The sequence below is a fragment of the Procambarus clarkii genome, chromosome 19 (genome assembly GCF_040958095.1).
Source record: "Procambarus clarkii isolate CNS0578487 chromosome 19, FALCON_Pclarkii_2.0, whole genome shotgun sequence".
Classification (NCBI taxonomy): Eukaryota; Metazoa; Arthropoda; class Malacostraca; order Decapoda; family Cambaridae; genus Procambarus; species Procambarus clarkii.
This window is the reverse complement of record NC_091168.1, coordinates 20,686,583-20,753,936: the sequence shown is the minus strand read 5'-3', so window position 1 is coordinate 20,753,936 and position 67,354 is coordinate 20,686,583. Positions and strand designations below refer to the sequence as shown.

Below are 67,354 nucleotides of genomic sequence, written 5' to 3'. Positions count from 1 at the left end.
TGACTGGTCAAACATGTGAACAACTGTCAGCTGTTTTGTTAAGGATTTTCCACGAGGCATAATGCAATGATGACCATTGTTGCTATGCTCTTTAAATGTTCACCCTACCTTATCTCTCCCTACCTCCTCTCTCTCCTCCTACCTTATCTCTCTCTACCTCCTCTCTCTCCTCCTACCTTATCTCTCTCTACCTCCTCTCTCTCCTCCTACCTTATCTCTCTCTACCTCCTCTCTCTCCTCCTACCTTATCTCTCCCTACCTCCTCTCTCTCCTCCTACCTTATCTCTCTCTACCTCCTCTCTCTCCTCCTACCTTATCTCTCTCTACCTCCTCTCTCTCCTCCTACCTTATCTCTCTCTACCTCCTCTCTCTCCTCCTACCTTATCTCTCTCTACCTCCTCTCTCTCCTCCTACCTTATCTCTCCCTACCTCCTCTCTCTCCTCCTACCTTATTGTAACACTGTAAAAGTGTTTGAGTTAGTTTATTTAAAATATATATAGAGTACATGAGTCACAGACAAGGATCTGAGAGGCGCCAGTTGTCTGCCTGAGATCTCACACCTCAAAGCGCTAATGACCTCAAGTGACCTGAGGTCAGATCATGAGAATTTCACCTTGCTTCCGCTAAGCTCTTAATTGTAGTCTGGTAGCCTTCAAACAAGCCGACGTTTAAGGAGTGGCTTGGTAGTGCCGGAGGCTATCTACTTGTGGGCGGAGTTAGCTACTAGGTTCCCCAATATAAACTCGGAGAGCTATCCAGCAGAAAGCATTAACAGACAGAACAGCAGACGAGAGCAGAGAAGACAGCCCTACCAGGGAAGGCTGTCGGCCGGCAGGGCGGGAGTCTCTGTCAACTACAGACCCCCCCCCCCCCTCTCTATTCAACTTAGACTCAGTCCTCGGTGAGTGAACATTAAGGTGACTTGGTCGTGTTTACATATGTTGTGTGATGATCAGGGGCAGTCAAGTTGTAGGGTTCTCGAATTCTTGGATGATGACTCACTTTGCATATTAAACTGGAACATTTTAATTGAATTGTTAAATTATGATACTTCATGGGAAATATAATTATGAATTTATTATTTAAATTGTGTTTAACTTTGTTCCCTAGAGCTTTGAGTTGAGGTGAGAAAGCCTCTGTGGTTACTGGTTTCATGGTTTAGAATGAGTACATGATAAAGATGGGAACTACTAATAATGAACTCATGATAACATCCTTTGAGAATTTTGTGATACAGGCAAGTTCCATTCCTTGTCTTGTATGTAATGATCATGAATGGATGGTGGCAGCATTTCGTCTTCTACTATCTACTTTCTACTTCTACTATCTACTCTTCTACTTCAACCTATCTATACCTCTCCCTCCACCCCTCTCTGAACTCTCACTTTCAACTAATGACCCTCCTCGCTCCTCCCACCCCTCTGCCTCTCACCCCAAACCCTCACTAATTACTTCACTATTCATTTCTTTCCTCTCGTTTTCTCTTATACGTTTGTGGCAATGATTCTGTATTCTAGAGTTCTCTCTAGAGTTTCGGGTAACTGATCAAGTGACGGCGCCTTGTAGTCTTAGCACCTAGGTAGTCAAATACCTAGGTTACAAGGTGTTGAACGAGAGAGGTTGCCTTAGGAACTCTGGAGGTGCTCTAGAATAGTTAGCTAACTGGGGACGGGATAACGGACTAGAGAGAGCTGTTTCCCCCGGCCTCGTTAGTTAACTGGGGGGTGGAATAATGGACAAGATAGAGCTATTTCCCCCACCCCCCGTTACAATGTTGGCAGCGGTGTTGAACAATGTTGTAGGTAGTTGGTGTTCTTTTAACATTGTTCAGTCCCACGTGTCTTTTTGCCGCTCAGGCGCTATCAGGGAGATCTTGACAGGTGTTTATTATTCGCGAGTTAGCGAACTTTGTTTTCAGGCTAGGAGATGGTGATTCTCTGGTGTTGTGGTTTAGTGATTTTGTGAGTTTTGTGGTGTTCAGGAAATGTTCACCAGAACTTGCGTGTGTAGTGTTTTATGTTAGTGATAAGATTTGGCGATTTGGGAACTTAGCGGTGTTGGTAGTGCAGGTCAGCTGAGTGTGACAGGTGACCTCGCATGTCCCACGGGGACACCCAGCCACCGCTGGTCTCCAGGTCAGTGGGGAGTGGCAGGTGTAGTTCTTAAGTAGTTTTTAAGTGGTGTTTCTGCTCAGATTATTGCGATCGACTGTTTTACTCCATTTGAACGCAATAACCCGAGGTGTACTGGTCTTGTACAGCATGCTAGTGTGGACTAGTGTGTCAGTAGACTTCACGTTGGGGACGCTCGACGTTAGATAGTCTGGTCACAGGGGTGGCAACAGTTTTGAGTTGTTGACCGGCGGAGAAGCTAGGAAAACACTCTGGGTCACGTAGGTGGCTGTAGGTTAAGGGTGGGAGTAACGGATAATTATGTACTTAAGATTAGGAAAGGTACAGTTAAGTTAGGCTAGTGTTTTGTCTATTAGTGTTGATTTTTTTTGTGACAAGTTAAAAGTAGTGATGACCTTATTCTCTCTTCTCTAACTTTACTCTGTTACTGTTTTATGTTCCACCAAGTCAATATCATTCAGAGTTAATTGGATTATTAAAATTTAAGAGTAGTTGTTGCCAGGAGGAGAGCGTTATGTTATGACTGTGTAACCCTATACAAACTACAGGGTCACACAACAGCATGGAACACGGGTATTGTCGCCTTTATGTTCATCCACAGGTGGGAGCCCGAAGAGAGGAGAGGCGCGACGCATATGCAGAAGAGAGAGACGGCTGCTGTGTACCACACTCAGGGAAGTTCCTCACCACCACGACGACCAGCCCACTACCTGGATGTCAGGGCCACCACCACCACCATCACCCCAGGGGACCCCGAGATACAGCCCTCTCGGTCGGTCAACATTGGTCTACCCAGTGGACCCCAAGACGGACGGACCCCAGGGGACCCCAAGACGGACGGACCCCCAGTGGACCCCAGGTCGTTCTGCAGACGACCCCAGACGACCCAGTAAAGATGGAAGAGGAACAACAACGACTCCAGTCTGTCCCACCAACATCGGTCTACCCAGGATGGACCCCAGGACGGACGGACCCCAATGGACCCCAGGTCGCTTGCCAAAGACCCATGGGAGGAGGAAGAGAGAAGAAAGAAGAGAGAAGAAAGAAGAGAGAAGAAAGAAGAGAAACGAAAGAAGATAGAAGAAAGAAGAGAGAAGAAAGAAGAAGATAAGACAAGCTGAGTGAGACACGATGCCTAGTGTCCCTTGCTGGTGTAAGCATCATTGCATGGAGCGTAATTGCAAGACAGGATCGTTTGCCTTAACTGGCCGCCCCTCCTGCAAGCATGTTGCTCTGTTGAGTGATTCTTCCTGTGTCATGCGGACTTGATGTGGCTGTCAGAAGTAGCTCTCTGAAGGAGGCGTGCTGGAGCAACAGGGAGGAAGAAGAGTAGGATGGGATTTCTACTGTTGGCAACTATATGAAGGTCTCGAAACTTGTAGTCCCTATAGCTGTGAAGAACCCCAATATACGTCTCTCATGGTGACTGACGTAGGGCCAATTACAGATCAGCTGGGACAACCGAATTCCACGGTCCTGTGCTCAGTTCAAGTAGTAACGGCTTTCGGGTTGACCAAGTGTTGTTGTGCGTTAACGACGGAGAAGCGACGGAGGCAGTTGTGTTGAAGAAATGTGGTACAGGATTATCTACAAGACCAAGCAGTGACGGCGCCCAGCCAGAGACAATGGACGTCTGTCTACATATTTCATTTTTTAGAGTAGGATGATGTATATTTGTTTAGCTAGGATGTATTCTTTTCGTTAATAAAGTTGTCGCACACAGCTAGCTTGCTTTAGCAGTGTTGCAAAAACTTTATTTTCGGGGAAAAGGGGAGATGTAACACTGTAAAAGTGTTTGAGTTAGTTTATTTAAAATATATATAGAGTACATGAGTCACAGACAAGGATCTGAGAGGCGCCAGTTGTCTGCCTGAGATCTCACACCTCAAAGCGCTAATGACCTCAAGTGACCTGAGGTCAGATCATGAGAATTTCACCTTGCTTCCGCTAAGCTCTTAATTGTAGTCTGGTAGCCTTCAAACAAGCCGACGTTTAAGGAGTGGCTTGGTAGTGCCGGAGGCTATCTACTTGTGGGCGGAGTTAGCTACTAGGTTCCCCAATATAAACTCGGAGAGCTATCCAGCAGAAAGCATTAACAGACAGAACAGCAGACGAGAGCAGAGAAGACAGCCCTACCAGGGAAGGCTGTCGGCCGGCAGGGCGGGAGTCTCTGTCAACTACAGACCCCCCCCCCCCCTCTCTATTCAACTTAGACTCAGTCCTCGGTGAGTGAACATTAAGGTGACTTGGTCGTGTTTACATATGTTGTGTGATGATCAGGGGCAGTCAAGTTGTAGGGTTCTCGAATTCTTGGATGATGACTCACTTTGCATATTAAACTGGAACATTTTAATTGAATTGTTAAATTATGATACTTCATGGGAAATATAATTATGAATTTATTATTTAAATTGTGTTTAACTTTGTTCCCTAGAGCTTTGAGTTGAGGTGAGAAAGCCTCTGTGGTTACTGGTTTCATGGTTTAGAATGAGTACATGATAAAGATGGGAACTACTAATAATGAACTCATGATAACATCCTTTGAGAATTTTGTGATACAGGCAAGTTCCATTCCTTGTCTTGTATGTAATGATCATGAATGGATGGTGGCAGCATTTCGTCTTCTACTATCTACTTTCTACTTCTACTATCTACTCTTCTACTTCAACCTATCTATACCTCTCCCTCCACCCCTCTCTGAACTCTCACTTTCAACTAATGACCCTCCTCGCTCCTCCCACCCCTCTGCCTCTCACCCCAAACCCTCACTAATTACTTCACTATTCATTTCTTTCCTCTCGTTTTCTCTTATACGTTTGTGGCAATGATTCTGTATTCTAGAGTTCTCTCTAGAGTTTCGGGTAACTGATCAAGTGACGGCGCCTTGTAGTCTTAGCACCTAGGTAGTCAAATACCTAGGTTACAAGGTGTTGAACGAGAGAGGTTGCCTTAGGAACTCTGGAGGTGCTCTAGAATAGTTAGCTAACTGGGGACGGGATAACGGACTAGAGAGAGCTGTTTCCCCCGGCCTCGTTAGTTAACTGGGGGGTGGAATAATGGACAAGATAGAGCTATTTCCCCCACCCCCCGTTACATTATCTCTCTCTACCTCCTCTCTCTCCTCCTACCTTATCTCTCCCTACCTCGTCTCTCTCCTCCTACCTTATCTCTCCCTACCTCCTCTCTCCTCCTACCTTATCTCTCCCTACCTCCTCTCTCTCCTCCTACCTTATCTCTCTCTACCTCCTCTCTCCTCCTACCTTATCTCTCCCTACCTCCTCTCTCTCCTCCTACCTTATCTCTCCCTACCTCCTCTCTCTCCTACCTTATCTCTCCCTACCTCCTCTCTCTCCTCCTACCTTATCTCTCCCTACCTCCTCTCTCTCCTACCTTATCTCTCTCTACCTCCTCTCTCCTCCTACCTTATCTCTCCCTACCTCCTCTCTCTCCTCCTACCTTATCTCTCTCTACCTCCTTTCTCGTTAATATTCGTAAATATTGATTGATTGCAAAGAATTTAACTTGAATTGCAATACAGTCATTGGGAGGTTAGTTAATACTAATTTATTTTGCTAATACCCGGTGCCTTCTTGAAAGCTGTAATTGCCTTTTGTGCCTCTGCGATGGTTATCTGGTCTATTAAGTTGACGCTCGTTGCAAATGTTGCTAAAGGGGGTATTGTTTGTGTTGTAAGTAGTGTTGCAACTTTGTGTAATCTCTCTTCATGTTGAAGGACTGAAGGGAATATTTTCTTTCGGGTTTATTCCTAATAATTTTTTCCCCAGTACTTCCTAAACTCATGTTATTGTTCCCTGTCTTGGTAAAGCTTCTTCTTGAGCCGTCTGTGATGGAACATGATGCCTTTCTTGAGGCGGCAATCAGCTAATTTACGCATTTCCATTCCTTCTCTGCTAACCGTCTTTATCAACCTATCCCCCTACTCCTCCATGGTTCCTATCCCTCTGTCCCCCTTCTGCCTCTCCTCTCTTCGCGGCTCTGACTATCAACAAGTGGTTACAGCCAGCGGAACCACCCACTTCACCCGGCGCCCAAATTGAAACTCAAATCTGGCGTGAAACAAGAGCCTAGTCTCACACGCTAAAACACTCTTATCGTGCAATCCCTCTGGCCAGCGGGGCGGCCACACAGTGCTACGCCACACCACATCTCAGAGTTGAAAATCATTAAGTTATACCAATAATAAAAGCAACCTTACGCGAGGGAGTGGTGGAAAGGCCCTTGTTGTCCCGAGGTATCAATAGCTCGGCAGCAGCAGTACTAACAGATGACCACGTGGGTAAACAAAGGCCCTGATAGGCGGATAGGCTGGCCAATGACCTTGCGTATTTTCAGCTGTGGGGGTCACGTGATCGTTATAATACCCGATTGCAGGATGTTACTACTTTGAGACACTGCTTATGTAACGGGGTTGTTAGCTTGTTTGCTCTTAATTAAATTCCTGTCTCCAGTTACTTAGAGCTTTGATTGATAGGAATCTTTGAGTATTGATTGGTGAGGCAGTATGAGCTGTGATTGGCCAATTGCTTTTAACTTTCACTGATACGGTAAGTTAAACTTTAACCGATGAGGTTCTTTGAACTTCGACAATAAAGTTTGGTTGATAAACTTCTTTGAACTTTAATTACTATAATTTTACTTTGATTTACAAGATATTTTGAACTATGACAAAGTTCTCTGACCTTTGATTAATAAGATTCTTCGAGCTTTGATTGACAGGAGATCGACCACAGTGGCCAGCACGACTGGCTCCATTTATTAACTACTCTGACACTGAAAAAATTCTTTCTAACGTCTCTGTGGCTCATCTGGGTACTAAGTTTCCACCTGTGTCCCCTTGTTCGTGTTCCACCCGTGCTGAAGAGTTTTGTCTTTGTCCCCCCTATCAATTCCCCTGAGAATTTTATAGGTGGTTATCATGTCTCCCCCTTACTCTTCTGTTTTCCAGGGACGTGAGGTTCAGCTCCTTCAGCCTTGGATCTTGTGTGTGTGTGTGTGTGTGTGTGTGTGTGTGTGTGTGTGTGTGTGTGTGTGTGTGTGTGTGTGTGTGTGTGTGTGTGTATGTGAGCTATTAGGGTAACCAGTAATCCCGCAGTACGAGCAAAAACGCGACAAATTCCTCTGATGGCACTTAAGTCATTTTCCCTCCAAACGGGCGTGACGTCTAGGGAACATGACGTCACTGAACAGCACCAATCATCTCACGGGAACGACGTGACGTCACGCCTTGCGGAACCAATACCGATGAGCCTGAGAGCCATACACCGAGTTGCCACTCCTGACATAATAAATTTTCCATTTTTTATAACGAACTCAATCACATAAACAGTTCAAACTTAACGAACACACTTAAATACGCAAATAATGAGTCTGTTTACGTAAGAATAACGTTAAAATTGTTAGTTCTTAAAAGGAGATAAGAGATACTTGAGACCAACTGGCAACTCAAGCTTCGCGGGGTGTTGACTTGTCGACTTCCGGAGTGCCAACTAGCCTAAATAAATCCCAGTAGTTGGCGTTTGGTTGGTGATCAGTGAGGGTGGTGACTGACTGCTCCTCCCAAGCCGGGTTCCACTGGAGTTTATAACTCAGACTGGCCCAGATAACCACAGAATTGGTTAGGCCACACTGGTAAACACTGAACTGTGCGATATGATATTTTAACAACACGTGCTGGAATTGTGTTTTTTTTTTTTTGGTGTGTGTCATATTTTGGGATCAATTTCGTGTCCTTTGAGGTGAGTTAAAAAGTTATGATGTATATATGTATGTTTCATGTTGTAGTCTATAGTGTATAATTGATATTGTGAAATGAAAAATATATATATGTTGTATGAAGCATTTTATATAATGTATGCTGTGGTATGGTTTATATGATGTAATGTTATATAATGTATTCTGTATTATCATATATATTGATGCTGATTGTGTTCATGTATGTTGTCATGTATGATGCATAGAATAACGTGTACGTTGTTTAAATAGCGTGTATGATGAATGTTGTATAGTGTGTATGAATGTATGTCTTGTGTTGTAGGATGTAAGTTGAATTATGTGTATTGTATAATATGTGAAAATATTATTTGTTGTATAATGCATTTTCTAAAATGATGTTGCAGGCTGCTATACTAATTGTATGATAGACCATGTGCTGCATGATTAAATTGTAATAAATTAGTTGTATGACAGCTTAGTTATTGTATGATGTATGTGCTTAGATAATTGATGTAAGCACATAATTGATGATTGATAATAATTGATAATAAGATTGATGGCGTCAGTGGCCAGTTGCCATCAATTTAGCAACCGGTCATTGACCTTGCATGATGACACCTCTGCTGCTGGGGGTCATCAATCACCTCGTTGGGGTCAACCACCTCACTGAGGGGTCATTTATCTCTCTGGGGTCAATCACCTTGTCCCTGGGTTCACTGTGTTGCTATATCCGGAGTCAGACCAAGTAGCCGCTTCCACTGTACAGTCATTGGATCCTAATGTGGGTTGTACTCAAGCATTCTGCTCATGGTGTGATGAGATTTGACCTGACCTCATTTGACCTTCTCGCAGGACGTGACCTTTGACGGTCTCTGGTTTCCAAACTACGCCTACTTTTCTATGAATACTCAGACGTGCTTGTCTCCAGGACGTAGGCCTATCTACGTGACATTTATTTTGTCTGACCTTCGCCACAGACTCGTCATACTGCACTATTGCTTGAAAATTACAAATCATAACTGATAAATTATAGGCCTATAATTTAAATGAACTGTAAGATGGTGCTCGCGGATTATTGAAAATTAGACACATACACACATTGGACTCTATACACACATTGGACTAGCTCCAGAACTAAGGGGAATGAGTTACAAGGAATGGTTGAGCGTCAGTAGCCTCTTACGTCGCTGGAAAACAGAATAGTTAGGGGAGTGACATGATTACCGCATACAAAATTCCCAAGGGGGGAATTTGCAGGGTAGTTACATAATATAACACGGATGGTACTCGCACAAGGGGACACAGGTGGAAACTGAGTGCCCAATAGAGCCACAGATGCATTAGAAAGAACTTTTTCAGTGTCAGAGTAGTTAACAGGTGGAATGCATTAGGCAGTGATGTGGCGGAGGCTGACTCCATACACAGTTTCAAATGTAGATATGATAGAGTCCAGTAAGATCAGGAATCTGTACTTCAGTTGATTGACGGTTGAGAGGCGGGACCAAAGAGCCAGAGCTCAACCCCCGCAAACACAATTTTGATAGTACAATTTGCTAGTAAGGTGTATAAACACATGTGTGTGTATATATATATATATATGTATATATATATATATATATATATATATATATATATATATATATATATATATCTATATATATATCTATATATATATATATATATATATATATATATATATATATATATTATTCCAGAAGTCACAATTATAATCGTTGCTATTGAGAAATATTCTAACCATCTTATACTAAAAAAAAAAAGATTCTTGCAGCTACATCAAACAAGTTTTGTCTTCCAAGAAACTCTCAATATTCACAAAACCCGCTGCATATCTCAGGCTTTTGTGCGTCTTGGGCAACAGCCAAGGAAATCGCCGGTTATTACACAAAAGGTTTTTGATTATAGATTCTCTGAAGGGAGAAAATTTCTACGCTGTAAATCTGGATTTTTTACGAGGCGGAAATGTTATTAATTTTTGCCCATTTATGCTCACCGTATTGTAGGTTATTGTAAAGTTGTTATCATACTGTGGGGGTGTTATAAAGTTGTTATCATACTGTGAGGTGTTATAAAGTTGTTATACTGTGAGGTGTTATAAAGTTATCATACTGTGGGGGTGTTATAAAGTTATCATACTGTGAGGTGTTATAAAGTTGTTATACTGTGAGGTGTTATAAAGTTATCATACTGTGAGGTGTTATAAAGTTATCATACTGTGAGGTGTTATAAAGTTGTTATACTGTAGGTTATTGTAAAGTTGTTATCATACTGTGGGGGTGTTATAAAGTTATCATACTGTGAGGTGTTATAAAGTTATACTGTAGGTTATTGTAAAGTTGTTATCATACTGTGGGGGTGTTATAAAGTTATCATACTGTGAGGTGTTATAAAGTTATCATACTGTGAGGTGTTATAAAGTTGTTATACTGTAGGTTATTGTAAAGTTGTTATCATACTGTGGGGGTGTTATAAAGTTATCATACTGTGAGGTGTTATAAAGTTATCATACTGTGAGGTGTTATAAAGTTGTTATACTGTAGGTTATTGTAAAGTTGTTATCATACTGTGGGGGTGTTATAAAGTTATCATACTGTGAGGTGTTATAAAGTTATCATACTGTGAGGTGTTATAAAGTTGTTATACTGTAGGTTATTGTAAAGTTGTTATCATACTGTGGGGGTGTTATAAAGTTATCATACTGTGAGGTGTTATAAAGTTATACTGTAGGTTATTGTAAAGTTGTTATCATACTGTGGGGGTGTTATAAAGTTATCATACTGTGAGGTGTTATAAAGTTGTTATACTGTAGGTTATTGTAAAGTTGTTATCATACTGTGGGGGTGTTATAAAGTTATCATACTATGAGGTGTTATAAAGTTGTTATACTGTAGGTTATTATAAAGTTGTTATACTGTAGGTTATTGTAAAGTTGTTATCATACTGTGGGGGTGTTATAAAGTTATCATACTGTGAGGTGTTATAAAGTTGTTATACTGTAGGTTATTATAAAGTTGTTATACTGTAGGTTATTGTAAAGTTGTTATCATACTGTGGGGGTGTTATAAAGTTATCATACTGTGAGGTGTTATAAAGTTGTTATACTGTAGGTTATTGTAAAGTTGTTATCATACTGTGGGGGTGTTATAAAGTTATCATACTGTGGGGGTGTTATAAAGTGGTTATCATACTGTGGGGTGTTATAAAGTTGTTATCATACTGTGGGGGTGTTATAAAGTTATCATACTGTGGGGGTGTTGTAAAGATGTTATCATACTGTGGGGTGTTATAAAGTTGCTATACTGTGGGTTGTTATAAAGTTGTTATCATACTGGGGGGTGTTATAAAGTTATCATACTGTGGGGTGTTATAAAGATGTTATCATACTGTGGGTTGTTATAAAGTTATCATACTGTAGGTTGTTATAAAGTTGTTATCATACTGTGGGGTGTTATAAAGATGTTATCATACTGTGGGTTGTTATAAAGTTATCATACTGTAGGTTGTTATAAAGTTGTTATCATAGTGTGGGGTGTTATAAAGATGTTATCATACTGTGGGTTGTTATAAAGTTATCATACTGTAGGTTGTTATAAAGTTGTTATCATACTGTGGGGTGTTATAAAGTTGTTATCATACTGTGGGTTGTTATAAAGTTATAACGTATAAAACCTAACGTATCCTAATTTAACCTAACAATATCTTACCTACCTTAACCTAAACTAACCTTACAACATACACTAACATAACCTATCCTACCTGCTATCTTACCTAACCTAACTCAACCTAACTTAATCTAACTTAGTGTAACCTATCCTAACCTATCCATAGTCACAAAAAGGCTCGGTCTCCCTGGCCCCAGCTTTCACTCCACAAGGACTCATATGTCAGCCAACATTTCTTCCTTTCCGCAAAGGATAGCGAGATGGGAAAGAGCGGAACGGCTCAGCTGGGCCGCATCCCTCTCCCATCCCAGGATGGGAGACCCACCCATCCCAGACTACCCACAAAACCCAGCCCTTCAGTCTCCCACCCACCTAGCCCACTATCCTCTTATCCCTCTAGCTCTTCAATCTCCCTCATGTTGTGTCGAATCATTACATTGTGTCAGCGAGGTGGACGGTCCGCCTGCTATCATAACATTGTGTTAGCACGGTGGGTAGGTCGCCTGCTATCATAAGAACATTGTGTCAGCGAGGTGGACAGTCCACCTGCTATCATAACATTGTGTTATTGACGTATACTCTACCATGAGGCCAAAAATTGTCGCACTAGAAAATGGCAGCGGGTCGCGAAATTGAAATAATGTTCCGTTTTCTGTTTTGGATCCTCTGGTAGGTTAGGATATGTTGCTAGTTCTCATTATACTTTACTGTTTAGCTTTACTAGTTTATTTGTTTCATTGTATTCATCATTGATGCAGCCTCTCTGGGATTATATATATATATATATTTTTAAATATATAGAAAATAATTTAAATTTTATATTATATGTATAACACTCAAGTCGTTTTCTTAAGTAACTTGTCAATTATCAACGTCTCTTTTGCCCTTCTTTCGTGTCACCTTTAAGTCCAGTATATTCTTCTGTGCCACCTTTATCCTCCTTCCTCTCCTCTCTGGGGTCTCCTGTGTCTCAACCACACCCTTAACCTCATCCTTGTCCCATGGGAACCTGACCCCCCAGGCCGGAAACAATGGAGTGACAACCAGGGGGGTGACCCACCCCTGTCCTCTCTGTCCCACCCCTGTTCTCTCTTCTCTGTCTCACCACTGTTCTCTCCTCTCTCTTTCCCACCCCTGTTCTCTCTGTCCCACCGCTGTTCTCTCTGTCCCACCCCTGTTCTCTCTGTCCCACCCCTGTTCTCTCTGTCCCACCCCTGTTCTCTCTTCTCTGTCCCACCCCTGTTCTCTCTGTCCCACCCGTGTTCTCTCTTCTCTGTCCCACCCCTGTTCTCTCCTCTCTCTGTCCCACCCCTGTTTTCTCCTCTCTGTCACCATCTCTGTCCTCTCTTCTCACTATGTGATGAGGCTTGTAACAGTAAGCTCCCACGTTGTCCCATGTTGTGGTGGAGTGGGCGACTGGAGGTAATCCCAACATGGCGGGTTAATCCCCTCATGAAGACAAGTTGTGATAGCCTGGCTTGATGTTTATTTGTGTGTGTATTAACCTAACTGTGGTTACTTGGGCTAAATGACCGGGCGTCAGCTCTTGGGTCTCGCCTCTCAGCTATTGGTGGACTAATAGCTGAGACTTTTAATTCTAAATAAGGGTTTCCATAAGCCATTATGTCTGTATTAGTTGTAGGTCCTTGTATTGTGTGGATCCTAATACAAGGACCTCTGTTTTAGGATTCTTGGAAGGGATGAGGATAAGGACCTAGGATAGGACAGGAAATGGCCTTAGAACAAACAGCCTTGTTCTTAAAGTCATCTTCTCTCATAACATGTGAAGAAAGAGAAGGCTTTGGCAGCCCCCCTTGGGATCTTGGGATGCTGGGACTCTGGGATCTTGGGATGCTGGGACTCTGGGATCTTGAGATGCTGGGACTCTGGGACCTTGGGATGCTGGGACTCTGGGATCTTGGGATTCTGAGACTCTGGAAGTCTGGGATCTTGGGACTCTGGGATCTTGGGATGCTGGGACTCTGGGATCTTGGGATGCTGGGACTCTGGAACTCTGGGATCTTGGGATGCTGGGACTCTGGTATCTTGGGATGCTGGGACTCTGGAACTCTGGGATCTTGGGACTCTGGAACTCTGGGATCTTGGGATGCTGGGACTCTGGGATCTTGGGATGCTGGGACTCTGGGATTCTGGGATGGTGTGTGTGTGGGGTGTTTATCTCCCAGTGTTTACACTCCCCTGAGCCCGAGAGGAAAAAAACTCCTTCAAACATGAATGCAAACAATGAAAAAATAAAAGTATTCGAATTAAGGAAACTGCAAAGACCTTTTGAAGACAACTTCCATTTATACATTTCTCGGTATAAGTCCTATTTGGACTTATTTCGAACAATTATATTTCTTGGCATCTCTGTAAATCATTATCTCAGCTCTGTTTCACATTCAGATTTGGCAATTTGATCATTAAGCTGGATCTTACAATCTGTCGTATATATATATATATATATATATATATATATATATATATATATATATATATATATATATATATATATATATATATATATATATATATTGACCTATTTCTTCCCGGCTTAATCTTCTGATAGTCCCTTTCGATTGCCTAAATTTTTCATTTATGTCCCCTTTTCTTTCTCCTTTCTCAAGGCTTTAGTGTCCCATTCTTCTCTTTTCTTGCCCATTTCTTCCGCTCTCTCTTCTTGCTATTTATTTGTAATTTTCCCCCATTTCCAAGGGGGAAAAAGATGTGGGTGAGGAAGAGGAATTGGATAGCTTCCGGAAGCAAACGACCAATCAGAAACACGGAACGAATCACCTTCCAGAGGCAAACGACCAATCAGAAACACGGAACCAATCACCTCCCACGACGTCGCTCTAAACCCCTAAAAAAAAAGATTGACTGGGTACGGGGAACAAACAATTTGTTCACTAACTTAACTAACAATATGTGAGCTTCTCCTTGAAAGGTTTCGAACAAAAGATACGTTTCTTGATGTTGGCGGCGCCTTACCGGAGAGGAACACAAACGCCCTTGTTCGGTAAGGGTCAAATCTGGGTGTTGTTGGGCCAGAGAGAGAGGCTCTATGGGTCGTGTGGCTTGACACGGTCTTGTAACTGGATTCCGTTTCCTTAAGTCCTCAGTTAATAAAGGTGAGACAGCCAGAGGAACTCTACACTCGCATCTTATTCAGAGTCCCTAACTGCTCCTGGTCGTGGGAACTGGAGAGGGAGAGAGAGAGGGGGAGGGAGAGAGAGAGAGGGGGGGAGGGAGAGAGAGACAGAGAGAGAGAGAGAGAGAGAGAGAGAGAGAGAGAGAGAGAGAGAGAGAGAGAGAGAGAGAGAGAGAGAGAGAGAGAGAGAGAGAGAGAGAGAGCTGGGACATGATCGTGACTAGTCCCAGAACTAAGAGGTATGAGCTACGAGGAAAGGTTACGGGAGCTAAATCTCATGTCCCCCGGAAGACAGAAGAGTTTGGGGGAGACATGATCACCACCTACAAAGTTCCGAAAGGAATTGGCAGGGTGGATAAAGATAAACTGTTTATTATAGGTGATACACGAACAAGGGGGGCACACAGGTGGACGCTTATTACCCAAATGAACCTCAGAGGCATTAGAACTTTGCTTTTCAGTGTCTGAGTAGTTAACAAATGGAATGCATTAGGCAGTGATGTGGTGGAGGCTGACTCCATACACAGTTTCAAATGTAGATATGATACGAGCCCAGTAGGCTCCGGGATCTGGACACTAGTTGATTGACAGTTGAGAGGCGGGGCCAAAGAGGCAAAACTCAACCCCCGCAAGCATAACTAAGTGAGTACAGGAGTACGGGGGGGGGGGGGGGGGGCGGCACTACCACTCACAGGAGAAATATTGGGGTCCAGTACCATTCACAGGAGTAGTATTGGGGTTCACTACCACTCACAGGAGGAGTATCTTGAGATGATTTCGGGGCTTTAGTGTCCCCGCGGCCCGGTCCTCGATCAGGCCTCCACCCCCAGGAAGCAGCCCGTGACAGCTGACTAACACCCAGGTACCTATTTTACTGCTAGGCAACAGGGGCATAGGGTGAAAGGAACTCTGCCCATTGTTTCTCGCCGGCGCCCGGGATCGAACCCGGGACCACAGGATCACAAGTCCAGTGTGCTGTCCGCTCGGCCGACCGGCTCCCATGAATGAACAGCATCATAAGTGAACTAAACTCTGGAGTGTTATAAAGAAAGAGGCGATCGTCATTACTGAACGTTTGAGTGTTTTAAAAAATGATATTGAGAATGGTAGCATCCTCTCTCAAGGCTAAACCGGTACTGTTTATCTCTAAGCCTGATAACTTCACCCTGTCATCCCCCCCCCTCCCCTCCCCTTCTGTCTCTGTCTGTCTCTCTTTCTTTCTTTGTCACTTCATAAAAACCACAAGAAATGAAACAATATTGAAGATGGACCCGCGAGAATGTGTTGATATGTCTAGCGTCCTGACTCCGGAGACCTCTTACTCAACCTTCACCTCTTACTCAACCTCCACCTCTTACTCAACCTCTTACTCAACCTCTTACTCAACCTCTTCCTAGGGTTGCGGCTCGCAGCATCCCGGGGAAGATCTTACTCCCAGGTAACTGTTTACTGCTAGGTGAACAGGGGCAACAGGTGTTTCTGCCTCGACCGGGGATCGAACCCAGGACCTGTGTGTGTGTGTGTGTGTGTGTGTGTGTGTCCGGCGTGAACTGTGATAGTCGAGGATTCGAACGCGGGGTGCGGGAAATACAGGACCACCACCACCACTACCACTGTAGCCAGCAAATCCACGAGAATTTGGATTTAAGGATGCTGCCATTATCACACTGATCGTGATTTCCGGCTCTAGCAACCGTCTCGCCCTTTCTCTGGCTCCTTCTTTAGTCTCCCTCTTCCTTTCTCTCTCTCTCTCGCTTCCCTCCCTTTCTCCCCCTCTCCCACCTTTTCCCTCTCTTTCTCCCGTTCCTTCCCCCTTCTTCCTGTCGCTTTCTTCTGTGGATGAAAAAGTGTCGTTTACCAATTTGTTCCTCCATTGTGGCTTTTGTTAGTAAAGGCCATTCATGCCAGAAATTGTCGAGTGTAAATCAGTTACTGAAAGAAATGGGACTGAATCTTCATTTATATAAAAAAAATTGTGAATTAAACATTATTTAATGTTTTAGTCCAGGATTATATTAGATAACTTTATAATGGACAAGATTTTTTTGATAGGTATAAAGTTACGTCAATGATAAGTGTAGGTGAAGTATACTACTGGTGTTACCAGTATATAGTCTGCTCTCTCTCTCTCTCTCTCTCTCTCTCTCTCTCTCTCTCTCTCTGTCTCTGTCTCTCTCTCTCTCTCTCTCTCTCTCTCTCTCTCTCTCTCTCTCTCTCTCTCTCTCTCTCTCTCCCGCAGGTCAAAAGGGAGGATTTAGCCAAATGACCCGCGGGGTTGACTCTAGGGAGGTGGAAGCTGCCGAAACTTTCTCCTTGCCGCAGACACGCCCTCTGGTATTTTGTCTGCTGCTGTGTATATTAAGGAGCGGGAAGGAACGACAAGGAGCAGGAGGGTAGGCAAGGAGGGGTAAAAGGGTGAAAGGAACTCGTCTCCTCTATGGCAGTGTCTTAGTAACAGTGAAGAAGGAAGTAGGAAGTACTTTCGTATCAGTGAATTGGGAATTATCTTAGTAACATTGAAGGAGGAAATTCCTTACTTTTTAGGGAAGTACACATACACACTTAGGGTGAGTACACACACACACACACACATACACACACACTTTCTTTAGTAAACATATATTTTTTCTGTTAGGATCCAAAAACGTGAATTGTAGGAAAGTTACTGATTGGTTTTGTTTTCTTAAGGGTTTCATAGGATTTATTATAAATTTGAATCGACACAGCTTTCATCTCACACTCATAACTCCACCTTTTGACAAACAGGTGAATGCACACAAGGGGAACAGTCCCTTATAGATTGTGAAGGGCCTCTCTCTCTCTCTCTCTCTCTCTCTCTCTCTCTCTCTCTCTCTCTCTCTCTCTCTGTCTCTCTCTCCCTCCCTCCCTCCCATCGCCTGGAACCCCACACACGTCTACCATCGACGTGTCCTGGACTTCCAGGCGGCCCCCCTGGATGCCACCTGTGTACTGGAAGGCCTTGTAGCATGCTGGCGGCCGCTCGAACTATTGCACTCCCATGGGCCGCTCTCTTTCATTTGTTGAGTGTTGGTACGCTGGACACGACCGTCCAATCTGCGGGGAGCTCCGTCATCTGTCACTCTTAACTTCTTAAAGGTTTTGTATGCAAATCACTTACACTCCTCCTAAGTGGGCCGCTAGTTCGTACAAACTGGATTGTTGGCAACAGTTTGTGTCTTCAGTACAATTGGTGGAGTTTTTTTTTCGGCTCATCAAGGGGGCCGGTCGGCCGAGCGGACAGCACGCTGGACTTGTGATCCTGTGGTCCCGGGTTCAACCCCGGACGCCGGCGAGAAACAATGGGCAGTTTCTTTCACCCTATGCCCCTGTTACCTAGCAGTAAATAGGTACCTGGGTGTTAGTCAGCTGTCACGGGCTGCTTCCTGGGGGTGGAGGCCTTGTCGGAAAATCCGACACCATTTAATAATCATACAGATAATAACTGTATTACCAACAAGTTACCCATAGAAAACGTAACTTGTAGTGGAATTACCGTCTAAAGAAAACGGGATATCATCACCACATACTATTATAATTCACCAGCTATTCTGCTGGGAATTGTTCTTAAATACATTAGTCTTTGGACTTTACCATCATAAAAACATCTTATATAAATTAACTTAATTATCAATATTAAAGTAGAGTAAATGTGACCCTTCTATCACGTTCTGAAATCTGGACAATGTAAGCCAGGCGTCAGAGTGGAGGAAGGAGGGCAGCCATTGTTGTTTATTGAGACCAGAGGCTCACACGGGAGCAAATTCGGCTCCTGTTAAATTTACTTGGACGTAGTGTTATGGAAGCCAAAGGTGTACCATTGTCAACACGCTGTCTACAAATTCAAGTTAAGTCTATCCGAAACCCGTTTATCATTCATTTATGGCCATTAATGTCAGGATATAGGGTGACCCGGTTAGATCGCGAAATCGCCTCAAACTAAAGGTAATTAAGCCAGGTCTTTATGTTCCATGTACTGTTTTCTCTGATATACTTGTCATATATAGGATTCTGGCTTCACAGCTAGCGCACTTTTGACAGGTCAAGACGAGGATGCAAGATTTTGTGCACCAGTTACTGGGTGATGGAAGCTGCCTCAAAGAGGATAATTTGGTGTCTACACCCTAGTTATACCTGGTGGACTAGCCTGCTGTACTATAAGATAAGGAACCTCTTCAATGTATGTAGTTAATTCTGTAATTTGATTGGCTGCATATATATATAAACTAATAAACCCCCCTAATGTGTAGAGGATCGATTTGTGAGATTGAGATTATCGCAGAAATACAGTCCACTCATTATTATACAAATTGCTATCGAAGTATATAAATTAACGTAAATATAAATTCATATAAATTAAATAAATATAAATCTCACAGGTCGGTTCCCACAGGCTGGTCGAGGACTGGGCCGCGGGGACACTAAAGCCCCGAAATCATCTCAAGATAAGATGGTTCAGTGGGTAGTGCGTGCGTCTGATGCGTCTACGGACTCAAGTTCGATGCCACTATATTGCCTCAATATTTTATCATAGTGAATGTTAATTTATCACTTTCTGTTTTCTTATAAATTTCTTTTTTTCTTTTCCTATCATTATTTCTTTTTCGATTTTCCTATCACTAATTATTCCGGAGCTTTATAAAGAAAATCTAAGTCTTGTAACCATAGAGAAGAAACTAAGGGGGAATTGATTCCTACATACAAGATGCTAAACGACATATAAAAGGGAGACAAGGACCGATTCTTTAAAATGAGAGAAAGTAGGACAAGAGGACATGAGAGAATCTCGAGATGCTTCCAAAGGAAACCTGATCAACCAGACTTTGACTCATACGTCAGGTTGAGAGCATCTATGTCTAACAGCCTGATTGAGTAGTTCACCAACCAGGAGGCCTAGTCACAGTCACGGGCCAAGTTATCACAGGTCGATAACCTGTGATAACTGGGTTATCGACCCAAGAGTAGAAGAACTCTCGAATCCCTCTCCAGGTACGTTCCAGGTATGCGGTGACACTGATTCCCTTTTATGCAACAGGTAGGCAGCAGCTATTTACACCCACCCAAAATCAATCATATACACGTATAAAACCATCGCTCCCACATATATGAAATGTCCCGGTAATTGGTTCAATAAATCAACCATTATTTCCGAACCAGTATTTACCCAGGGATAATCTGGAACAATCTAGACGCACCAGACAATTTTCCCTTGACACTACACAGTCGTGGAATGACCACCAACTTTGTACAGCCTCGCATGAAACTCCAGACCCTCAACGACCGTCCAAAAGTTAACGACCCGTCAATTTTGGGCACTTTAGTAACATTACATTTTTCGTGACTAAATATCTATTTGATTAAATATCTATTTATTCAAATTCCTGTTCTTAAGGACCACGTAGAAGGCCTGCCAAGTCCTTGAATGATTGAGTAATTAATCATGTATACAACTTCATTATACATTATTAATCACTTTCTAAAAGCGTTTGGCTTCCTGAATATTACGTGAAAAACTCACGACTCTTGAATGAACAAAGAATTAATTGGTGTTTGCTTTTTCCCTAACATCAGGTGGAAGAAGATGCTGAAGCATGTGTGCGCTCAGAGGTCGACCTCATCCTTGGCCCGTACCTCAAGCACCAGCCTCCGGCGGCAAGGTGAGACATTCTGTTCATCTCAGAAGGTCATGAGGATGAAGTCACATGAGGATGAAGACTTCGTCAGGTCTCCTGAATGTCACAGAAGAAGTCACAGTTCCTCCGAGTCTTACTCCAGTAGCATCAATGACTTCTCAGCGTCCTCAAGGAGTGAGAGCATCAACGGATCCTCAGAGACTTCAAGTAACGACAGCATTAACATTTTCTTGGAGTCCTTCTCAAGTAGCGGCGATACTGACGCCTCCCTCGAGTCTTTGAAGCAAGTCAGTGATCAGGACTCAGGCGATGATGTCTTGAGTTCACCAGAGATGTCGAAGAAGGACCTGACTCGACCATCGACTCTTCCTCGCCGCGGGGGCCACAAGATCCTCCAAGGATCAGTCTGCTCCACGGATCAGGTCCTTCGCAAGTCTTACAGACCGGCAGATTCCTGCAGCCTCCACTCCACCTACAGCTTCTCCTCCTTGGCCACCAGCAAGCTGAGCTCCAGGTCCTCCTCGACCACTTCCCTGGGAGACCAGACAATGGTAAGATTCCCTACGGTATTCCCCACAAAAACAACAAGAAAAACAAACACACACATTTGTAATATAGACAAAAACAAACAAGTCTTATTAGCACAAAGTCAGCAAACAAACAAATACACACGAGATAACACAGTCTCCCCTAACTGATCTATCCTTCATAAAATCAACAGAAAACGAGATTTAATTCTAACAGTGGCGAAGGTAAGTGAATCATTTAATTAGTATACAAAGTCTGATTTAATGTGCACAACTTGTAGTTTAACTCAGCAACAAGAAAGCTTTAGCTGGGCTGACAGCAGCAGCAGTAAGCTGACGTTCGACGCCTCAGCGTTCCTCTCCAGTGTTCATGTCGACGTTAATGAACGAAATTATTTGCAAAAATTATACCAATTACCTGTGATTGATGGTAATTATCTGGGCTTGAAAAACCGCGTGATTTTCTTGTGCTTTCGCGGGACTGTTGTTTGAAACTCTGCACCCACTTGCAAGCCTGTACATACCTGCAGGTCTGTACCCACCTGCAAGCCTGCACCCACCTACAAACCTACACCCACCTACAAACCTACACCCATCTACAAGCCTGCACCCACCTACAAACCTACACCCACCTACAAGCCTGCACCCACCTACAAACCTGCACCCACCTACAAACCTACACCCACCTGCAAGCCTGCACCCATCTACAAGCCTGCACCCACCTACAAACCTACACCCACCTACAAACCTACACCCACCTACAAACCTACACCCACCTACAAACCTACACCCACCTACAAACCTTCACCCACCTACAAACCTTCACCCACCTACAAACCTTCACCCACCTACAAACCTACACCCACCTACAAACCTACACCCACCTACAAGCCTACACCCACCTACAAACCTACACCCACCTACAAACCTACACCCACCTACAAACCTACACCCACCTACAAACCTACACCCACCTACAAACCTACACCCACCTACAAACCTACACCCACCTACAAGCCTTCACCCACCTACAAGCACATGTCACACCTCACAACAGTTAACAAGTAATCAGACAGGCATCTTGGCATTTCCTCAGGCCTTTCAGACCATGGCAGTATCTCAAGAAATGGCTTAACCTTTACAGACGGCTCTGAGTCGACGCCCTCAGGCGACATTTATTTTATTGCGTTCCTTAAAAAAAAAATGTCTTCTGGTATAACTCTCAGGTCTTTTGTGTTTTCTTTATCTCTCAACTGAGCTGTTTTTTTTACGCGGTTCCTGTTTTAATTTCTTCGTTCTGAAGGTCTATTATCCTTGATTCCTAATTTTATCTACCTGTGGCAAGTAGATACAAGGAGGGTAGACACAAAGTAGAACCATGATTAACATGGGTTTGGAGGTTTGTTGCTATATATATATATATATATATATATATATATATATATATATATATATATATATATATATATATATATATATATATATATATAAACAGTTATGTTACATAATAGTTTGGCCATGAGAGGAAATTCTTAACAGAAGAATCATAGTTCAGTTCGAGAATGTTGATCTGAGTCTAGTGGTGGTGGTGGTGGTGATGGTGATGGTGGTAATGGTGATGGTGGTGGTAGTGATGTTGGGGGTGGTGGTGGTGATGGTGGGGGGTGGTGGTAGTGATGGTGGTAGTGATGGTGGTGATGGTGGTAGTGATGGTGGTAGTGATGGTGATGTGGTGGTAGTGATGGTGTTGGTGGTGATGGTGGATGTAAGGCTACCAGGTAGTACCCAACCTGTTCTGGTGACGGTGGCCTTATCCATCAGGGGGGGGGGAGGGTTGGGGATAGGGTGGGGGGGGGTTATCACTCCGGTTGAGTAGTTAGGTAACCTTCCTCAAGAATGTTCCGCAGGCACAATCACCGTTCTATGGTCTTAGTCATCATTTAAATAAGACCTTTCACGACTCATGCATCATGCTACACACCACAATCTGCTTGTTCTCACCATCTGAAAACCGTGAAATTTGAAGAGCATTTGACCTAACTAGTATATACGAACCTAACACCTCTGTAACCTAGATCCACGAAAGCATCTATGAATACCTATTTCTTAAGGATACAGTTCCAGTATTTCAATATATATATATATATATATATATATATATATATATATATATATATATATATATATATATATATATATATATATATATATCAATTAATATTGTAATCTACATGTGTGTTTTCAATATATATCTTGCCATATAAGCTTGATATACACAGCTTACACAAATACATACACACACACACACACACACACACACACACACACACACACACACACACACACACACACACAGCATGATATTACACAGCGTGGGAGCTATACACTATTCAGTCCGCACTCTGTCCGAGTCTCTCACACTGACCAGAGTGAGGAGAGCGTGACACGGGCCAGCAGGTGGGCGGATGTGGGCCCTCACCTGGCATTAGGTGGGCGGGGCATATGTGTGTGTGTGGTGAGGCGCTGGTGGGTGACTGGGTGGAGGACAGGTGAGTATGTGGGTGAAGAGGGTGTGGCTAGGAGATGGGGGGGAGGGGTGGTGATGTGACAACTGTGACAGGTGACAACTGTGACAGGTGACAACTGTGACAGGTGACAACTGTGACAGGTGGCAACTGTGACAGGTGACAACTGTGACAGGTGGCAACTGTGACAGGTGACAACTGTGACAGGTGACAACTGTGACAGGTGACAACTGTGGCAGGTGACAACTGTGACAGGTGACAACTGTGGCAGGTGACAACTGTGACAGGTGACAACTGTGACAGGTGACAACTGTGACAGGTGACAACTGTGACAGGTGACAACTGTCACAGGTGACAACTGTGACAGGTGACAACTGTGACAGGTGGCAACTGTGACAGGTGACAACTGTGGCAGGTGACAACTGTGGCAGGTGACAACTGTGACAGGTGACAACTGTGACAGGTGACAACTGTGACAGGTGACAACTGTGGCAGGTGACAACCCTGACAGGTAACAACCCTGACAGGTGACAACCCTGACAGGTAACAACCCTGACAGATGACAACCCTGACAGGTAACAACCCTGACAGGTAACAACTGTGACAGGTGACAACCCTGACAGGTAACAACCCTGACAGGTAACAACCCTGACAGGTAACAACCCTGACAGGTAACAACCCTGACAGGTAACAACCCTGACAGGTGACAACCCTGACAGGTGACAACTGTGACAGGTGACAACCCTGACAGGTAACAACCCTGACAGGTGACAACCCTGACAGGTAACAACCCTGACAGGTAACAACCCTGACAGGTGACAACTGTGACAGGTAACAACCCTGACAGATGACAACCCTGACAGGTAACAACCCTGACAGGTAACAACCCTGACAGGTAACAACCCTGACAGGTGACAACCCTGACAGGTGACAACTGTGACAGGTAACAACCCTGACAGGTAACAACCCTGACAGGTGACAACCCTGACAGGTAACAACCCTGACAGGTAACAACCCTGACAGGTAACAACCCTGACAGGTGACAACTGTGACAGGTGACAACCCTGACAGGTAACAACCCTGACAGATGACAACCCTGACAGGTGACAACCCTGACAGGTAACAACCCTGACAGGTAACAACCCTGACAGGTAACAACCCTGACAGGTGACAACTGTGACAGGTGACAACTGTGACAGGTGACAACCCTGACAGGTGACTGTCAACACCAAGCCACAGATATTACAAAGATAAAATATACACCCAACAGTTAATGTCTACATTATACAACAGTGATTTTGTATAATACAAGAGGCCAATTTTTCCGTATATTGCAATTAAAAAAAAAGCAGATGTATGCGTTAAATAGCTCCTAAGCACACTAATACGCAGATATATGCGTATGTAATGCCGAAATATGTAATACGTATATGTAATGCATGCCGAAATATGTAATACGTATATGTAATGCATGCCGAAATATGTAATACGTATATGTAATGCATGCCGAAATATGTAATACGTATATGTAATGCATGCCGAAATATGTAATACGTATATGTAATGCATGCCGAAATATGTAATACGTATATGTAATGCATGCCGAAATATGTAATACGTATATGTAATGCATGCCGATATATGTAATAAATACATATTTTTTCTAATTAACCAAATTACCTGACGGCTTTCGGTGCTTTAGCGAGAGCATTTGTTAAACAGCTACGGGCTCACCATAGGCCGTGCTACTTAGAACTTTGTTCCAGGTAGCGAATCTTTTACAACAACAGCAACCTCCATCAGGGTACTTTAACAGCCGCCTGGCGACTCATGAACCGGTATGCATGATGCGGCGTCTAACAGCCTGCTTGACCAGACCCCGAACGACGAAGACTAGTTTGAAACCGGGCCGCGGGGGACATTGATCCTCGTAATCACCTAAAGGTAATCCTGTTGTTGAAGCCTCTTTATCTGTCTACCCTTTCCTCTCCGGTTCACTTCTATAAATCCCTTTTTCAGAACTACCTTTTCTTTCCCTTCTGTTTCTGTCTCTCTCTTCTCTCTCCCTACCACCTGTCCCCCCACTTTCTTTTTCCCATACCCCCTCCCCCCTTCTTTCCACCCCCTCCCCCTTTCTTCCCACCCCCTCTCCCCTTTCTTCCCACCCCCTCCCCCCTTTCTTCCCACCCCCTCCCCCTTTCTTCCCACCCTCCCTTCCCCCTTTTATATAAATCTTAAATCCATTTTAAAATCTATCCATCTTCCCATTTCCATATTTCCCCCCACCCCCTCCTCCCCCCCTCTCACCCGGCGTGTCTCGGGCCCTTGACCTTTCGGACCGGAAAACACGTGGTTCGAAAACCATCCGTAATGATTTTCGAACACCTGGTGCTGTATCTCGCCCAGTCAGTCCCCCTTGACTCACGCTTCGTAATTAACCGGTTTTTTTGAAAGGTGATGAACCACTAGCGTTGACCAATGAGACAAGACTATTTAGAGCCATTAATGGAAGTATTTTAATTACAGGCATGATGATCTACAGGCTTCGTTAGAGCCGGTCTCTGTTTTTGTAAATAAACACTGGAGCTATCAACCAGGTATCAACCGGGTATCAACCGGGTATCAACCAGGTATCAACCGGGTATCAACTAGGTATCAACCGGGTATCAACCGGGTATCAACCAGGTATCAACCGGGTATCAACCGGATATCAACCAGGTATCAACCAGGTATCAACCGAGTATCAACTAGGTATCAACCGGGTATCAACCGGGTATCAACCAGGTATCAACCGGGTATCAACCGGGTATCAACCGGGTATCAACCGGGTATCAACCGGGTATCAACCAGGTATCAACCAGGTATAAACCAGGTATCAACCAGTAAAATTAGAAATTTCTCCTGCAGTTCTCTTTTTACAATTCTTCATGGATTTGTTTATTAAATTTGTTTTTCCCTGCATTTAAGCAACATGGAACTGCCTTTGCCAAGTGTCGGTCTTGGACGGGGGGGGGGACTTGACACTTACGCAAGCGTCAAGGACTTGCAAATAAGACCAGTAATATTGCCGGGAAAACTTGTCTGTGGTGAGTTAAACAAGTTTTTTTGCACTTACTAACACTCAATGCATTCTGGGGCTCTGTGTATCCTTTGGCGAAGAGGATCCAATTCTTCTTCTGTTGTTTGGTCAATGTGTGTATGTTGTATTGTTTGAGTGCATTTGGCAAGTGTGTGTGTGTGTGTCGTTTGAGTGCACTTAACCAGTGTGTGTGTGTGTGTGTTGTTTGAGTATACTTGGACAGAGAGTGTGTATGTAGACTTGGTATGTTGTTGACATACTTGTATACTTCCGATGGGGTAGTATTGGGGAAATGGGAGGGGGCGGGGAGGTGCTGGGGGAGAGGGGGGGAGGGGAGAGGAGGGGGGGCGTAGTTGGAGTGGAGGGTAGAGGGGGGGGGGGAGAAAGCTAGTACACAGGTAGTATGAAGGTGTTCTGAAGGTAATTACGGGCGGCACCCGAACCTGTGGGTGTAACCATGATATGTTGTTGATTGCGACCCCCACCCAGACCCCACCTAGACCCCACCCAGACCACACCTAGACCCCACCCAGACCCTCACCCAGACCCCATCCAGACCCTCACCCAGACCCTCACCCAGACCCCATCCAGACCCTCACCCAGACCCCACCTAGACCCCATCCAGACCCTCACCCAGACCCCACCCAGACCTCACCCAGACCCCACCTAGACCCCATCCAGACCCTCACCCAGACCCCACCTAGACCCCATCCAGACCCTCACCCAGACCCCACCTAGACCCCATCCAGACCCTCACCCAGACCCCACCCAGACCTCACCCAGACCCCACCTAGACCCCATCCAGACCCTCACCCAGACCCCACCTAGACCCCATCCAGACCCTCACCCAGACCCCACCCAGACCTCACCCAGACCCCATCCAGACCCTCACCCAGACCCCACCTAGACCCCATCCAGACCCTCAACCAGACCCCATCCAGACCCCACCTAGACCCCACCCAGACCCCACCCAGACCCCACCTAGACCCCATCCAGACCCTCACCCAGACCCCACCTAGACCCCATCCAGACCCTCACCCAGACCCCACCCAGACCTCACCCAGACCCCACCTAGACCCCATCCAGACCCTCACCCAGACCCCACCTAGACCCCATCCAGACCCTCACCCAGACCCCACCCAGACCTCACCCAGACCCCACCTAGACCCCATCCAGACCCTCACCCAGACCCCACCCAGACCCCACCTAGACCCCAACAACCACATACCGGCGCCAGTACCTAGATGAGGGAGTTACCTCACCAGGCATAAGACTTTACTCAAGAGCCTCCTCTCAACATACCCCCAAGATCTTCCCCCACCCCCCACCACCTCCCCCCTCCCCACACACACAACACTGGTGTAGAAAAACCTGTTCAACCTCTGTAATTGTTTACGTCGTGGCCTCGGTGTTGCCAGGTGATGTAGCTGAACGAAACAATTAGGTCATTAATATTGCAAGAACTTTCCCAAGAAATTTTTAAGAATCTCTCTCTCTATATAAAGATGCAAGTCTACAGTCTCGTGGTCTTAAAGGATCAAGTCTTTCGAATCGTCGGGGATTCGATCTGGGATCTTAAAAGCAAATACTACGAGTGATGCTAAGACTGAGGAACGATGGAATCCAGAGTAAGTGTAGCCTCCTCAAGACCTCCAGGAACAGGAATGCAGTCAACCAGGTCCTTGAGGCTTCGTCGTGAAGGGTGAGGGTTTCACGAGGACCTGAGACGATGGCTTTTAAATCTTTTTTTGCACTCTTGTCTTCCTCCAGCTTCTGTTGCAAGATCCTGGGAAGATTACTGGAGGCTCTTAGCCCATAGCCCAGCTCCTTGTCTTAATATTCCGGCTCCTTGTCCTCATATCCCAGCTCCTTGTCCTCATATCCCAGCTCCTTGTCCTCATATCCCGGCTCCTTGTTCTAATATCCCAGCTCCTTGTCTTAGCGAGCATAAGAAATATTGCCGGAACAACCGTGGACATCTTCAAGAGGAAACTAGATTGTTTCCTGCAAGGAGTACCGGACCAACCGGGCTGTGGTGGGTATGTGGGCCTGCGGGCCGCTGCTAGCAACAGCCTGGTGGACCAAACTCTCACAAGTCGAGCCTGGCCTCGGGCCGGGCTTGGGGAGTAGAAGAACTCCCAGAACCCCATCAACCAGGTATCAACCAGGTATCATATCCCAGCTCTTTGTTTTCATATCCCAGCTCCTTGTCCTAATATCCCAGCTCCTTGTCTTCATATCCCAGCTCCTTGTCTTCATATCCCAGCTCCTTGTCCTAATATCCCAGCTCCCATATATAATTCAGTGTGTCAGGGACAGGCAGCCAATGTATATACATGCTACGTTTATATCGAGGCCCTCCACAGAATGCAACCTCACAACAAGCTGATTAGCTCCTGAGTACCTGTTTACTGTTAGGTGAACAGATGCATTAGACGATCGGAAACGCTCCAATTTGAGAGTAAAAGTCCCTCTCGGATTCTGTTACATATCAGGGACAGTACGTAGCTCTTCGCGACCTCTGTACAGGACTTGAGACGCGAGTTGATTGTCTTCCAGGGAGTTGATTGTCTTCCAGGGAATTGATTGTCTTCCAGGGAGCTCCGTTCCGTGGCCACGTTAACAGATGGCTGTGGGTGCGTCTTCCTGGTGCAATTCACACAGCTTTAAACAGTTTATAATTATCTTAAGAATGCAGTTTACAAATACCTTGCGAATTTGCTGTTCAGAATTGACTTTGGAATTCATAATTGCTATACGAATCAACAGTTCAGAATTAATGTGAGAATTATCTGTTCATAATTAACTTAATATTTATCTGTTCATCATTAATTTCAATGTTCATAAATTACCTGCTCGGAACAAATCCACCTTTGTTCCGGCAATATTTTTAAATGCTTGCTGGGAGGGTGTTGAACAGCTGTGGACCTCTGATGTTCAGTGTTCTCTGATTGTGCCTATGGCACCTCTACGCCTCACTGGTTCTATTCTGCGTTTTCTTCCGTCTCTTTCGCTCCTCTCGTGAGAAGAGAGGAGAGTAAAGAGGAAAGGTTTCTTAGTGGAAAGGGCCGGAGGCAGAAGAGGTTTGCCTCTAGTTATTTGCATGACTTCAGGGGCCTGTTTGGCCAGGTCCAGGACGGGTTGGTGCTTCCAATCTCTCTCTCTCTCTCTCTCTCTCTCTCTCTCTCTCTCTCTCTCTCTCTCTCTCTCTCTGCAATTTGCATGACTAAGGTGTGAATTACCTACACACCTGCAAATACAGTGTTGCCCCTAGGGAAGGATTTAAGTCCCAGTTTGATTTCAGTTAGATGTTCTCTGGGATCCTTCCCTGTTGTAACTTGGTCATAATTGGTAGATCTAGGGGGGTTCCGCTTTTGTGGCCCCGTGTTCGAGGCTCAAATGGTCCAAGTGAATGACATCTAGCAATATATATTTAGGTCTCCAAGTATATCTTCAGCTATCTGTCAGTTTAATTACCTATAGATCTATCTATTCACCTGTCTTTCGGTCTTTCTGTCTATTTAGATATAATATCTAGCTCTACATATAGTTATATAGATTTATAGTTAGGTTTATAGGTTTTATAGGTTTATAGTTAGCTATGTATCTAGCTAAATATTTATGTATATCTGTTCAGAACAAGGACAATGAGAGCATCCATGTCCTCTTCCGCATCTCCAGGGACAGCATCAGTGTCCTCTTCCACACGCGTCAGGGACAGCATCCGGAGGAAGGGCTGACCTCTCTCCCACCTGCTTCCGACCCATCACCTTTGTTTGGGGGGGAAGAGTGGGTGTGGCTCTTTCGGATGCTGCGTTCTCTTATCAGCACTCCGGTCCGTTAATCCGGATGTTTATTCCTACCTTATCCGAGCTCTGATTCCTTTAGTCGAATTTGACATATATTTTTTTTAAATATAATTGAATAGGGTGGGTGTAGGTGGGTGAAAACCCCCACCTACACCCTTCCAAATTCACCAAGACCCACCTGTCAGCACTATAGTTCCACTAAATACCTCACCCACACCGTCCCACATTTTTGTCATGGCAACAAACCACAAATACGTCACACCCATCTCAAAATACGCCCACGCCAAGCCTGCGCCCACGCCAAGCCTGCGCCCACGCCAAGCCTGCGCCCACGCCACATTTCGAGTGGTTGAAGCAGGTGATGTTCTACTGGAAGGAGGTGCAAGTACGCACCCTATTGGACTACACATTTCCCCTACAAGAGTTCAGTGTTAAGGCAGTCTGGCAACATATTTTTATCAACAATGTTCTTCATTCTAATGCTGTTCTTCCTGACACGAATGTAGTATGACTTGTTCTAACTTGTTACTTTTGTTCTTCAGACTCCGGTGAAGGTGTACTTGAGGTTCATGAAGCCGGACATCGAGTACAAGACCATCAACTTGTCCTCCTCGACCACCTGTAGGGAACTGGTCCTGATGCTCTTGGCCAAGTTCCGCTTGCGGCACCGCGACCCCAACTTGTTCTTCGTCAGGATGGAGGTGGTGGTTCGAGCCCCGGGCGGAGGCGCCCCAGCGCGGCGCCTGCTGGTGCTGGAGGACCACGCCTGTCCCGCAGAGTTGCAGCAGTGTCGCCCTCGAGGCGAGGCGCGCTTCAGCGTCGGCGTCCGTCGAGGAGGACTTCTGCGGGTCTACGACTCCATCCTCATGCCTGGGGTGAGTGCCTGGGGGTGCCAGAGTGCCTTGGGGTGCCAGAGGGCCTTGTGGTGCCAGAGGGCCTTGGGGTGCCAGAGGGCCTTGGGGTGCCAACTGGCCTTGTGATACCCGATGGTCTTGGTGACTGTAAATGGAATCTTTATTATAATAATTTCTGATAACAATAATATGTGTCTTACCACTTGACTAGTAACATTAATCACCAGCTGTCACCACCTGGTAACGTGTACTAACACCAGCTGTCACCTCCCCCCCCCCAACAGTCGCAGTACAAGTCCCTGCTAGTGTCGTACCGGACCACAGCCGAGGAGCTGGTCCAGCTGCTGCTCAACTGCTACAACAACAAGGAGAACCACAACCACTACATCGTGCACGAGGTCAACAACAGCCCCTACAGTGACCGTCCACTCCGGCCCGAGGAATGTCCCTTGTTGGTCCAGAGCGAGTGGCCCAGGGCGGCCCGGGCCAACATGGCCTTCGTCCTCCGTCGCAATGTGGCCTACGCCCTCAGTCTTAAGTCTAGGGTAAGTCTTCTATACTTCGTCTTAGTCTAGGGTAAGCCCTCAGTCTCAGGTCTTGGGTATATATTCACTTAGTTGTCGGTGTGTGTGTTTCCACGATGATATCTAACAATAAACACCAATTATAGATATTTATTGATTTCCTTTCCACCTTCAACAGATATCATGGCGCCACAGTTTGGACCAGTCGAGCACTGATACGGACTCAGAGCAAGAAGACCAGATCACCGCCCCCATCACCATCCCCATAACACGAGCATCTTCCATCGACAGCATCCTTAGCACGAGCTTGTCATCCTCGGTGACTATTGCTTCCTCCATTCTGCCATCGTCTTCCCCTTCTACAGCTTCAGATGACTCTGGCTTCTCTTCCACTTCATCTCGTCTGTCCAACGTGTCTACGGATTCTCTAACTCCCCCTTCTTCCCCTTCTCCCTCTGCCTCCTCCCTCGATTCATCATCTACATACATATCCTTTAATACAGACTCGAAAGTGGAACAGTTTTCAACACCAGTTAGTGTTGACAGTCTCACGACAGTCACTTCAGAGATCGGGTCTGACAGTTCACCTTCGGCGGCACAAGTTAGTGTTGTGTTCACTTCTGCAGCGACAACAACACCTCCATCGTCTTCCACAGTTACAGCAGACTGTAAAACGCCGGTTTCAGAGCTCTTGTCTCCATTCGACTCTACTGTGGCATCGTCGACTTCGAGTTCATCATTAAAATCGTTCGAAGTAGCGAAGGCTCCTTCGTCCGAAGTCGGGAATTCTTCTTCGCCCGAAGTCGCGAAGTCTTCTTCGCCCGAAGTCGCGAAGTCTTCTTCGTTCGAAGTCGCGAAGTCTTCTTCGCCCGAAGTCGCGAAGTCTCCTTCGCCCGAAGTCGCGAAGTCTCCTTCGTCCGTAGTCGCGAAGTCTTCTTCGCGTGACTTGTATGACTTGACTCCAATTATCTCCGACTCGTTACTGACTTCCTTTTCTTCTCCGCCTTCGCCTTCGACTCATCCAAAGTCCCTTCATCACTTTTCTATTTCCACCCCTTCCACTCCTCTACCTTCCAGATCTCCTCACCCCTTCCCTCTCTCAATTCCTTCTACACCACCTTCTACTCCCAGATCTGTCAATTTCTTCCATCTTCTCCCTTCTAGGCATTCTTCCCGTCCCAGAGTCATCCATCCCATCTCCACCTATTCCACACCATCTTCCCCTTCCTCGACCCTCAATCACCCGTTCCCTATTTCCATCCCTTCCTGTCATGATTTCTGTCTCGGATCTCACTATCCTTCTCCTCCTGAGACTTATGGAGGCCCTCTTCAGTGCACCATCATCACCATCCCCACCAGTGGTGACCCCACAGTTACCAGCAACACCATCCCAACCACCACCACTACCACACTGTCTACCACCACTACCACCTCCACCACGACCACTACCTCACCCTCCACCACGACCACTACCTCACCCTCCACCACGACCACTACCTCACCCTCCACCACCACAGCTACCTCACCCTCGACCACTACCTCCTCCTCTACATCTGCGAGTCTCAAGGAACTAGCAGCAGCTCTTGAGTCCCTCAGAACGCTAGCAGTTCGGTGCCCTGATTACGACAACTGCTTCTACATTTAATTGGTTCCTCTGAACTCATCCTCTCCCACCTGGTTGACAGGTGAGTGACAGGTAACTTTTCCATGTTGAAGACCATCAACATTAGATACTAATAATAGTTAACCCTGCGAATGGCGTTTAAAGACATTAATGATGATGGCTGATACCCATAACTCTATTGATGATTGAGGTATGGCTTAAGTACACCGTTAAAGAAACTGAAAGAGTTGCTCCTGCTGTGGTTGTTGACGCTGAGATGCTGCAGCCAGGAAATTGACATTTTAATCTGTAATTTTCTTGATATGTCTTGAACCTGTCTTAAGAGAAACACTTGTGATATTGTTATCTCTCTTGTGCTAAAGCTCTGGTCTTATTGCCACCATCTGGTACTTATGAAACCGTCTGTGATAGTTAAGTTTACGTGGTAAGGAATCCCTCCTCTCGTCTAATTTCAGTGCAGTTGAACAAGCTGTTAAAAATTGCGGGGGCTTTAATAAAACTTAAAATAAAGTACTGGTGTTTCTGGGAGAACTGGCTTCCCCATGATGGACACAGCTGTCCTCTTAACCAACAACAAAGCAGGTTTAAAAGTCAGCTGAGGATGATATACACATGTGCAGCATAGCAGCTGTAGTATAGACTACACATGTGTAGCACAGCAGGTGAAGTATACCAGCTGTATACCACACTTTCATAGAAATAATATGATCTATTTTACTACGACAATCACAAGTACCAAAAATACTTCAACTACATGTATGAAAACATAATAATTAGTTCAGTATTGTCAATACCACAATTAAAAGTATCATTTTTTTCTAAGATGGTTGTATGTTAATAAATAAAAATAGCAAATTTGCAATTTATCTAAACTGAATTTTTTTTTATTTTCAGCTATCCAGACAGATAACTTCGGAGGCTATGAGCTCAACTCTGCAGGAAAGGTCAGCTTCGCATGGTCAGAAACATACACACTCAAAAACAACTCTCCCTACTGTTACTGACCAGAGTTATACAGGACCTACACGACGACTCGACGACATTTACTGTCCAGAGTCGTCAAGGATCTATCCATTATACTAGGACACGACCGACCTCTCAAGCCTAAAAGCAGCAGTGTATAACAGCTAGCGTCGATGCTCCTTCTTATCTGAAGGGCACATATGAAAATATGTCATAGGATAATAAGCATCTTCTCTCGTATCTACAAGAAGTGGGATGATGGATAACATTTGGGATAACATTTCTGTTATCGAAGTTTTAAACATATCAAAGCTCAGAATAACATTTTATGTTCAGTTAATAAACATTCACTTGTTATTCTAGTATATAATTATGATGGTGAAGAGAAGAAAACGTCTTGGAAAAATTATACAGTGTCTCGAGAATATGATTATAGAAAACTATAACTCTGACATGAGTCACTGTTGAACGCGTACGCCAAAATTATAACATTGACAAACATATTTGCAACTTTGCACGTTACAGATACATTACACAGCCCAATGAGGATTTCCCCGGACTTAATAACGGTCCAAGACGGACCGAAACATCGCCACATATCCATCTTCTGTTATGTGGTTGGGTCATCAGGACGATCACAATATATCCCATCGTGTCTTGAGCACAAACATTTCCACCTTTGGACACCATTCCCTCTGGAGCCGTCCGGTGCTGCAACGATGTCTGGAAAAGGACCCAAAAGGTCATTTTGGACCTTTTGGATCCTCCAGGCACTGGAGTCACCCCAGAAAGGGGGCGACTCCAGAGGCTGGAGATGATAATGGAAGCGTTCCATCGCTCGTGTTCGATGTCCTCGGCCAGCCGTGACCGTCGCCAGTCACCGGACACCTAGTTGCTGCTTCAGAGACTCCATCTGAAGGACGCCATGTTGGGGACCAGTCCCTCGCTACACAGGACGTAGTGTTAAACACGAATCTTATAAGAATTAGGATGTTCAATTGACCCAGTCAATATTTCTACTTCTGAATCAGCAAGAAATTAATCTCAATCCACAAGGGAAACAGAAAATCCTTCAGACTATATATATATATATATATATATATATATATATATATATATATATATATATATATATATATATATATATATATATATATATATATATATATATATAAAAGAAAGAAATACGTTATAAAGGAGTAGGTAAAGAAGACGTGCTTTGAAGGAACACGTCATAAGAAAAATGAGACACATGCTAGTCACTTCTCCCACGTCATCCAGGCACTAACTGGCACTGATAACCAGGTTCAGTGTCAATTAATTTAAATAGAGCAGCTCAAGGCACTGATTCAATTCCTAAATGCCATCACGTCTTCAGCTTACATCTTTATCACAAATGACTGAATGAGAAGAAAATAAAGAGTATTCAGGGAAGACCTTGTGGATTCTCACTGAACAATTTGATATTTTCTACCACCCCTATATAATGTAGAATTTTAAATACTCGTATGAAGCAAAAATCAATATTTTTTTTAGTTATAGACCATGATAAAAATTATATGAATTACGTTCTTTTATATAAATTTATTATTAGCATCTCAGTAGAAACGTGATGTTTATTGGGGCTGTTGTGGATTTTATAAGTGTATTAAATTGTATTTTAACTTAGTTAATTAATTGGTATTATTATTATTATTCAATTGATATCATCAAGTATTCATTAGAAAGACATCCTAATATGAAAATAATATTCAAGGGACACAATGTTATAGACCAATACTCTTAAACTGTACTTTATAGTTTTCTATATTAGTCAGAATCTAAGTCACGTATGTACATATTCTGAGTTGCATATATACAGTACAAAATTATCGTATGTATCGCCTTTCTGTAAATACAGCTTGTGTATTTCTGCTTTCCTAAATGGTAAATGTATTTGATATTTAAACAAAAAATTATGGATTTTTAATATTTTTGGTTTAAGAAAATATTTTTAAAATTGTTATTAGTGCTATCTATTTTGTGTGTGTATTTTATTTGCTTAGGTTAATGTTTTGGTTTTTAAGTTCATCTGAAATATTTTGAGGTTTTTATTCTGAACTTACTCAAAATGTATTGCCTGGAACTCCTTCTCTGCATCAGATTTTTTGAGAGAATAATCAATCACATTTTGCTTTCTAAATCTAAATAGTTTCTTAGATAAATGTTTCTAACTCTAAATAGTTTCTTAAAAATGTTCTAAATCTAAAACTTTTCTTAAATAACTGTTTTTAATCTAAATTGTTTCTTAAAAATGTTCTAAATCTAAAACTTTTCTTAAATAACTGTTTTTAATCTAAATTGTTTCTTAATTAATGTTTCGGCTGCCTTATCTCCTTATCTTTCTCGGTCATATTTATTCATATAAATAGGTCTACTCCTTATCTTATCTCCTTATCTTTCTCGGACATATTTATACAAATAAACAGGTCTACTCTAATATAGACCTTTATTTATAATAAAAGTAGAGCAGGCCTGCTCTAATATAGACCTTTTGGTATCCTTAAAAGTTATTATATCCATCTTTTTATCTGCTTTTTTTCAAACTTATTCATCTTCTTCGACGTGTTTTTTTCAATAATTTTACATTTAAACAAAGTCAGCTTTGCCAAAGAGTTGTATGTGAGTTTATGTCTTGATCTACCTGTACAGTAGTTACTTGTTCAGTAACTAATTAATGTTACTTGTTCAGTAACTACCTGGAGAACATTACTGAATGTGTAAAATAAAGTGTTATATTCTGAAGCTACTTTCTTTCTTTCCTCTATAATTTGCATACATGATATCTGCATTCAGAAACGTGTCTAAGGAATCATTCAGAACCTTGTAACGTATGGTAGACCAAAATGTAGTTTACATACTCCAGGCTGGAGTATGCATACTCCAGCATACAGGAGCTGCATACTCCAGCTTGGCATACTCCAAGCTGGAGTATGCATACTCCAGCCTGGAGTTCATACCTAGTTAAACATAAGACAAAATTCGAGAAGATTCAGATGCCACTGAACTAATCCCAGAACTGAGAGGTATGAACTATGAGGAAAGACTACGGGACCACTTGGACTGGACGATCGAGCGACGGTTTCGCTTCATGCAGGTCTGTGTTCAATCCCCGACCGTCCAAGTGGTTGGGCACCACTCCTCCCCCTTCCGTCCCGTCCCATCCTTTCCCCTGATAATTCCCTTTACGTTTTCATTTCGTAAATATTTAAATTTAATTACGGGAGGTAAACTTAACGTCCCTGGAAGACAGAAGAGTAAAAAGAGACATAATCACCACCTACAAAATTCTTTGAGGACTTGACAGGGTGGACAAAGATAAACTATTTACTACGGGTGAAGCACGAACAAGGGGACACAGGTAGAAACTGTGCTCAAATGAGCCACAGAGACATTAGAAACAATTTGTTCAGTGTCAGAGTAGTTAACAGATGGAATGCATTAGGCAGTGATGTGGTGGAGGCTGACTCCATACACAGTTTCAAATGTAGATATGATACAGGTCAGTAGGCTCAGGAACCTGTAAAACTAGTTGAGAGATGAGTATGTTCATTAGTATGTCCAAAATCATGTTCATTCGTTTTGAATGAACAGTATGTTCAAAATCATGAATGCATCTTTGCGGTCGGACGCTGGATGGAATGAACACAGCCTGAGAACGGGTTGCAAGCAGGTATACCAATCGACTCCCACAACCCCACTTGACTCTTAACCAACAGAGGCCAATTGATTGATTGATGAAGATTACTAAGCCAACCCAAGAGGTGGCACGGGCATGAATAGCCCGCAAGAACAGAGCCCCAATCGCCTCCTGCAAGACTTAATCCAACCATCGCGCGACACTAGCCTCTTCCTCTACTCGAAGCCAAACTTGTCTTCAGCGCTCCGCGGACTCTCAGACCCACGTGATGGCACTCAGGGCAGAAACTCGATCTGCCTGGCGGTCTTCCTCTGATGGGTCATTAGTCAATTATCGAGGATTAACGGAGAAGTGCCTTCCCCCCTTTTTTTTGAGGGTCTCCGGACACGGACTTGGAGGAGGAAGGTGAATGGGTTATCGAAGGATCTGCAGTGTGTTGAAGGGTATCAAAGAATAGTTGTGTGGTGGTGGGTTATTTCTGGTGGTTGTGTGGTGGTAGGATGGGACTCATGCCTTAGAGAGGTCCTGTATGATGGGTTTAGTGCCTTAGGGGAGGTCCTGTAGGATGCAGGTAATGCCTTAGGGTCGTTTAGGGAGGTATGAAGCAGGAGGAGGCAAGTAAGAGAGAGAGAGAGAGAGAGAGAGAGAGAGAGAGAGAGAGAGAGAGAGAGAGAGAGAGAGAGAGAGAGAGAGAGACAGAGAGAGAGAGAGACAGACAGAGAGAGAGACAGAGAGAGAGAGAGAGAGAGAGAGAGAGAGAGAGAGAGAGAGAGAGATGGGGGGGGTAATAAATGAGAGTTTTGCTTTCACTTCACCATATGAATAGGTCGCTCTGGGATCGAACTCGGATCTTATAAGATGCTCTTGATATCCATAATGTACTAGAAATTGAACGCTGTTCTCAATAGCGTCAATGTTGAAGTGCATTAAGTGTGAGGACAGGTTGATTCCATGGCATGAATATTAGTGTTTAACTCGCAGGACGATCGGGGATCGAGCTCGGACCCTTCAAGAAGTAGGGGGAGGGTGACTGCTAGAAGATGAGGGGGGGGGTGAGTCTGATGGGGGATGGGGTGCTGACTGTAGCCCCCCCCCCATAATAATGGCAGTATTAGGCCTAATATATCCACAACCATCTTCATTAATCTATAATAATTTTAATTATCTATTATCACCGTATTTTGTGTTGTTGCTGTAATCGTTATTATTCATAAATAAATTACAAACTTACAAATGACAAAATATAATTTCAAAAATTGATTTAGAAATTTGAAATTATTTAGAAATTTCAGAAAGCATGAAATTAAATAGGTGATAAGAAATCACTTAATTTAAAAGATAGAAATCAACTATTTAAATGTATAAAATATCTATTATTTAAAAAAGTTACTTATTTAAAAGGATAAAAATAATTTATTTCAATGGATAAAAAAAATCAGTTATATAATGTGATAAAAATAATTTATATAATAGGATAAAAAAAACTATTAATTAAACAAAATCACCTAATTACCAAAATTATTAAAAAAGATTAATTAAAAAAGGATAAAACTCTCACCATGCCAACAAAATTATTAAAAGATTAGTTTAAAAAAATTATAATAAAACTACCATCATTGATGACAGAAAATCCATCAAGCAGAAAGGATATCCTTGAGGTAGAGACTGTCAGCAGACCCCAGCAGCTGTCAGCAGATCCCAGCAGCTGTCAGCAGACCCCAGCAGCTGTCAGCAGACCCCAGCAGCTGTCAGCAGACCCCCAGCAGCTGTCAGCAGACCCCAGCAGCTGTCAGCAGACCCCAGCAGCTGTCAGCAGACCCCAGCAGCTGTCAGCAGACCCCAGCAGTTGTCAGCAGACCCCAGCAGTTGTCAGCAGACCCCAGCAGTTGTCAGCAGACCCCAGCAGTTGTCAGCAGACCCCAGCAGTTGTCAGCAGACCCCAGCAGTTGTCAGCAGCTGTCAGGAAGAGGCTGTCATCCTTGTCAGGAAGTCGTTCTTTGCCCTCTCGAGAAAGCTCACGAAAGTATCAAGAAATTCATCAATAGAAAGTTCATTACCTGATGAGGAGGTAAAAAAGTTCTTCAAGAGGGAAGGAAGTGACGATCAGGAGAATAGAGGTGAGGAGGTGTGAGGGATAATGAGGAAGAAGAGGAGTAGGATGAGCTGAAGGAGGATGTGCTGGAGGATGTGGTGAATATTGGAGGTGCAGGTGCGTGGGAGATGTGTCAGTGGGGCGGAGCCTTGCACACACCTATTGTGGTAGGGGGGTTGTGGTAGTGGTGGTGGTGATAGTGGAGTCAGCATCTTCACTCACAGGATGAGTGACAGTGCCCAACCGTACACAACACAGTCCAGAGACATCAACATAACGTCTAGAACCCACAAACAAAAGTTCAAGTAGGACTTATGACTCCAAGTGGTACTCGACACGCACTCCTCAAGGCTTCAAACGATACCGAATTACATAGTAATCGTAAAGAATAAATGGATAAAAAGAGGAGAAGGCAACTATCAAGGGACAGCTGATTGATTGATTGATTGATGAAGATTAAGCCACCCAAAAGGTGGCACGGGCATGAATAGCCCGTAAGTGGTGGCCCTTTTGAGCCATTACCAGTATCAATAGATGATACTGGAGATCTGTGGAGGTGCGACTGCACCCTGCGTGACGGGAGATATCTCCTTTAGGAGAAAGCGCCAAGCCGTTATATTATATATATATATATATATATATATATATATATATATATATATATATATATATATATATATATATATATATATATATATATATATATATAGCCCTGGGAAGGGATCAGGATAAGGATTTGGGATGGGAGGGAAAGGAATGGTGCCAACCACTTGGTGGACGGTCGGGGATTGAACGCAGACCTACACGAAGCGAGACCGTCGCTCTACCGTCCAGCCCAAGCGCTTGAGGCAACTGACAGAAGAGAGCAAGGAAAACAATGTTTAACGGAGCATGAGCCAGGGTGGCGAAGGAGACATTGTTTACAATGTCATTGACATTGGTGTGAGTTTAGGTAAATAGTTCTCACGACCAATGGCGGGTGAGCCTCAGCTCCCGACCCTGGCACTGGCACCGAGGGAGGAAATGACTTTGCCAGTGCCTTTAGAAACGACCGCAGCGTGAGCAGTTTTTTTTTTATTATTATTTTCTACCACAGACGTGGCCACACATTTACAATGCTAACCAGCATATATACATTAGCAGTGCCAGTGGCACCGGAAGCGAATGTGACAGGAGGAGCGCCAGTGACACTGGACATGACAGTGACAGGAACAGTTGGCACTGGAAGTGATATTTAAAGTGGCCATGGCACTTATACTTACGCACTTCCTGTCACTTAATTAACTTAACGAATCAAAAACCATGATATCAGTGAAACCTGACAGGATATCCTGGCGCTGTGGAATAAGCTTGCTATATGTAAAGAATATATTATACAACTGCATTATAGGACATCTTAAAAATTACAGATTTTTTCGAAAAGCTTCGTCAATAACTAACAACCATTCATAACTATTAAGCCGCTAGATCAAGACAATCTTATAGACGGAAAAATTCCGGATGACTTGGGAGGGCAGTTCAGATATATTTAACAACAGATAAGTAGTTCAAAACCCTTCAGAATAAGTCGTATATTGATAACGACAGCATTTGGAGTAAAATAAAAAAATACTTTTAAACACACTCATTCAGTAGTGAGGTGGGAAGCAAGGCTGAGGACGCTTACCAGTGAGTCAAATTACTAGTGTTTTACTCCTCTTTGTTATTGTTTGGGTCTCAGCTGATTGCTGTAGTATACAACCACACTGGCACCCCATCTCATTCACAAAGTTCTCACGCACATTATATGAATAAGCCTCTGAGAGAGAGAGAGAGAGAGAGAGAGAGAGAGAGAGAGAGAGAGAGAGAGAGAGAGAGAGAGAGAGAGAGAGAGAGAGAGAGAGAGAGAGAGAAAGACAGAAAATAAAATTTTATTTTATTTTGATTTTTGACTGTGAAACATGACGTTTATTCTGTTGATTTTCTTCGGGGGCCATTCATGTATACAAAGGTATATATACATGAATGTATACATGAATTATCAGCATATACACATACATTCTCGTCTGGCTCCAATGGGCAAGGTTGGAGATCTGTTCTCATTCATATGATGCAATAGGTTATTGAGTGCTCAATCATAGGAGGTTATTGAGCACTGAATCACAGGTTATTGAGCACTCAATCACAGGAGGTTATTGAGCACTCAATCACAGGTTATTGAGCACTCAATCACAGGAGGTTATTGAGCACTCAATCACAGGTTATTGAGCACTCAATCACAGGTTATTGAGCACTCAATCACAGGTTATTGAGCACTCAATCACAGGTTATTGAGCACTCAATCACAGGAGGTTATTGAGCACTCAATCACAGGTTATTGAGCACTCAATCACAGGTTATTGAGCACTCAATCACAGGTTATTGAGCACTCAATCACAGGTTATTGAGCACTCAATCACAGGTTATTGAGCACTCAATCACAGGAGGTTATTGAGCACTCAATCACAGGTTATTGAGCACTCAATCACAGGAAATATTTGATATACTTCTTCACATTCTCCTCTAGAGAGAAAGGTTGTTATTATAGAATGTTTTTATAAAGTGTTATTAAAGTTATTAACGGTTATTAAAATGCATATATATATGCAGTCAATTATACTTCTAGCAATGGGCAATCCCATGTATGTTTTTTATGTATATGTGTAGGGGGGGTGGGGGGTGAGCCAATTTGTACTCACCTATTTGCGCCTACAGCGTCGGGCTCTGGCTCTTGGACTCTCCCTTCTTGCTGCTGGTGGTCTAATGTGTTGACTACTTCAAACTTATAATTTGTATAAACAAATATATAAATAATTTATATAATTAATATAATTTAATTTATATAATTTGTATAAACAAATATAAACAAACTTATCATAATTTTTTTTAAATTACGAATGTAATTGGACCTGAAGGTGCAGGTTGTAGAACGTTGTAGGTTACAGGTTGTAGCTTTGTTCCCACTATTCTTACGTTTAAAAGAATACTTTCTAACATGTTTATGACGCTATGAACAACAGGGGGGTAGTTAAGAACACCGGTTTGTGGTGCTGGATGGTCGGTTGTGATGGTGGTGGTGGTGGTAGTGTTAGTTGCTGTAGTTGTAATGATGGTGGTGATGTCGATGGTGGTAGTTGGGATGGTGGTAGTAGTGGTACTGGTGCGGGAGAGTGACAACCGGTGGTGTGGTCATAGTGAGTATAGGGCACAAACGGTTGCTTCCGCTCTCCCACGGTATCTGCCCCACCCCCCTTGTGGTACTCTATGCTCCCAGGGTGGTACTCTATGCTCCCAGTGTGGTACTCTACCCTCCCAGTGTGGTACTCTAGGCTCCCAGTGTGGTACTCTATGCTCCCAGGGTGGTACTCTATACTCCCAGTGTGGTACTCTATGCTCCCAGGGAGGTACTCTATGCTCCCAGTGTGGTACTCTACCCTCCCAGTGTGGTACTCTATGCTCCCAGTGTGGTACTCTACCCTCCCAGTGTGGTACTCTAGGCTCCCAGGGTGGTACTCTATGCTCCCAGGGTAGTACTCTATTCTTAATCCCTGTTCTTGCTGTTATTCTTGAAGCCTATTCTATTCCCTATAGTATTCATGAAGTTCATGGCAAGATGATAAGCCATACGCTGCTAGTTTAACATAAGTGAGTATGGTAATGCCCACTTCTGACAGCCGAAATCAATCAGTTGATCTCTCTCTCACTCTCTCTCTCTCTCTCTCTCTCTCTCTCTCTCTCTCTCTCTCTCTCTCTCTCTCTCTCTCTCTCTCTCTCTCTCTCTCTCTCTCTCTCACACACACACACACACACACACATAGAAGAATGACAACAACATTCCACCGACCTCAGCCACATTCTCCCAGGGAACGTTGCAAACAAAGTTCTATTCAATCTTGATTTTCTCCTCATTCGTTTCCTCGTAGTAAACAGTTTATAATCCCATTCACTTCCCGTAGAACAAGTCACATAACTCAAGAGACTTTCATTAAAATTCCACAACTCCTCTTAGAGACTATTAAGAAAATACCACAAACTCTCTATTCTCAGTTTCATAAACACAAAAATAATTTATCGTGTAAAGACTCTTTTGAAAATAAAAGGGGTGCCACCTCTGGTGCAAAGGACCCATAGGCTAGGAGAAGAAAATAAAGAGTACTCAGAGAAGACCTTGTGGATCCTCACTGAGCACTTTTGAAAATTATATTGTCGGGGAAGGGGGTTTGATCTGATGCAGGGGTACCGACGATAGGTCATAGTAGTTGTTTAAACCTCCCTATTGTGGGCACCAGGATTATGGACCACTAGAGAATTTTGCATCACAATAGAGGGCCTTTGTCCCGTCTCGCGGTCGTTCCATATCAAAATCTCTTTTGAGATCGCTGGAATGAATATTTTTTTAATGGCGATGAATGCCTCGAGGGAATGCCATGCCGACAATCATGTATCTAAACAATCCAGACGCTCAAGGAAGCCCTGAACATACAATCACTGGGTGAGTGATTGTATGTTCAGCCACCAGAGTGAAGAATGCAACCGAGAGGTTGGAAGCTTCTATGCCAAAACTATTTCCTCATGACAAGACTCCCCCCAAACGCCCCGACGTTCAGGGAGTAGAAAAACACGCGAAATCCTCTACAGGTATGCTCCAGGTATCGTACTTGCATATAAACACACTTGACTTCACACACACACACACACACACAAGCCGCCAATTGAACAAGGACCCTGAAGATGACCTTATAGCTTCTAAAACTCACAATTATCGTATCAGCAAGGCGGACAGTCCGCCTAGTATCATAACTCATACAATATTCCACATTTCTGAAAAATTGACTTCTCCAATACCACTCCTCCAGGTATCGTACCGGTACTATACATAGAAACGATACCTTGTTTGCTTGAGTAAAGGACAAATGTGTACAACCCAATATATATATATATATATATATATATATATATATATGTATATACGAAAATTGCATTTTTCCACCAAATATCAATGGGGCCAGATTCACGAAGCACTTACGAACCTGTACATCTTTTCTCAATCTTTGGCGGCTTTGTTTACAATCATTAAACAGTTAATGAGCTTCGAAGCACCAGGAGGCTGTTTATAACAATAACAACAGTTGATTGGCAAGTTTTCATGCTTGTAAACTGTTTAATAAACGTAACCAAAGCCGTCAAAGATTGAGGAAAGATGTACACGTTCGTAAGTACTTGCGTAACTGCTTCGTGAATCTGGCCCCTCGTCAATTAGACGCATCTTATATTCCTGCAAATACGGCAAAGGAGTAAAGTTCCCGTCTGGAGAAATGTGAAAGTTGACTAGCAAATCCCTTTATTCTCAGAGGAAGGATAGACAGGCTTCGGAAACCCTTCCTGGTGGTGGCTGGAGTGCATCAGGGTCACAGGGCGGATGGTCCAAGTGGATGGGACAGTAACATCCTCTACCCTATAAATCTTATGAGGGATGGGGGTGAGAGAGAGAGAGAGAGAGAGAGAGAGAGAGAGAGAGAGAGAGAGAGAGAGAGAGAGAGAGAGAGAGAGAGAGAGAGAGAGAGAGAGAGAGAGAGAGAGAGAACTTGAGAGTAAGAATGACATCAGGGACCTAAGATAAACAGAACTACTAGAGCGAATGAGAACTGAGATGAACAATGGTATGGGGGGGGGGGGTTGAGATGTGGAGGTGGGTAAGTGGGTAAGTGGGTGGGGAGGTGGGGGGTTGGTTTGAGGGGTAAGACTGGGTTGGTGGGGTGATGAGGGAGGGGGGGGGGGGAGGGATGCTGAAGGGTAAGGAAACTATTTTAAGATTACGTTAAGCCCGTCTGACTACATGACGCCTGTAAGGTATGTGAGGAGCTGGGATATGAGGACAAGGAGCTGGGATATGAGGACAAGGAGCTGGGATATGAGGACAAGGAGCTGGGATATGGGGACAAGGAGCTGGCATATGGGGACAAGGAGCTGGGATATGGGGACAAGGAGCTGGGATATGGGGACAAGGAGCTGGGATATGAGGACAAGGAGCTGGGATATGAGGACAAGGAGCTGGGATATGGGGACAAGGAGCTGGGATATGGGGACAAGGAGCTGGGATATGGGGACAAGGAGCTGGGATATGAGGACAAGGAGCTGGGATATGAGGACAAGGAGCTGGGATATGAGGACAAGGAGCTGGGATATGGGGACAAGGAGTTGGGATATGAGGACAAGGAGCTGGGATATGGGGACAAGGAGCTGGGATATGAGGACAAGGAGCTGGGATATGGGGACAAGGAGCTGGGATATGGGGACAAGGAGCTGGAATATGGGGACAAGGAGCTGGGATATGGGGACAAGGAGCTGGGATATGGGGACAAGGAGCTGGGATATGGGGACAAGGAGCTGGGATATGGGGACAAGGAGCTGGGATATGAGGACAAGGAGCTGGGATATGAGGACAAGGAGCTGGGATATGGGGACAAGGAGCTGGGATATAGGGACAAGGAGCTGGGATATGGGGACAAGGAGCTGGGATATGGGGACAAGAAGCTGAGATATGGGGACAAGGAGCTGGGATATGGGGACAAGGAGCTGGAATATGGGGACAAGGAGCTGGGATATGGGGACAAGGAGCTGGGATATGAGGACAAGGAGCTGGGATATGAGGACAAGGAGCTGGGATACGGGGAAGAGGAGCTGGGATATGAGGACAAGGAGCTGGGATATGGGGACAAGGAGCTGGGATATGAGGACAAGGAGCTGGGATATGAGGACAAGGAGCTGGGATACGGGGAAGAGGAGCTGGGATATGAGGACAAGGAGCTGGGATATGGGGACAAGGAGCTGGGATATGAGGACAAGGAGCTGGGATATGGGGACAAGGAGCTGGGATATGGGGACAAGAAGCTGAGATATGGGGACAAGGAGCTGGGATAATACGAATCAGGTGCTAGCACTGGGAAACAATAAGCTGGGATATGACATGGTATCAGAGTACCTGCAGAGTATCAAAGTATCAGAGTATCATGAATATACCGCCATAGTGACAGTATTGGGCAGCGTCACTCATCCTATGAGTGAACACACCACCATAGTGACAGTATTGGGCAGCGTCACTCATCCTGTGAGTGAACACACCGCCATAGTAAAAGTACTGGGCAGCGTCACTCATCCTATGAGTGAACACACCACCATAGTGACAGTATTGGGCAGCGTCACTCATCCTATGAGTGAACACACCGCCATAGTAAAAGTACTGGGCAGCGTCACTCATCATATGAGTGAACACACCACCATAGTGACAGTATTGGGCAGCGTCACTCATCCTGTGAGTGAACACACCGCCATAGTAACAGTACTGGGCAGCGCCACTCATCCTGTGAGTGGACACACCGCCATAGTGACAGTATTGGGCAGCGTCACTCATCCTGTGAGTGAACTCACCGCTATAGCAGCATTAACTCCCCCTCCGACAGGAAGAAACTCACTGCCTTGTTAATCCTGTCTCTTGTCACCAGGTCCAGCTGGGATTTACCAGTGTACCGCCCATCAAACAACAAGATTACCATCCACCAACTCTTACCGTGCGGATGTTAAGTCGAATATAGGACCTTTAAAGATCCATATCTCTATTTGACAGCTGAGCGTTGTTCTAACTCAAACAATATGGGACTTAGCGCACACATTAGAGACGCCTGATGGTATCTTGGACTTGTAGAAGAGTCTTGGGTATGAAGTACTCAGTTTGTTCGCCTTCAGCGCCCCCCAATAAGAGGGCGCTGGCACAATACCCTTCCCAGCGAGCGTAAGAAATATTGCCGGAACAACCGAGGACATCTTCAAGAGGAAACTATCGATTGTTTCCTCCAAGGAAAAACAAATAAAACTCGAAACATTGACTTTTCAACTCATTTATTTTTCCCCATTTCCATTTTGGAAGATATTGTTTCAAATTACCTGTAATTGGGCCCAATTACTGTATTATTCCCTTAGAGGTCTTTCGTGGTCATCACTAGCAACTGTGGCAAGATTGAGGGGAAGGGTGGTTGTATATATATATATATATATATATATATATATATATATATATATATATATATATATATATATATATATATATATATATATATACACACATGTGTATGTAACATTAACAATTGTGTAACTAAAGATTGTCACTTGCTTAGCTAAACGAACTATGGGGTTCAGTGCCTGAACCCATTATGTGCCTCTGTAACCCTATTCCCCAGACGGGATGGGTATGGGGTGTATAATAAAGACAGAAATTGAGTGATTAATATGCCTTTAATAATACTTGGATTATAGTGATATTGGAGGTTCATTCACGCCTCAGTGTTCTTATTTAGGAACTGAATGAAATACACTATACACGCTCGTGTTGTGTTATGATAGCAGACTTTCCCCCTCTCTTAGCTCCTATCCTCTAGCCTTCCTGCCCTCTAGCCTTCCCCTCTCCCCTCTAGACCCACTCCACCACTCTTTAAGACACTCTTCCCTCCTATAATTACACCCCCCACACACACAACACTATAATTCCGAGTCTTCCATTCTTCAACTCCAGCGTCCGTCACACCACGTACCTCTCACCAACTCCTTCACCCTAACAAACTACCCTGTTCACCACCCCCTTCACGCCAACAAACGACCCTCTCCAACGACCCTCCACACCCAGTCACCTCCTAACCCCCTTCCCTTACCCCCTCCCTCTTCCCCTCTTTGTGTGTTAAGTCCCCCTTTCTCCCCTTCACCCTTTTCTCTCCCTTGTCAAAACATTTCACAAGCCTCCCTCTCCCCTCTCCTTTACCCCTTGTCCACTGATGCCGACCCTCTTAATTTCCCCGTCTTAAAGTGGACCAATTAGACCTCTTGTCACGTCTTCAATTAACTGTGAAAAAACAGTATAACTTCTTGAGGAGCCGGGAATAGAGGAGCAACAGTGACATAGTGGACAGTGCCTTTACTTCACCTCTCAGACGTTTGTCTTACTTCTCAGACGCTGTATTCAAGTCTCAGACGCTGGTCTCACGTCTCAGACGCTTCCCTCACCTGTCAGACGCTGGCCTCACCTCTCAGACGCTGGCCTCAAGTCTCAGACGCTGGCCTCACGTCTCAGACGCTTCCCTCACCTCTCAGACGCTTCCCTCACCTCTCAGACGCTTCCCTCACCTCTCAGACGCTTCCCTCACCTCTCAGACGCTTCCCTCACCTCTCAGACGCTTCCCTCACCTCTCAGACGCTTCCCTCACCTCTCAGACGCTTCCCTCACCTCTCAGACGCTCCCCTCACCTCTCAGACGCTTCCCCTCACCTCTCAGACGCTTCCCTCACCTCTCACACGCTTCCCCTCACCTCTCAGACGCCAGAAGACACTCACCTTGCGTACCACGCTCCTTACCAACACAGTCATCATTCAGTTCCTTCAAGGCTAACCCGGACATACGATTTCTTGACGACGGATATATATACACTAAAAGGTGTACCCAGCTTCTTAGTGTATATACACCGCGAGAGATGTATATGGACATACACATTATTATTATTATTACTTTCATAGTAAATAATGACAAGGTGGAAGAGAAGGTAAGCAGAAAATCGGGTACTGGTTTGAGGTAATTAACCTGGAGATTATAAGGATGCTCTGTTGACCTTGGAGATGTTATCTGTGTCATCTTCCTCTGTTCGTATACTGAGAGGGATGCTGGAGCCATTGGTATTGTAATAGGGATTTGTTGTGTACACAGTGGTGTACATATTAATGTATACAGTGGTATACATAATGATTTATACAATGGTATACATAATGATGTAAACAGTGGTATACAGTGATACATACAGTGGTATACAGTGATACATACAGTGGTATACATAGTAATGTATACAGTGGTATACATAGTGATGTATACAATGGTATACATATTTACCATCTAGAACTGCACTGAGAATTACACTAAAAAAATGTAAGATGGAAAGTAACATGAGAATATAATTGTAAATGAGTTGACATCAATTATATAATTACGTGTGAAAATATACTTGACACACATACAAATTAATAATCTAATCTTCAATTATAAGATTTTCATTTCAACAGCCTTTGTCATGGAAAATTAAATTGGTCTTATCTCCATTAAATCTTAGAACAGCATGAACTCCTATTGTAAACGTTAATACACTAATTATATATATATATATATATATATATATATATATATATATATATATATATATATATATATATATATATATATATATATATATATATATATATATATATAATACACTAGGATTAACCCCAGTTATACCGTCAAGGAGTCAAGAAAGGCGAGTCTGCATGAAGAGTTGTCAAGAGAGAGAGAAACTCTTGACAGAAGATCATGTCAAGTCACACCTCAAGGGGGTGAAATGTAGCCCCCCAGGACACGATAGGTCAAGTCTTGAGGTCAACGAGTTATAATGGCCAGGTCAAGTAGGCTGTGACCTTCTCATCTCATACTTGTGGTAGGTCAGAGGTTCAGAGTGCTTTGATGTGACTAATAAGGACCAACCGCCTTGTCATTGGTTGATAATGAAATTGTCTCGGGCTATTAGGCAGTAGGATGAGCCCAACAGTCTCCTGGATCCAGATAAATAGTAGAGTAAGAGAAGCCAGAAATGTCTGATTCAGGACAGATTCACATTTAGGGGTATAGCCTGCCCCAGAGGGCTACTGGGTATAGATGCCCCCTCAGGGGGCTACTAGGTATAGCCGCCCCCTTAGAGGGCTACTGGGTATAGATGCCCCCTCAGGGGGCTACTAGGTATAGCCGCCCCCTTAGAGGGCTACTGGGTATAGCCGCCCTCAGAGGGCTACTAGGTATAGCCGCCCCCTTAGAGAGTTACTGGGTATAGCCGCCCCCTTAGAGGGCTACTGGGTATAGCCGCCCCCCTTAGAGGGCTACTGGGTAGTCCTCTGGAGGGGGCTATCAAGAGCAGTCAAGCTCTGCATGCCTCTTTATCATCTCCCACACACATATCATGCGCTCGATGCGTGAAACATTGCGTCACTGCCCCCCCCCCCCCAAGACATCTTCGCATCACACCTAGTTAAGTAAGTGCTGTACTGCCACTGCTGGCTCCATTGTGTGGCACTTGTTGCGTCACCAGGCCGGACCCGAGCTGCGTCACCAGGCCCTGGAGCTGCGTCACCAGGCCCTGGAGCTGCGTCACCAGGCCCTGGAGCTGCGTCACCAGGCCCTGGAGCTGCGTCACCAGGCCCTGGAGCTGCGTCACCAGGCCCTGGAGCTGCGTCACCAGGCCCTGGAGCTGCGTCACCAGGCCCTGGAGCTGCGTCACCAGGCCCTGGAGCTGCGTCACCAGGCCCTGGAGCTGCGTCACCAGGCCCTGGAGCTGCGTCACCAGGCCCTGGAGCTGCGTCACCAGGCCCTGGAGCTGCGTCACCAGGCCCTGGAGCTGCGTCGGCCGGACCCGAGCTGCGTCACCAGGCCCTGGAGCTGCGTCACCAGGCCCTGGAGCTGCGTCACCAGGCCCTGGAGCTGCGTCACCAGGCCCTGGAGGTGCGTCACCAGGCCGGACCCGAGCTGCGTCACCAGGCCCTGGAGCTGCGTCACCAGGCCCTGGAGCTGCGTCACCAGGCCCTGGAGCTGCGTCACCAGGCCCTGGAGCTGCGTCACCAGGCCCTGGAGCTGCGTCACCAGGCCCTGGAGCTGCGTCACCAGGCCCTGGAGCTGCGTCACCAGGCCCTGGAGCTGCGTCACCAGGCCCTGGAGCTGCGTCACCAGGCCCTGGAGCTGCGTCACCAGGCCCTGGAGCTGCGTCACCAGGCCCTGGAGCTGCGTCACCAGGCCCTGGAGCTGCGTCACCAGGCCCTGGAGCTGCGTCACCAGGCCCTGGAGCTGCGTCACCAGGCCCTGGAGCTGCGTCACCAGGCCCTGGAGCTGCGTCACCAGGCCCTGGAGCTGCGTCACCAGGCCCTGGAGCTGCGTCACCAGGCCCTGGAGCTGCGTCACCAGGCCCTGGAGCTGCGTCACCAGGCCGGACCCGAGCTGCGTCACCAGGCCCTGGAGCTGCGTCACCAGGCCCTGGAGCTGCGTCACCAGGCCCTGGAGCTGCGTCACCAGGCCCTGGAGCTGCGTCACCAGGCCCTGGAGCTGCGTCACCAGGCCCTGGAGCTGCGTCACCAGGCCCTGGAGCTGCGTCACCAGGCCCTGGAGCTGTGTCACCAGGCCCTGGAGCTGCGTCACCAGGCCCTGGAGCTGCGTCACCAGGCCCTGGAGCTGCGTCACCAGGCCCTGGAGCTGCGTCACCAGGCCTGAGGCAACATGCCACGGCCGGAAAAAAACAATTCCACCTGCCCCATTCTTCAAGGCATCTCATGACAGCTCGTCAACTCATGGGGTGTAGCCACGAAGGCACCAGCACCGGAAGTTGCAGCATATTTAGCAACTGTTGCTAGATCATCTGACTTTAGGGCTTGCAAGGCCTTCACAAGGCCCTTGGTTTGGCCCCAAGGCATTGGCTAAGTGACTGGAAATGTAAATCCTTTCCATGTAAATCATGGAAATGTAAATCATATATAATGTAAGTGACAGTTTGTAAATCATATATAATGTAAGTGACGGTTTGTAAATCATATATAATGTAAGTGACAGTTTGTAAATCATATATAATGTAAGTGACAGTTTGTAAATCATATATAATGTAAGTGACAGTTTGTAAATCATATATAATGTAAGTGACAGTTTGTAAATCATATATAATGTAAGTGACAGTTTGTAAATCATATATAATGTAAGTGACAGTTTGTAAATCATATATAATGTAAGTGACAGTTTGTAAATCATATATAATGTAAGTGACAGTTTGTAAATCATATATAATGTAAGTGACAGTTTGTAAATCATATATAATGTAAAATATATGTGATTCACACAATGAAATCACATATTAACGTGATGTATCAATGGGAAAACCCGTGTAAAAACCATGAGGAGGATTCGAACCAGTGCTCACTTGATGTTTCCTAGCGTCCTAGACCACCACGCCAAGACATGGTAAAAAAAACAATGTAGGGATTCCACTGGGATTCCACTGAACCCTTTAGGGTTCCTGAGGCTTACAATTGCAACCCAATCTGGGGGTTTTAAGCATTATTTTCCCCCCATGAACTATGGATAATGGTCCAGCAGTTCCCCGCCTTAAGGCTGATTTGATCATTAATACATCATGTTAATGGACAATTTCATTGTGCATTTGACGAAAAGCCAATTACGGTCTGTAAATCCCGGTGGGACTCAGTGTCCTCTGTTTAAGCAAATTTGGCGACATTTTGCCACATTACAGTAGAGTCAATCCGCCATATTTGGGCCAGACGTCAACTTTTGTCTCCTCCATCCAACTCAAAACTGAAATAATTCACATTTGGCGGATCTCGTCTCCCTCCGAGTATACTCAAATATAACGTAACCTTTTAGGTTATGTACAAGTGGGAAGGAGGGAATGGAACTATCAGGGGGGGGGGGGAAAGCCAAGTTGTTAAGACTATATAGCACTTGGATGGGGTCAGGATAAGGATTTGGGATGGGATGGGAGGGAAGGAATGGTGACCAACCACTTATGGACGGTCGGGGATTGAACGCCGACCTGCATGAAGCGAGACTGTCCAGCCCAAGTGGTTGGGCGGGGCGTGTACAAGTGGGAGTATGACCCTTACTAGGCGGGAGAGGAAAGTACGTTGCTGGTATATATAACAGTACCCACTGGTACTATACCTGGGGAGTACTCTCTTAATGTTTTGAGAGAGTACTCTCTCATTACTCTCTCATTCATTCTCTCATTCTCTCGGATGAAAGAATAATCCATATACCATAAGGATTTAGACAGAGGAGGACAACAAGAGGCTACAAGAAGACCTGGACAAGCTGAAGGAATGGTCCAATAAATGGCTGTTAAAGTTTAACCCGAGCAAATGTAAAGTAATGAAGATAGGTGTATGGAGCAGGCCAGACACACGGTACCATTAGGGAGATGAAATCCTTCAAATATCAGAGAGAAAGATCTGGGGGTTGATATCACGCCAAACCTGCCCCCTGGAGCCCACATCAAGATTATATAATCAGCGGCATATGCCAGGTTGGCCAACATAAAAACTACCTATTGAAATTTGTGTAAGGAATCATTTAGAACCTTGTATACCACATATGTCACAACAATCCTAGAGTATGCAGCGCCAGCGTGGAACCCGTATCTATAGAGTCAAGCACAACACTAAACTGGAGAAGGTTCAAAGTTATGCCACCAGACTAGCACACGAGCTGAGGGGTATGAGCTATGAGGAGTGAATACAGGAACTAAACCTCACGTCGCTGGAAAATAGAAGAATTAGGGGGAGACATGATCACCACATACAAGATTTTCAGGGGAATTGAAAGGATAAAGAAAGTTTATTTAACGCATGTGGAACACTAACAAGGGGACACAGGTGGAAACTGAGTATACAAATGACCCACAGAGACATTAGAAAGAACTTTTCCAATATCAGAGTAGTTAACAAAGGGAATGCATTAGGCAGTGATGTGGTGGAGGCTGACTCCATACACAGATTCAAGTGTAGATAGGATAGAGCCTAGTAGACTCAGGACCCTGTACACAACCTGACAGTTGAGAGACGGGACCAAATAGGTGAGTACACACACAAAACAGAAACAGCTGATTGATTGACAGTTGAGACGCGGGCCCAAAGTGACGAAGCTCAACTCCCGCCAGCACAACTAGGTGGGTGCTGACACTACCACAGAGGAGGACAGCTTGCTTGTCAAGGGGAAGCTCCATTGTCCGGGTCCTTAACGAGAGGGTAGTTTAAACTAGGGGAAGTGGTAGGATGAGTGGTCTTGGTGGTCATGTCTAATTGTGGTTGTAGGGGAGGACGGTTTGGTGGTAGTTGTTGTAGCAAACTTTGTTGTAGTGATGATGGGAAGTTATGATAGTGGTAGTTGGTGGTAGTGACGATATCAGAAGTGGTTGTGATGGTGATATCTCTGTGGTACTGAGTGTGGTAGTTATGTGGTAGCAGAAGTCTGGCAACAGGTCAAAGAAGAGAGAAGATCCTGGCTAGTGAAGAAGAGAATGCTGGTAGATTTAGCGGGGGAAGAAGAGAGAGAGAGAGAGAGAGAGAGAGAGAGAGAGAGAGAGAGAGAGAGAGAGAGAGAGAGAGAGAGAGAGAGAGAGAGAGAGAGAGAGAGAGAGATATGAGTGACAAACTCAGTGTTCAGTGCTGAAGCTGACATCTTGTGTGTGTGTATTTAGATAGTGTCATACGTGCATGTGATAGTGAGTGTGTGTGTGTGTGTGTGTGTGTGTGTGTGTGTGTGTGTGTGTGTGTGTGTGTGTGTGTGTGTGTGTGTGTGTGTGTCCGGGTAAGTAATTGAGAGATTATGGGGGACACGTCATCCTTAGTCACGGCCATGAATATCAAAGACAGAGTTCATCTGTCTCAAGAAATTATAGCATGATTTGTCTGTCCATCTGTCTGTCTCTCTCTCTCTCTCTCTCTCTCTCTCTCTCTCTCTCTCTCTCTCTCTCTCTCTCTCTCTCTCTCTCTCTCTCTCTCTCGCTCTCCCTCTCTCTAGAAATAGGTTTCTGGTAGACTAGAAATCAAATATCAATTATCATCCATCAAACTATTTTTAACCTGTCCATATTAAATAACTGTCCAATAGTCAATTACGATTTTTAGTGTTAGAAAACATTTAGGTTCAGTTCAAACATGTTTCAAACGCGATTGTTCCATTTTTTTGTTTACTTCGCCGGAATTAATCAAACACTTGAGTATCCTTTTACGAAACCTGTACATCTTTCTTCCATCATGGCGGGTTAGTTTACATATTTTAAACAGTTTATGAGTTCCGAAGCTCTACGAGGTTATCCGTTAGGATAATAACCCGAAGTTTTGATGTTAGAAAGCTCTTGAACGGTTCGATAAAGACTTCAGTCACAATGATCAAGAAGCGATGTACAGGTTTCGTTGTGACAGAAAGTGAACCCTGATGGGGGACGTTGAACAATGGGAGCCTCGTTCACAGTAGTTGGTCCGTGAGATTACTCCGGTGTTGAGGGCTTTGATGCACTCACAGATTCCTTAGCTAGGACGGGCCAGGACGGGCCAGGACGGGCCAGGACGGGCCAGGAAGGCCTAGGTGGACCAGTACGGGCCAACGTACCAGAAAGGACCAGGAGGACCAGTACGAGCCCCGACGGACCAACGTAAAAGGAAGTGTTAGAATTAACCATTTTTGATCAAAGGAATTAGTAAGATTTGGAAGGTAAAATTATGGATAGGTAGGTGGGGGGAAACTGGAAGCTTAGAATGGGGTAAGGAAGGTAAGAGGTAAGAAAGAATGAGGTAAGCATTTAGGAAGTAAAGGGTAAGGAGGAATGAAGTGGCTCGACTACTCTGGATCTGTAATGTCTAGTGATGTTCTTATGGGGAATATGCAGAGCTAAAGAAGCCAGGAAGGAAGAAGGAAACAGGATGAGGAGGAGGAAGAGAAGGAAGGGAAGGAAGAGAAGGAAGGGAAGGAAGAGAAGGAAGGGAAGGAAGAGAAGGATAACGAGGAGGAGGAGGAGGACCTCCATACCAGACAGTGGAGCAACTCAAGCATTGAGCAAATTCGTGCTTCAAATGCAACTTTGCAACCGCTGTTGACGAACGGATGAGAGATGTGTCAATCGCCTGTATTTTGTATCTGTTCTTCTGAACAGATACAAAATTTTGTATCTGATCTTCTTCAGTAGATCTGTATGCTTCTTTTCTTCCATCGTCGCTGCCTTGTTCAACATGCGGATCTTTATGTCCACTGAAGAACGGAGCTTCAACTCCCTGTAACTCCACTTCCTCTCTAGGGACCATAAGCCCCTGCCAGCCACCTCAATACACCAACTTAGTCTTCATTTTATCAACAGCAAATGTTGCCTGGTATTACCCACCCAGTTGCAGTACTGCACGCTGCGAGGGGTGGACCTCAGAGCTGGGTATCTCCTCTCTCATGCAAGCAGAAGGTAGCATACAGAGCAAAGGATCAGGAATAGTTGGTCACTTGAAGCAAACATTTCATAGCAAGGAATCGTGCATGTGGTGAACAAATCCACAAGGGCCGTGACGAGGATTCGAACCTGCGTCCGGGAGCATCCCAGACACTGCCTTAATTTCGAATCCTCGTCACGGCCCTTGTGGATTTGTTCATTTGATGCATCACGTTAGTGTGATCTCTGTGTGTGATGCATGTGGTCCTCTAGGCACACTGGCTCCTTCCTGTGGGTTGGAGGACTAGCTTGGAGATTCAAGTGTCATATCAAGTCAGAGGTCAGTAGTGTCCTGTGTCATAATGTACCTGATCTTGGAGTCCTTCAGTGACTGATGGCGTTGAGTGGGAATTAAAAAGCTAAAACAGGAGATCAGCTGACAAACGATCTTTATTTGCAGACGAGGAGTCACAATAACGTGGCTGAAATATGTTGACCAAACCACACACTAGAAGGTGAAGGGACGACAACGTTTCGGTCCGTCCTGGACCATTCACAAGTCGATTGATCTTCATTTGAACCACAACAATGGCTACTGAGTTAACTCAAATATTCTGGTAATACCTCAGAATTGTACTAGTGGCAAACAGTTTTTGAAAAAAGAAAAGCTTTTAATTTTGAACTGTATTTGCTGACTTTGTACTGATCTTCAGCTGCCGTAAGGTACAGACAGCTCAACCGTGGCTGGTCCCAAGTTCTTGGTCGCGATAAAGAATGCATTGATTGTGGATTTCCAGGATGTGATTCGTGACAGTAATTACTTGACTGTTCATCCTGCCTTGGAACAAGGGGTTCCTTTCACTGACTGGCTAATCTCCTCTCTTCCATAGGTTGCTTGTGTCAGTTGAATCCTCTGTTCTGAGGGGACATCCAGAGAGTGATTATCCCTGTAATCAATTGAGCCGACATAAGCCGGTGATATATAAGTCAGTGTTTTCTGGTATGTCGGTCTCAAACCTCCACCCAACAAGCGCACTCTTCTTATTTTGTTTTAACTAAGGCTACGGTTCATTAGGAATGCTATTGATGTTCTATGTGAAAATGCAAGCAAGAGCTGTGATCCTACATCAGTTCATGTGAAGCCTGCATCCCTAGAGACTCATTTATTTAATGAGATGACATTATTTATATCCATTAGAAATTAACTTCAATGTTAAGTAATTATTAAATAAGGAATAGGATGAGCCAGTTACACAAAGGACAATTTTTTATCAGAGCCTTCATGTGGTCGGTTGATTTGATTTCGTACCTATCAACGAGGTGGGGAAAACATGTTCCAGACGCGAGTCAACTTAGGAATGAATGATCGCTGATGGCGTGATGTTATTGAAATGGCCATTACCAGCATGTGACTGTAGATGGCTGAGCGCCTTGTGTTACGAGTGCCAACTTCTGGCTGTCCACGAGGTTGGGACAGGTGGAGAACTTTGAGAATACTTACCTCATACATGACAGTAAGTCCATAAATATTTTGCCTGTGTTGGAGGATCTGATGTTCTGACCAGTCCAACCAATCAGGGTCAAGATCAGAGATAAACCTAATCGCATCGTTCTCCACTTTCTCCAAAATTACGATGAATGAAGAGGGTGACAGACAGCGGAGGAGACGGAGGCATACTCAAGACTGGAGCGAACTTGTGCTTCATGTAGAGTTTTACAACCACTGCTGTCAAGAAGGTATAAGATGACTGGCCCTCTCTCTCTCTCTCTCTCTCTCTCTCTCTCTCTCTCTCTCTCCCTCTCTCTCAAGTTGCTCAACATTCCAGGAGGTCAGGAAGGCATGATATACTGAGGTTGGATGTACAGGTGAGAGCTATCGACCCGGTGTTAAATCCCCCCTGAAAATGTCGATAATGTGATATCTTGCTCGGGTTTCCAGGATGGAGCGTGGAATGTCCCTTGCGCTGCTCCTGGCCACCTGGGAAGTTGATTTTATTCTTCACATTCTGAATTTGATGGGAAATTAAAATTTGTAATGATTCTGGATTTAGGGGAATATTTGGGAGTTTGTGTCCGTTTTCTTTGTTTTTGTCTGCATGTTTGACGCTCATTCTTAGTGTCTTTGCTTCTGGCTATTTATAGTTTTTTTTTCTGAACGTCTGTCTGTCGATTTATGTCGAGACATATATGTCTCTCTGTCTCTCCACACCACTCCACACCCCCAAAACCCCTCCCTGGACCCCCCCTCCCCCCCCCCCCAGCACTGTAATCGCTACAGAAGGGTCGTGCGGCCAACATCCTGGGCTTGATCAGCTCTTCTGGACGCCAAGATGGCTTTTCCTGGCCAGAGAATCCTGTCAAGCCGAGGCAGGAATGTTGGGTAACCTAACCTCGCCTTCCCTCGCTGCCCGCTCACACGAGCAGGGAGCAAAGAGCTATATATATTTTTTTTTTGCCTGGAAAACTCGGGGTATTTAAAAAGCCATAAACGAGGTGATTTAAAAAGCCATAAACGAGGTGATTTAAAAAGCCATAAGCGAAGTTATTTAAGGAGTCTAATTGGCTGTTATTTGAGGCAAGACTTGTACTTATCAGTACTCACTTCGCTGTAAGCGCCTATAGCTGTGCTTGCGGGGGTTGAGCTCTGGCTCTTTGGGCCCGCCTCTCATCTGTCAATCAACTGGTGTACAGGTTCCTGAGCTTATTGAATTCTATCATATCTAAATATAAAGTTATATTTCAATAGTCTAAATAATCCAGGTCCCAGTTTTACACAGTAAAATAATAACATAAGGGAATGAACAATATGACAGGAAATGCAGGATAGAGCCAATGAACACTAGAGGTGCCATAGGCACCACCAGAGAACACTGTCTGAACACCAGAGAACACTGTCTGAACACCAGAGAACACTGTCTGAACACCAGAGAACACTGTCTGAACACCAGAGAACACTGTCTGAACACCAGAGAACACTATCTGAACACCAGAGAACACTGTCTGAACACCAGAGAACACTGTCTGAACACCAGAGAACACTGTCTGAACACCAGAGAACACTATCTGAACACCAGAGAACACTGTCTGAACACCAGAGAACACTGTCTGAACACCAGAGAACACTGTCTGAACACCAGAGAACACTGTCTGAACACCAGAGAACACTGTCTGAACACCAGAGAACACTGTCTGAACACCAGAGAACACTGTCTGAACACCAGAGAACACTGTCTGAACACCAGAGAACACTGTCTGAACACCAGAGAACACTGTCTGAACACCAGAGAACACTGTCTGAACAGCAGAGAACACTATCTGAACACCAGAGAACACTGTCTGAACACCAGAGAACACTGTCTGAACACCAGAGAACACTGTCTGAACACCAGAGAACACTGTCTGAACACCAGAGAACACTGTCTGAACACCAGAGAACACTGTCTGAACACCAGAGAACACTGTCTGAACACCAGAGAACACTGTCTGAACAGCAGAGAACACTATCTGAACACCAGAGAACACTGTCTGAACACCAGAGAACACTGTCTGAACACCAGAGAACACTGTCTGAACACCAGAGAACACTGTCTGAACACCAGAGAACACTGTCTGAACACCAGAGAACACTGTCTGAACACCAGAGAACACTGTCTGAACACCAGAGAACACTGTCTGAACACCAGAGAACACTGTCTGAACACCAGAGAACACTGTCTGAACACCAGAGAACACTGTCTGAACACCAGAGAACACTGTCTGAACACCAGAGAACACTGTCTGAACACCAGAGAACACTGTCTGAACACCAGAGAACACTATCTGAACACCAGAGTTATTGAACAACTGTGGACCTGTACGAGGTTCACAGTTGTTCAATATCTTACCAACAAGAAGATAAAATATATCCGGAACACAAGTGAACTTGTGGTAATAACTAAATAGTTTACTTCAAGAAGTTCCGGGCCAACCAGGCTGTTGTGGATATGTGGGCCTGCGGGGCGCTCCAAGCAGCAACAGCCTGCTGGACCAATCATTCCCAAATCAAGCCTGGGCCCCGGGGCCGAGCTTGTGAGAGTCAATTTTTAATTTTAAATTTTGCCCCGAGGGGCGAGTTTATTGGGCACCGCCACTCATCTTGTGAGTGGACACACCGCCATAGCAGCATGTACAACACTCCCCAATAGGAATAAAACCCGCTGGGTAAAATAACTCTCAGAACCCCCCAATCCCCCCATATCTCCAGGTAACATCCAGGTAAGATGGACAAATATCGTGATATATCCTATTGTCAGGGTGACCCTTTTGACCGCCACTGTGATGACCACAGGGCACTTGACGGCCGCCAACATCGCCAGACAACATGGTGACTACTCTACACCGCACTTGACCACACAGCACCACAGATAATACGTTTCGTTGTAAGGGAGTTCACTGTAGTTACGTTGTTCGTAACCTGTATAAGGTTATAGGTTATCTTGAGATGCCTCTCGGGGCTTTTTAGTGTCCCCGCGGCCCGGTCCTCGACCAGGCCTCCACCCCCAGGAAGCAGCAGCCCGTGACAGCTGACTAACACCCAGGTACCTATTTTACTGCTAGGTAACAGGGTGAAATAGGGTGAAAGAAACTCTTCCCATTGTTTCTCGCCGGCGCCTGGGATCGAACCCAGGACCACAGGATCACAAGTCCAGCGTGCTGTCCGCTCGGCCGACCGGCTCCCAGGTAGACGGTTGGGTGTTACGGTCAGGTACGAGAGAGAGAGAGAGAGAGAGAGAGAGAGAGAGAGAGAGAGAGAGAGAGAGAGAGAGAGAGAGAGAGAGAGAGAGAGAGAGAGAGAGAGAGAGAGAGAGAGAGAGACTAATTTTATACATTATTAATAGAATTATAAACAAATATTTTAATTATACTTATAATAAGAAAGAGTTGTTATGGAGCGAGATAATTGAACTAAAACTATCGACTTTGGAAAGCGAAGAACAAGCGGAGACATGATCCCAAAATACAAAATACTGAAGAGAACAAAATGGGATATAGTGATTTCCAAGTCAGGGACATCACAACGAGAGCTGGACACTGGCCGGTGGACGTCTGAACCGCAGATAATTCAATTCAAAACTCCACTACGGGCTCACCATAGCCCGTGCTACTTGGAACTTTTTGTTCCAGGTAGCGAATCTTAAACAACAACAGAGAAATACCAACAAAACACTTGTAAGGAGAGAAACATAAGGAAATACTCACCTGGGAAGCAACACAAGGAAACACTCACCTCCAGTGAGTGTAAACAAGGAGAATGAATGATCTTCAACCAGAGAAGGTAGAAGACGCACCTTCAAGAAACACTCTTTAACTGGACACTGGTGCGACGAGGTGTATAAATGCACCAGGTACAACAACTGGGGCTCAAGAGCTGAAGCTCGTTACCCCTGCAGACACGACAAAAGGCGTCAGCGGTGCAGACACAAACAGACCGCCGGCAGACAGACAGACGGGCAAGTCGACGCAGACCCCAGCAGATGTAACACTAGCCACGGTCCCACAGATCCAGTGTCGCCTCCCACATACACAAGCCACTAGAGTAGATAACTACACCCTTCCTCTTCCATTATACACTCTCCTCTCCACAACAATACAATCCTCATACATCCTACAATTCCCGTCTTACCCATACACTCTAAACCCTTCAATTTCCCCCCCCCCCCCGCCCCCTTACCCCCAACAATACAACACCTTCATCCTTCTCTCCCATGCACTCTACCCCCCCCAACCAATAAATCCCCCACCCCCATTAATAAATCCCCCCCACCCCCCCCCCCCCAATCCCAGCTGTGCCCCAATCAGCTCCTTCCTGTCTGTAAGTTCCTGACCCACTGTAAGAGCACTCCATAACATTCTGTAACTCTGCGGTGAAGTGCCGGCTGGGACAGAAATGGTTGGGCACATTTTCTTTCACCTAATCCATCTGTTTACCGAGCAGTAAATAGGTATTCAGGAGTTAGTCAGCTTGTTGTAGGGGGGGGGAGGGGTGTGCATCCCGGGCGGGGTCAGTAATTCGACCTTGAGGGGGTGGGGGAAGGGGAGGGAACCTCGATATAAACCTAACGTGTATGAATACACTCAGGCTGCCTGTCCCCCGACACAAAGAAGTATTATCAATTATAAAGGTACGACCACTTCTGAGGTAGATAATAAATACAAAAAATGCAAGTGAAAAATATATCTTTTATTTATTTTCCCCTAATTTACCCATTCTAACTTTTTCCCCTCATTTTTCCCCTCCTCCTCCTCTCTTATACTTACCCATAGTTTCCCCTCATTCACCACTCTCCCCTCTTCTTTATTCCAGCTATCTTGCCTCCATCTTAACACTCCATCAACACCAAAAACAACTCCCCCTCAGATGTTCCAGCCGCTAGAGTCTAGCGGCTAGCGGAGTCCGCTAGACTCTAGCGGAGTCCGCTAGACTCTAGCGGATATGCATCAAATCACCAGCTGATGACCCTTTGGGTATTGTTGACGGGGGGGGGGGATGGTAGTGGTGGGGGGTAGGATGAGGGTATAGCTGCTAACGAATGGGAGGGAGGGGTGGGGGGGGGTTGCTTATTAATTAACGAGGCGACAGTAATCCACACTTAACCGGGGTCACAGAGGTCACTCCGGGGGTCATATTCCTCGGAGGTCTCACCTGGGGCAGACAATGGTGACCTCTCACCTGGGAGAGGGGGGGGGAGGGGGGAGGGGGGAGGGGAGGAAGAAGCCACGTGAAGGGGCTGATGCCCCTGTTACCTAGCAGTAAAATAGGTACCTGGGTGTTAGTCAGCTGTCACGGGTTGCTTCCTGGGGGGTGGAGGCATGGTCGAGGACCGGGCCGCGGGGACACTAAAGCCCCGAAATCATCTCAAGATAACCTCAAGATAAGAAGGGGGCCCAACAGCTGTTCTCCTAATTAACCACGTTACAAGGGGGCAATTTCGAGATAACAGACAGAAACTCCTGATAATGGAAGGGAGAAAATATTTCCCTGTTAGAAAATATTAAGGCACTGTAATGGGCTCGAACCCACACTCCTGGACGCCCCCCAGGCACACGCATTACCCACTGAGCCACGATGAGCGTGTGCCTCGATCGCGGGTCCCGGAACGCGAATTCTTTTTTAATAATAATTTATTATTATACATCGCATACATAATTATACATAAATGTGGATAGCGCGCAGGATTCGTATTCTGTGGCGCGGGTTCGATTCCCGCACGAGGCAGAAACAAATGGGCAAAGTTTCTTTCACCCTGAATGCCCCTGTTACCTAGCAGTAAATAGGTACCTGGGAGTTAGTCAGCTGTCACGGGCTGCTTCCTGGGGGTGGAGGCCTGGTCGAGGACCGGGCCGCGGGGACACTAAAGCCCCGAAATCATCTCAAGATAACCTCAAGATAACCGTAATGTATGCTATGTAATGTATGTAATGTATGGAGGCCTGGTCGACGACCGGGCCGCAGGGACACTAAGCCCCGGAAGCACCTCAAGGTAAGGTATGCTATTATTTCATTTGTGCTTTTTCCTCAGTGCTTTCAAAATTGTAAATTATAAAATAGAGGATAACGAGCTAATAGATCAGCGGTTTATTGATTTAAAACTGACGTGATTTATTGAAATAGAAAATTGGTTTATCTTGATAAGTTTCAAAGACAAATTATTGTTTTATCGCTCTATGATTTGTTGACATTAAACGTAGGATTGGTGCTGTACGTCTGTATTTCGTACAGCATTTCTGTACGAATGTCTGGGATGCTCCCGGACGCAGGTTCGAATCCTCGTTACGGCCCTTGTGGATTTGTTCATGAGGATATGAGGATTTGGGCAAGGGCGATGGAGAGAAATGAACATCCCGTCAACGCGAGAAAACGCGAATGAAGTGATTGGGCATCATTTCTCTCCATCGCCCTTGCCCAAATCCTCATATCCTCATGAACAAATCCACAAGGGCCGTAACGAGGATTCGAACCTGCGTCCGGGAGCATCCCAGACACTGCCTTAATCGACTGAGCTACGACAGGGTTAATATCCTCATATCCCTTTTAAGTGCTCTATGGTAGTAATGGCCTTCTCCCGATAATTACCCAACTGCCTTCCCTGAAACAATCACGGTCTCCACTCTCTTCTGCTTGTCTCTGTGCACTGGCTCATCATCTGAAGAAATTTGCATATCATTACCCTGGTTTTCTAGAGGGTAATTTATCGGCGGGTTTCAGGGGGGGTAATTAAGCTCAGGTATGGCAAGTGCTTTCCTAACAGGTAATACCCTAACAGTGACTACGGGAGAGTGAGGTCTATAGCTCCTTGAATCCCGCCAATTAACATTCTTACACCTGTTAATTTTAATTTTTCTGACGTTCGAGCTCATTGTCGAATCTGGTTTTAAACTCTGGATGGAGGTGGCTTCCAGAACCGTTTCTCTCAGTGCAATTCAGTTGTTAAACCAGCCTTACAGGGCATGAGTATCTCCTTATACATTCCTTCGATTCATTGGTGTTTCCAGCTTCCAGTTATGGCCGGTGGTGCACATTCCAGTATTGGTTAAACCACAGCTTGGGAGAATCAATTAAAAACAATCCAGATTTAGCTTTCCAAGTTGTAATATTCCCAGCTCCCACCTGTGTCCTCTGGTCCTATTTTACCTCAGGGAAAAGGAATCGACTTGAGAATGGTCCAGGACGGACCGAAACGTCGACGTCCCTTCACTTTCTAGCATGTGGTCTGTTCAACAAAAGGAGTAGGAGACCAAGGAAGAGAAGATAGGGCACGAATGGAGTTGCAATACGTGGAAGAGAAGGGGGTAGAAAGGAAGCTGGAATGAGTAGAAGTGGAGAGAAGAGAGAAAGATGCTGGAATGGGAGACCTGTGCTGGAAGGGGTTTATAGGGCATCCGGATGTTCAGTGTTGTGTAACAGAAGCGGGTCGCTATGAAGACATGTGGGAGGGGGGGGGGCGGGGGGGGGGGAGGATGTGGGAGATAGGTCGAGGAGGGGAAGGGGTGGTGTAGAGAGGGTCAGGGGGGAGAGGGGGTAAGGGTGATTAAAGGGGGTTTAGATGAAGGGGGAGAGGTTGAGGAATGACTTGCTGTGGCGGAGTTGGTAGGAGGGGGTGGGGGGGGGGAGGAAGAGAGGGTTGAGTGGAGTTGAAAGTAAAGAAAAAGGGTTGGGGTTAGATATGAGGGGGAGAAGGGGGGGGGGGACAGGGGACCAATTAAGGTAGGGGGGAGGGGAGGATGGGAGTTAGGGATTGGGGAAAGCTGGGCTTAATGAGGGTAGGGAAGGGTGTGGTGTGTGGGGGGTAAGGAAGTGGGGGTAGGGTGTGGGGGGTGAGGGAGTAGGGGAAGGGTGTCGGGATGAGGGAGTAGGGAGAGAGGTGTGGGTGTGAGGGAGTGGGGACTGGTTAGCAAGATGGGGGTGGGGGAGTGGGGATGGGGTGGCAAATAAAGATGGGGGATTGGAAGAGGGGGCAGGGGGGGGGGAGGGAGAGAGAGAATGGGAATAGCAGGATGAGAGTGGGGTGTGGGGATGAGGGGGGGGGGAAGGGTGACAGAATGAGGATGGGGAGAAGCGAATAAGAATGGGGAGAGAGAATGAGTGTGCAGGATTGGGGGAGAGAGGATAGAGAGGATAGAGTGGGGTTAGGATAGAGGTGATATATATCAAGGACTAACCAAACACAAACACACACACACAAACACACACAAACACACACACACACACAAACACACACAGACACACACACACACACAAACACACACACACACAAACACACACACACAAACACACACAAACACACACACACACAGACACACACAAACACACACACACAAACACACACACACAAACACACACACACAAACACACACACACAAACACACACATACAAACACACACACACAAACACACACACACACACACACACACAAACACACACACACACAAACACACACACACAAACACACAAACACACACACACAAACACACACACACACAACTTCCTTTACATAACAATAAAATAAAACACAATTTAGTGAAAGAAAACGAGCAATCACAGCATCAATCACAGCATCAATCACAGCATCAATCACAGCATCAATCACAACATCAATCACAGCATCAATCACAGCATCAATCACAGCATCAATCACAGCATCAATCACAGCATCAATCACAGCATCAATCACAACATCAATCACAGCATCAATCACAGCATCAATCACAGCATCAATCACAGCATCAATCACAGCATCAATCACAGCATCA

The 67,354-nt window shown here is 45.0% G+C and overlaps 3 protein-coding genes across 4 annotated transcripts; 2 read left to right on the top strand and 1 right to left on the bottom strand.

Annotated features, from left to right (window-relative positions):
• The first annotated feature begins 7,674 nt into the window (after nucleotides 1-7,674).
• On the top strand, nucleotides 7,675-37,037 carry LOC123749132 (serine-rich adhesin for platelets). 2 transcript variants are annotated; one of them, XM_069327088.1, is made up of 7 exons: nucleotides 7,675-7,889; nucleotides 18,757-18,895; nucleotides 20,287-20,899; nucleotides 30,831-31,163; nucleotides 31,427-31,687; nucleotides 31,845-33,351; nucleotides 34,185-37,037. In XM_069327088.1, coding segments are annotated over exons 2-6 (2,676 nt in total). In that variant the 5' UTR covers nucleotides 7,675-7,889; nucleotides 18,757-18,893; the 3' UTR covers nucleotides 33,312-33,351; nucleotides 34,185-37,037. The 2 variants fall into 2 exon arrangements, with proteins under 2 accessions (XP_069183189.1, XP_069183190.1); XM_069327089.1 differs by lacking the exon at nucleotides 18,757-18,895.
• Nucleotides 13,229-16,571, bottom strand: LOC138366322 (cornifin alpha-like). The gene is made up of 2 exons (XM_069327353.1): nucleotides 16,480-16,571; nucleotides 13,229-13,664 (listed from the first exon to the last, which is right to left on the bottom strand). The coding sequence occupies exons 1-2, from the start codon at nucleotides 16,569-16,571 to the stop codon at nucleotides 13,229-13,231; spliced, it is 528 nt and encodes a 175-aa protein (XP_069183454.1).
• A 12,520-nt stretch (nucleotides 37,038-49,557) lies between the features above and the next one.
• Nucleotides 49,558-52,358, top strand: LOC123749133 (coiled-coil domain-containing protein 88B-like). Its single transcript, XM_069327351.1, has 3 exons — nucleotides 49,558-49,626; nucleotides 51,190-51,486; nucleotides 51,528-52,358. Exons 1-3 carry the CDS (start codon nucleotides 49,558-49,560, stop codon nucleotides 52,356-52,358), a joined length of 1,197 nt encoding a protein of 398 aa, XP_069183452.1.
• The last annotated feature ends 14,996 nt before the right edge of the window (nucleotides 52,359-67,354 follow it).

What these genes read in the sequence shown, in the direction of transcription:
- LOC138366322 (XM_069327353.1), bottom strand. Translation starts at nt 16,571, where the DNA reads ATGGAGGAACAAATTGGTAAACGACACTTTTTCATCCACAGAAGAAAG. An exon ending in GGGAGAAAGAGAGGGAAAAG is followed by an intron (nt 13,665 to 16,479) that starts GTGGGAGAGGGG and finishes CCAAGATCCCAG; the next exon opens with AGTCCCAGCATCCCAAGATC.
- LOC123749132 (XM_069327088.1), top strand. An exon ending in CCCTGGGAGACCAGACAATG is followed by an intron (nt 20,900 to 30,830) that starts GTAAGATTCCCT and finishes TTTGTTCTTCAG; the next exon opens with ACTCCGGTGAAGGTGTACTT. An exon ending in CCCTCAGTCTTAAGTCTAGG is followed by an intron (nt 31,688 to 31,844) that starts GTAAGTCTTCTA and finishes CACCTTCAACAG; the next exon opens with ATATCATGGCGCCACAGTTT.
- LOC123749133 (XM_069327351.1), top strand. Translation starts at nt 49,558, where the DNA reads ATGTATATGGACATACACATTATTATTATTATTACTTTCATAGTAAAT. An exon ending in ATGACAAGGTGGAAGAGAAG is followed by an intron (nt 49,627 to 51,189) that starts GTAAGCAGAAAA and finishes TTGCGTCACCAG; the next exon opens with GCCGGACCCGAGCTGCGTCA. An exon ending in CCCTGGAGCTGCGTCACCAG is followed by an intron (nt 51,487 to 51,527) that starts GCCCTGGAGCTG and finishes CTGCGTCACCAG; the next exon opens with GCCCTGGAGCTGCGTCACCA.